Genomic DNA, 60,948 nt, shown 5'->3' with positions numbered 1-60,948 from the left:
GAGTTAGATATAGTCCTAACTACTCGGGGATCAAGGGGAAAGCAGGAATGGGGGGTACTGAGGTTGCATGTTCAGCCATGAACTCATTGAATGGTGGTGCAGGCTTGAAGGGCCGAATGGCCTACTCCTGCACCTATTTTCTATGTTTCTAGGAGTAGACCCTATGGCCCCTTGAGCCTGCTCCACCATTTAATACAATCATGGCTGATCCGATCATGGACTCGGGTCCACTTCCCTGCCCGCTCCCCATAACCCCTTATTCCCTTATCGGTTAAGAAACTCACAGTTAAGAGTATTGTGCATAGTTTGAGACTTTTTTTAAAAAGAGAGGATATCAATGCAATAGGAATGGTGCAGGGTAGAGTCACTGGGATGCTATCTTGGATGAGTGGGTTACAGTTTTTAAAATGATCTGGAGACTCTGAAGCTTTTCTCACTGCATTGATTAGGGTTAAGGGGTGTTCAACATTATTAAGGATTTTGATCAAGAGAATATTGTTTCCACTGGTTGATAGTAAGTGAATGAAAGGGGAGATAATTACATTGGCCTATTTCGGTGCTGAAATGTCTTTCAGCCCAACCAGTTTATTTTGCCCTCTTTGTGAGTAAGTGGTCTTAATCACATTTATCAGCCCTGTTCCAATCTGACTATACTCAACAACAACTTGTATTTATATAGCACTTTTAACGTAGTGAAACTTCTCAAGGCGCTTCCCAGGAGTATTGAGATTTTAAAAATTGACACCGAGCTGCATAAGTAGAAATTAGCGCAGGTGACTGGTCACAGAGGTAGGTTTTAAGAAGCGTCTTGAAGGAGGAAAGGGAGGTGAAGAGGTTTAGGCAGGGAGTTCCAGAGCTTCGAGCTGAAGGCACGGCCACCGATGGTTGAGCGATTATAATCAGGGATTATAATCAAGGGGGCAGAATTGGAGGGGGGTTAGGGGGCTGGAGGAGATTAGAGATAGAGAGGGGTGAGGCCACGGAGCGATCTTCACCCACCTCGCCAATCCGCCTCAACCACTCCCCCTGAGAGTGAATTCTCGGTGTGAAGGAGTTTCTCCTGCCCCCTGTACTAAGTGTCTTGCATTTAATCTTGTTTCTCTGGCCCCTCATTCTAGCCCTCTCAACTACTGGACACAGTCTGTATCTACCCTATCACATCTTTTCATTGTGTGGAACTCGCTCCCACAGGGAGGGGTTGAGGTGAATAGTATCGTTGCATTTAAGGGGAAGCTAGATAAACACATGAGGGAGAAAGGAATAGAAGGGTGTGGTAGAGGGGTGGGAGGGGGCTGGTGTGGAACATAAACACCGGCACGGAGCGCTGGGCCCAATGGCCTGTCTCTATACAGTACATTGTGTAGTTGTACTTTTCCCCTTTCTAGTTGGGAATTAAACCTAGTTTGTTTACACAACAGGTGGTTAGCATGTGACGTTTCTCTGCCATGAACTGTTATTGAAGCAGAATCCTGTACCTTTGAGCAACATTAAGCGATAGTGGGATTACAGCAGGCCAGCTGCCTGGTGCAGAGAGCGCTTTGTGTTTGTGTTGGACATTCCCTGCAGTTTAAACCCCCCCCGCAACCCCGGCACCGCCCCGCCCCCTGCACTTAGTGCTCGCACCGCGAGGAGGCGCCACCCAGCAGCTGGGCTGGAACAGGAAGAGAAAGTGAGAGAGAGAGAGAGAGTGTGAGAGGGAGGGAGGGAGGGAGAGGGAGAGAGAGTGGGAGGGAGAGGGAGTGGGAGAGAGGGAGAGAGACAGAGTGTGAGAGGGAGAGAGAGTGGGAGAGAGAGAGAGAGACTGGGAGAGAGAGAGAGTGTGAGAGGGAGGGAGAGAGAGAGAGGAGAGAGAGAGAGAGACTGGGAGAGAGAGAGAGAGAGTGTGTGAGAGGGAGAGAGAGAGAGAGAGTGTGTGAGAGGGAGGGAGAGAGAGAGAGTGTGAGAGGGAGGGAGTGAGACAGAGAGGGAGGGAGAGAGAGAGAGAGAGAGGGAGGGAGTGAGTGAGGGATAGGAGAGAGCCCGAGGAGGGTGTGAGTGTGAGGGGGTGGGGGAGGGAGGGAGCGCGGGGCCCGGGCGGGATGTCGGTGGTTTTTGTGCCGCAGAGACTCCGCGGGAAATGCGAAATAAACCAGGCGACCATCCAGCGGGTGAGCGGCCGGGGCCCGGGGGGGGAGAGGCCGGAGAGGGGCCGGAGGCGGGGGGGGGGCCCGGGGGGGAGACGGGGGAGAGGCCGGGGCCCGGGGAGAGGCCGGGGCCCGGGCTGCGGGAGGTCGAGGCCAGGGCCCGGGGAGAGCGGGGAGCCGGGCTGCGGGAGGCCGGGGCCGGGCCTGGATTCAATCCCCGGGCTCGCGGCTCCCGCGCTCTCCTTCACCGGGCGGGAGGCCGGGGATCGGGGCCTGGTCTCTCGGGCGGGACTTTTGCCGTTTTGGGTGATTCATTTATTTTATTTTTATTTTTATATATATTTCCGCGGTTGGTTTGACCTCCCCGCCCGCCCGGGCCCCGAGAGTTTCCAGTCCCGCCCGACCGCCGCGCTCTGCCCGCGCCGCCCGACCGCAAACACCGCATTTATTGATTTAAAGGGAACCGACCCCCCGCATTTAAAGGGGCAGTCCCTCCCTGTCATTCAAAACAACCGGCCGTGGATACAAATCCGGAGCTCCTCCCACTTTCCACAACATTGAGGGGGAGGTGGAAGAAGGAATGACCAGAGTTCCCACTTTTGATGGCCGGCCCCGTCTGTTCCCTCAGGTGGATGTAAAAGATCCCGCGGCACTATTTTGTGGAAGAGCAGGAGAGTTCCCCATGTGTCCTGGCCAATATTTCTTGGTAGTCTGTCTGTCGTATCCAACAAAGACGTTGTTGCGCTAATCATCAATGGTATATGTCCTCAAGTGGCTGTATAGGCCAATTCTGGATGCACATAGTCTCTTGCACGTGGGACAAGGGAAGTTCGATGTGCCTGATGCTGACAGTACTGCCACCTGATGTCGTCTAGCTCTAGTGTCCCGCAGGCATTGACATCGGCTTTCTTCGAAGATCTGGCAGGCAGTCCTCGTGAGGGTTCGCCACTGGATTTTATTAGCTGCTGTATTCTCGAGGTCCTTTGGTCGGATGCCACAGTACTGGAGGTTAGCCTTGATGCAATCTTTGTAGCGATTGCGGGGGCGCCCCTGGTGTCTTCGGCCTTCACAGAGCTCGCCGTGAAGAAGCTGACGAGGGATCCTTGACTCATCCATGCAGATGGCATGTCCAGCCCACCGGAACTGGGCTCGCCTGATCACCACCTCGATGCTAGTTGATTGTGCTCTCTCCAGAACCTCAAAGTTTGACACCCGGTCTTGCCAGCGTATGTGGAGTATAGATCTGAGACTGCGCATATGGAAAGCTTCCAACTTTTTGATGTGACGCCTGTAGGGTGTCCAGGTCTCACATCCATAAAGGAGAGATGAGAGAACGACTGCTCTATACACCAACAGTTTAGTTGACAGTCGGATGTGGTGGTGACTCAACACCTTAGTGCGCAAGCGACCAAGTGCCTGGCTGGCTTTACAGATCCTGGCATCAATCTCCTTGTCCAAGGACCCATCACTTGATATGGTGCAGCCAAGGTATTTGAAGCTGTTCACTGACTTTAGTTGTATACTGCCGGTGGAGACTGTGGGAGCAGGTGCTGTGGTGCCAGGGGCAGGCTGATAGAGAACCTCGGTTTTACTGAGGCTGATGGTTGGGCCAAACAATTCTGTTGCCTCAGCAAATCTGCTGAGTATGAATTGTAGGTCACTCTCCTTGTGTGCCATAAGGGCGCAGTCGTCAGCAAAGAGTGCCACTTGGATGAGTCGTTTCCGTACTTTGGTCTTTGCAGCAAGGCGGCGGAGGTCGAACAGTGGACCATCTAATCGATATTTCCATTGCTGGGAAGATCATCGCCCGTATAGTATTGAACAGACTAATAGCTAGTGTCTCAGAAGTAAATGTTCCAGAAACACAATGTGGCTTTCGACCTGGTCGGAGCACAACGGACATGATCTTTGCACTCAGACAAGTGCAGGAGAAGTGCATTGAGCAGAACATGGACCTGTACGCTGTATTTATTGACCTCACCAAGGCCTTTGATACTGTCAACAGAGCAGCGCTGTGGTAATCTTGACCAAACTTGGGTGCCCAAGGACGTTTGTCCACATCATCGAGCTGTTTCATGACAACATGACAGGTGAAGTGCTCTCAGAGGGTACAACCACGGCCCCATTTGCCATCTCAAATGGAGTGAAACAAGGTTGTGTACTCGCTCTAGTTCTGTTCAACCTATTCTTTACCTGCGTCTTGAACTATGCCATAAAAGACTTGGAGTTTGGGGTTTACCTGAAATATCGATTAGATGGTTCACTGTTTGACCTCTGCCGCCTTGCTGCAAAGGCCAATATTTATCCCTCAACCAACATCACTAAAACAGATTATCGCATCGCTGTGTGTGGCAGCTTGCTGTGCACAAATTGACTGCCGCGTTTCCTACATTACAACAGTGACTGCATTCCAAAAGTACTTCATTGGCTGTAAAGCGCTTTGGGGCATCCTGAGGTGGTGAAAGATGCTATAGAAATGCAAGTCTTTTCTTTCTTTCATCGAGGGATATAAAATAAAAAAGAAAGACTTGCATTTATATAACGTCTTTCACAAGCTCAGGTCGTCCCAAAGCGCTTTACAACCAATGAAGTACTTCGGAAGTGTAGTCACTGTTTTCATGTAGGAAATGTGGCAGCCAATTTATGCACAGCAAGCTCCCACAAACAGCAATGTGACAGTGACCAGATAATCTGTTTTGTGATGTTGAATGAGGGATAAATATTGGTCAGAACACCTGGGAAGGTTAAGGGGTGATCTGATCAAAGTTTTCAAGACATTAAGGGGAACAGAGAGGGTAAATAGAGAGAAACTATTCCCGCTGGTTGGGGAGTCTAGGACTAGGGGTTAAAGTCTAAAAATTAGAGCCAGACCTTTCAGGAGTGAAATTAGGAAACACTTCTACACATACAGGGTGGTAGGAGTTTGGAACTCTCTTCCGCAAAATGGAAATTGATACTCGATCAATTGTTAATTTTAAATTGGAGATTGATAGCTTTTTGTTAATAACTCCCCTGCTCTTCTTCAAAATAGTGCCAGGAATCTTTTATGTCGTCTTGAGAGAGCAGACGGGGCCTCGGTTTAACGTCTCATCCATAAGTCACCATAGGGCCCCTTGATCCTGCTCCGCCATTCAATAAGATCATGGCTGATCTTCTACCTCAGCTACACTTTCCCGCCCGATCCCCATATCCCTTAATTCCCTTAGTGCCCAAAAATTTATCGATCTCAGCCTTGAATATACCAACGACTCCGCATCCACAGCCCTCTGGGGCAGAGAATTGCAAAGATTCACAACCCTCTGAGTGAAGAAATTCCTCCCCATCTCAGTCCTCAATGGCCGACCACTTATCCTGAGATTATGTCCCCTCGTTCTGGACTCCCCAGTCAGGGGAGACAACCTCCCAGCATCTACCCTGTCAAGCCCTTTTAAGAATTTTACACGTTTCAGTGAGATTCTCGGGATATCTAGGGGATGGGCAATAATGCTGGGCTTGTCTGCAGCACCCACATCCCAAGAATGGATAAAAAAAACAGAGAAGAAGGGGCTGGAATATGACAACTTAAGAGTTAAGAATGGACACAGTGAGCAGCCTTCGGCCGCCTGAGGAAAAGAGTGTTCGAAGACCAGGCCCTCAAACCTGCCACCAAGCTCATGGTCTACAGGGCTGTACTGATACCCACCATCCTGTATGGCTCAGAGACATGGACCATGTACAGTAGACACCTCAAGTCGCTGGAGAAATACCACCAACGATGTCTCCATAAGATCCTACAAATCCCCTGGGAGGACAGATGCACCGACATTAGCGTCCTCGACCAGGCCGACATCCCCAGCATCGAAGCACTGACCACACTCGATCAGCTCCGCTGGGCAGGGCCACATTGTCCGCATGCCAGACACGAGACTCCCAAAGCAAGCGCTCTACTCGGAATTCCTTCACGGCAAACAAGCAAAAGGTGGACAGAGGAAACGTTTCAAGGACACCCTCAAAGCCTCCCTGATAAAGTGCAACATCCCCACTGACACCTGGGAGTCCCTGGCCAAAGACCGCCCTAAGTGGAGGAAGAGCATCCGGGAGGGCGCTGAGCACCTCGAGTCTCATCGCCGAGAGCATGCAGAAATCAAGCACAGGCAGCGAAGGAGAATGCGGCAAACCAGTCCCACCCACCCCTTCCCTCAGCCACTGTCTGTCCCACCTGTGACAGGGTCTGTGGTTCTCGTATTGGACTGTTCCGTCAGGTAAGGGCTCACTTTCAGAGTGGGAGCAAATCTTCCTCAATTCCAAGGGACTGCCTACGATGATGATGATCAAACTATACCCCAACTATACAGCACAGAAGGAGGCTAGTCAGCCCTTTGCACTTACGCTGGATCTCTGAAAGAGCTACCCCACTCTCCTGCCTGCCCTCTTTTCCAGAATTTTGACCCAGCGACAATGAAAGTTGAATGAAGAAAGACTGGATCGACTGGGCCTGTGTTCACTGGAGTTTAGAAGAATGAGAGGGGATCTCATAGAAATATATAAACACGGGACTGGACAGGTTAGATGCAGGAAGAGTGTTTCCGATGTTGGGGAAGTCCAGAACCAGGGGACACAGTCTAAGGATAAGGGGTAAGCCATTTGGGACCGAGATGAGGAGAAACTTCTTCACCCAGAGAGTGATGAACCTGTGGAATTCTCTACCACAGGAAGTTGTTGATGCCAGTTCGTTAGATATATTCAAGAGGGAGTTAGATGTGTCCCTTACGGCTAAAGGGATCAAGGGGTATGGAGAGAAAGCAGGAAAGGGGTACTGAGGGAATGATCAGCCATGATCTTATTGAATGGTGGTGCAGGCTCGAATGGCCTACTCCTGCACCTATTTTCTATGTTTCTATGAATGTAAATTCTGGGCTGCCACTCCCGGTGCCAGTGCTGAGGAGGCGCTGCACTGTCGGAGGTGCCGTCTTTCAGATGAGACGTTAAACCGAGGCCCCGTCTGCCCTCTCAGGTGGACGTTAAAGATCCTACGGCCACTATGGAGAAGAGCAGGGGAAATCCTGAGGTCCTGCTGCTCCACAGAAACAGACCATTCGGCCCAACCGAGGCTCATCTACCTCTTCCCATGGCCAACACTCCTTACGGCCTACATCGCCCTATAGGTGCAGCGAACGGTAGCACACTGGTTATGTTACCGGACTAATTATCCAGAGACATGAGTTCAAATCCCACCATGGCAGTTGTGGAATTTAAATTCAGTTAATTAAATAAATCTGGAATGAAAAGCTGATGACCAAGGAACCAACGGATTGTCGTAAAAGCCTTTCTGGTTCACTGATGTCCTGTAGGGAAGGAAATCTGCCGCCCTTACTGGGTCTGGCCTGGCCTATATGTGACTCCAGACCCACAGCAAGACTGCCCTCTGAAATAGCAGCTCACCAAGGATGGACAATAAATGCTGGCCGTGCCAACGACGCCCACATCCCATGAATGAATAAATAAATAAAAACTACCAAGAACACATTAACTGTTCAGTTGTCTCTCTGCTGTTTGTGGGATTTCCAAAGCAACAGTGACTACAATTCAAAAAGTAATTCATTGCAAATTCTTCTTCAAGAAATAAAGCAATAAAGATGAAAAGGAGCTGTATTCAGGGAATCAGCTGATCTGATTGACACACAGTCAGCTTAAAACTCACACCCGGCTTGCTGTATAGCAATTGGGGAAAGGGATCCCTAGCCAATTTGTTTTGCCTCTGCTAGTCCCGGGACGCTGAGGCCAAATATCATATTGCTGTTCATGGCTGACAGCGGCTCACCCGGACTGGGGAACCTCTGGTCTGGCTGCATTCAGATGTAGCCCTTAGAGGGGGCACGGGGAGCTGTGGTTGGGATACTCCTGGCTCCTTGGCTCGGTATCGTGTAATAATTCGAATGCTCTGAATGTGTTACTAAAGGTGGCAATGTTGTCTGGTTTCAGTTACTCGATGAAAACAACCAGTTAATTCAGTGCATTGTGGAGTATCAGAACAATGGAAAGGCTGCAGAGTGCACGCAGTAAGTGATTTATTTTCCGATTTCATGAGGGGAGTTGGGTTGGGGCACTAAAGATGGGGCTAAACTGGAGTTTCCAAATGTCAGTCACTGATCTGCAAAACTTTTATAAAACACTAGTTCATCCCCAGCTGGAGTATTGTGTCCAATTCTGGGCACCGCACTTTCATTGTAGGCAGTCCCTCGTATCGAGGATGATTTGCTTCCACACCAAAAAGGGTGTTTCAATGAAGGACCTAATATCCCAGATCCCGAACTACATCCTGAAGGGTGGAAGATACCTGTAGGTGGATTTTTTTAATGTGGGGTGGCCGTTGCACACCAGCCACCACACGGGCTTTACAGAGCGAGGTCTTGGTCCAGTGGCAAGGGTTAACCAAGACGACTGGAGACCAGCTCTGCTGCACGGGCCTAGTGCGCTCACATATCGCACAGTGTGGGCTGGGCCATGCTGCCTCTGGGCCCCTGGCCCTGAACTCACGCCTCTCCTGGGCCCCGATCACGTCCCTCTACAATCTCTCGCTGCTCCTGCTGTACCTGCCCACGCTCCAATCACCGACCTGGGCCTTGCTGACGTCGCTCTTCGCTGCTGTCGCCCTCCTGCACCAGCTCGCGCTGTACCTTGTCGCGGCACGCCTCCACGCTGCTCCAGGGCTGCCGTACCTCCGCTCCCTTTATGGCCCTGGCCTGCCGCTGGTGTTCTCACGCAGGTCGGGGCCTCCACGCTGCTCCACCGCACTTTAGAAAGGACATGAAGGCTTTTGAGAGGGTACAGGAGAGATTTGCTCGAAAGGTTCCAGGGTTGATGGATTACAGTTACGGGGATAGACTGGAGAAGCTGGAGTTGTTCTCCTTAGAGCAGAGAAGGTTGAGAGGAAATTTGATCGAGGTGTTCAAAATCATGAAAGGTTCAGAGAGTAAAGAAGGAGAAACAGTTTCCAGTGGCTGAAGGGTCGGTAACCAGAGGACACAGATTTAAGGCGATTGGCAAAAGAACCAGGTGCGAGATGAGGAAAAACCTTTTACGCAGCGAGTGGTTAGGATCTGGAATGCACTGCCTGAGAGGGTGGTGGAGGCAGACTCAATGTAGCCTTCAAAAGAGAATTGGATAAATACTTGAAGTAGAAACAATAGGGAAAGAGCGGGGAGTGGGACTGACTGGGTTGCTCTTTGAATACCCTCCTCCTCTGTGCTATACCGCTCTATGATCCGATGTATTTATTTGTAATTAATATGAAGCACAACAAATTAGCAAACAGTAAAATTGAATGTTTAAATATCGACTTGCAACAGTAAAGTCTGCAATGGGTTAATTGCCCTGGAGAGGAATTTCGGGAGGATGGAATATTTAAGTTTCTCCGAGGTATGGAAATTAAGCCCTGGTTTTCAGCACGGCGAATTCAGTTTGGTTTACATCACCGTGGGGAAACTTTTTGGTTCAGTGTGTGGCATCCCATGGTCAGGGAGACTTTGTCGAGTCAATTATCAGGATTCAAAATTGCTGCCCTGTTTCAGATTCCAGTATTTAACCTTTTAAAGTTGTCAACTTCAGCTAATTCCTTCGAACAGTAGTTCTCCAGGCACATCTCCCACAGGTAACAAAAAGTCACTGTGTATGAACTGGTGTCTCAAGGTGCAATGTTGCATATCGGTGAGCAATTCACGTACGAAACCTACGCAATAGAATTGTTCATTTCGCATCAAAGGAACTGTCGAAATCTCGACTCCCGATAAACGACTCAGACACCTTCAGCTCCGGCAGAAGTTTCTTTAATTTACTTGCTAGCAAGGGGCAGGTCACACTCAGTCAAGGGCTAAGTGAACACCTCCGCAATGGTACAGTTTCACGAGATATTTATACAGTAAAACCCAAGTTATGGCCTCTCCCTGTGTATTGGCTCTGTCTCGCAGTCAGTGAATACAGATAAAGAGTTAATTACTACATCCTTGTCCTGACATGGTTTCCAGATATTTCCTTTTGTCAGGGTTATTAGTTGGCCAGCCGGCCATCACTCGATGAGAGTGTGATAATGAGCTATTACCTGTCTTGCATTGTGTCAGGATTGTCCAGTTTCCTGGTCAGTTATCTTTTTGCATCAAATGGATGAGGTCTGTACAAGAGATAATGGCTGGTGGTTTGAGTACTTCGAAAAGGGTGGGGTGGCATGGAACTGGTGTCGTATAGACAATAGGAGAGCACCATGGGGGGGTACTTGTCTCAGCAGGACTTGCCTCCCAGCTGTCTGATGGCTATCAGCCATTTCAAGCCAGGTTTAGCTGTTTATGCAAACCGACTGCTTTATGCAGAAAGTTCTGGAAGGACCAGGACTCCATTTTGTTATATATTGCAAAGGGCACAAAAATACCGTGTGGTATCAGCTTAGATAAAAATACATTTCCACAGAACCAAGTAGTTAATTACGTCACAGAAACACACCCATTGATCTTCTAGAATCTCACAGCACAGGAGGGGGCCATTGGGCCCATCGAGCCTGTGCCGGCTCTGTGACAGAGCGATCCAATCAGTCCCATTCCCCCCGCTCTTTCCCCACAGCCCGGCACATTTATCCAATTCCCTGTTTGAAAGTCACTATTGAATCTGCTCCCACCGCCCTTTCAGGCAGCGCGTTCCCGATCACAACAACTCGCTGAGTAAAAACATTCTCATCTTGCCCCCCCATCCCTCTGGTTCTTTTGCCAATTCCCTTAATTCTGTGTCCCTCTGGTTACCCACCCTCCTGCCCCTGGGAAATGTTTCTCCTTATTTACTCTATCAAAACCCCTCATCATTTTGAACACCTCTATTAAATCTCCTCTCAACCTTCTCTGCTCCAAGGAGAACAACCCCAGCTTCTCCAGTCTATCCCCGTAACTGAAGTCCCTCATCCCTGGAACCATTCTGGTAAATCCCCTCTGCACCCTCTCCAAGGCCTCGACATCGAAGGATATACTTTTTGATCAGAGGATACTGTCTGATCTTTAAATAAGACAATTCAAACCCAAATCACAGTTACTTTAAAACGCAGAAAAATTTGAGTCTTTCTCAGCAAACACTGAAGCAGATCACACAGTCCTGCCACCTCTGGGACCCAGAGTTGAATGCACTTTAAACCGATGGGATCAAATTCTTTTACGTGAAATTTATTTGGGCTGTCTGAACACAACAACAACAACAACTTGTATTTATATAGCACCTTTAACGTCGTGAAATGTCCCAAGGCGCTCCACAGGAGTATTATGAGATAAAAAATTTGATACCAAGCTGTATAAATTGAAATTAGCGCAGGTGACCAAAAGTTCGGTCAAAGAGGTCGGTTTTAAGGAACGTTTAAGGAATGAAGCCCTGCTTTCTATCCTGATTTTGAAGGAGGAAAGAGAGGTGGAGAGGTTTAGGCAGACAGTTCCAGAACTTGGGGCCTCGGCCACAGAAGGCACGGCCGCCAATGATGGAGTGATTTAAATCGGGGATGCTCAAGAGCCCAGAATTGGAGGAGCGCAGACATCTCGGGGGTGGAAGGCGGGGGTGGGGGAGTGGGGGAGCTGTGGGACTGGAGGACATTGCAGAGATAGGGAGGGGCGAGGCCATGGAGAACACAGGAGAAAACGGTCACGATTCGCTAAACTGGCACTGGAATTGAGAAAGGCCACTCTGATGGATCAACAGGAGATGATGTTGTAGAGTTGGGTGGAAGCACATTATTGGGACAGCTGACTGGAATGTTACTGTGCATCTCACTGTTAAAGAACAGAACTGCCTCTAATTCACCACCCACACCTCCACAACCAAGTCTGAACAACGTTGGTTCTACTGAAAGAAAGACTTTCTCAAAGCCCTTTACAGGCAATGAAGTGCTTTTGAAGTGTAGTCAGTGTTGTAAAATAAGAATCGTAGCAGCCAATTTTCACACAGCACAATTCCCACAAACAGCAATGTGATAATGACCAGATAATCTGTTTTAGTGATGCTGCTTGAGGGATAAATATTGGCCCCAGGACTCCCCTACTCTTCTTCCGCAATAGTGGCCGAGGGATCTTTTACGTCCACCTGAGAGGGCAGACGGGGCCTCGGTTTAACGTCTCACCTGAAAGACGACCCCTCCGACAGTGCAGCACTCCCTCAGTACTGCTCCTCCGACAGTGCGGCGCTCCCTCAGTACTGCCCCTCCGACAGTGCAGCACTCCCTCAGTACTGCCCCTCCGACTGTACGGCACTCCCTCAGTACTGTTCCTCCGACAGTGCAGCACTCCCTCAGTACTGTCCCTCCGACAATGCAGCGCTCCCTCAGCACTGCTCCTCCGACAGTGAAGCACTCCCTCAGTACTGCCTCTCCGACAGTGCGGTACTCCCTCAGTACTGCCCCTCCGACAGTGCGGCACTCCCTCAGTACTGCCCCTCCGACAGTGTGGCACTCCCTCAGTACTGTTCCTCCGACAGTGCAGCACTCCCTCAGTACTGCCCCTCCGACAGTGCGGCACTCCCTCAGTACTGTTCCTCCGACAGTGCAGCACTCCCTCAGTACGGTCCCTCCGACAATGTGGCGCTCCCTCAGTACTGCTCCTCCGACAGTGAAGCACTCCTTCAGTACTGCCCCTCCGACAGTGCAGCACTCCCTCAGTACTGTTCCTCCGACAGTGAAGCACTCCCTCAGTACTGCCCCTCCAATAGTGCAGCACTCCCTCAGTACTGCCCCTCCGACAGTGCAGCACTCCCTCAGTACTGCCCCTCCGACAGTGCAGCACTCCCTCAGTACTGCCCCTCCGACAGTGCGGCACTCCCTCAAGAACACTGACGTTGCTGTGTCTGTCCTCCCAGTGGATTTTCAGCATCTTGCGGAGACATCGTCGGTGGTATTTCTCCAGCGATTTGAGGTGTCTGCTGAACATGGTCCACGTCTCTGAGCCATACAGGAAGGCGGGTATCACTACTGCCCTGCAGACCATAAGCTTGGTGCTCGATTTGAGGTCCTGGTCTTCGAACACTCTCTTCCTCAGGCGACCGAAGGCTGCACTGGAGGCGGTGTTGGACCTCGTCATCGATGTCTGCCCTTGCTGATAGTAGGCTCCCGAGGTATGGAAAATGGTCCACGATGTCCAAGGCCGCGCCGTGGATTTTGATAACTAGGGGGCGGTGCTCTGTGGCGGGATCAGGTTGATGGAGGACCTGTGTCTTACGGATGTTTAGTGTAAGGCCCATGCTTTTGTACGCCTCGTTGAAGATGTTGACGATGACTTGGAGTTCGGCCTCCCAGTGTGCACAGACGCAGGCATCGTCCGCGTACTGTAGGTCAATGACAGAGGATGGGACGGCCTTGGATCTGGCCTGGAAGCGACGAAGGTTGAACAGGTTCCCACTGGTTCTATAGTTTAGTTCCACTCCAGCGGGGAGCTTGTTGATAGTGAGATGGAGCATTGCAGCGAGGAAGATCGAGAAGAGCGTTGACGCGATGACGCAGCCCTGCTTGACCCTGGGCCGGACGTGGATTGAGTGGTCTGACACCAAGACCATCTCGGCAACATCGCCCCCTTCCCCGCTTGCCTCAGTCCCGAGCTGCCTTAACCCTCCTCCGTACTCTAACCCCCGTGCTGTACCTGCCCTGGATGTGTTTGATGGGACAGTGTAGAGGGAGCTTTACTCTGTATCTAACCCCGTGCTGTACCTGCCCTGCAAGTGTTTGATGGGACAGTGTAGAGGGAGCTTTACTCTGTATCTAACCCCCTGTACCTGCCCTGGGAGTGTTTGATGGGACAGTGTGGAGGGAGCTTTACTCTGTATCTAACCCCGTGCTGTACCTGCCCTGGGAGTGTTTGATGGGACAGTGTAGAGGGAGCTTCACTCTGTATCTAACCCCCTGTACCTGCCCTGGGAGTGTTTGATGGGACAGTGTAGAGGGAGCTTCACTCTGTATCTAACCCCGTGCTGTACCTGCCCTGGGAGTGTTTGATGGGACAGTGTAGAGGGAGCTTCACTCTGTATCTAACCCCCTGTACCTGCCCTGGGAGTGTTTGATGGGACAGTGTGGAGGGAGCTTTACTCTGTATCTAACCCCCTGTACCTGCCCTGGGAGTGTTTGATGGGACAGTGTGGAGGGAGCTTTACTCTGTATCTAACCCCGTGCTGGGACAGTGGATTGAATCCTGTGGCGACCACACTGTGTTGGCGAGTGGGGGCTGGGGTTTCACGCTGACAGTCGGAGCTTTGTTCCGGCGTTGACGTGTCTCGACTCGATGGTAACTCGATCCCAGCACACACGTGTGGTGTGATTGTTTGTGTTCCTTGCTTCACAGCCAGTTTCATTCCTCAATCTAGTCTGACAGGTTTATAATGTAAATTTCCCTCCGATATCCTTCCTGCTCACAGTGCTGAGGCTCGGGCTGGGCTGCACAGCCTCCTCCTGCCTTCCTACAATCATAGAATAATGCAGCACAGGAGCAGGCCATTCGGCCCATTGTCCAGTCAGTCCCAGTCCCCCCCGCTCTTTCCCCATCCATCGTAGGCAGCCCCTAGGGATCGAGGTGACATCTTTCCCCATAGCCCGGAAATTTCCTCACCTTCAAGTATTTTCAATTTTCCTTTGAAGGGGACAATTGCCTCTGTATCCACCTCCTTATCACACAATGCTCACCCGCCAATGGTGGCAAATGTCGTCTGGTCCGTGATCGGTGGGGAGGGGGGACAGAGCGAGGGGAGGAGGTGGGGAGAGAGAGCGAGGGGGGGGGTGGGGGAGAGAGGGAGAGATGGAGGGGGGAGAGATGGGGTGAGAGCGCGGGGGTGGGGGAGAAGGGGGAGAGAGTGAGCGGAGGAGGGGATAGAGATCGGGGTGGAAGGGGGGGAGAGAGCGGTGGGGGAGAGGGGAGAGTGTAAGGGGAAGAGGGCGAGGGGAGTAGGGGAGAGGAGGGAGAGAGCGAGGGGAGGAGGGAGAGAGCGAGGGGAGAGGAGGGAGAGAGCGAGGGGAGGAGGGGAGAGGGAGAGAGAGAGCGAGGGAGTAGTGGAGGGGAGGGAGAGAGCGAGGGGAGTAGGGGAGAGGAGGGAGAGAGCGAGGGGAGGAGGGGAGAGGGAGAGAGAGAGCGAGGGAGTAGTGGAGGGGAGGGAGAGAGCGAGGGGAGTAGGGGAGAGGAGGGAGAGAGCGAGGGGAGGAGGGAGAGGGGGAGGGGGAAGAGAGCGAGCGGAAAGGGGGAGAAAGCGAGGGGGGGAGAGAGAGAGACTCAAGCTGTTGTGTGAGGGGGAGTTGGGGCAGAGAGAGTGACCAGATCACATTGGGCTGCCCCAGCTGCTGCCGGACTGATCCGAGGGACCGTGTCTCCATGACCCGGTGTCTGGTCAGAGCGGTGACTGCGCGCAGTTGCAGCACAACTTTCCACGTTGGGATTTGAAGTCTCGGTGCCCGGGGCAGTAATCCAGTCCCAGCACCATGGGGGCAACACTCTCCAATGATGGAATCTTCAACACCTCCTGGACAGGCAGAGTGGGGTCTCGGATAATATCTCAGTGAGAAGACATCACCGCCTCACAACTTGCATTTATATAGCACCTTTAACGTAGCAAAACCTCCTACGGTGCTTCACAGCAGCGAAAATCGAGCAGAATATGACACCGAGCTACAGAAGGAGATATTAGAACAGGTTGGTCAAAGAGGGAGATTTTAAGGAGCGTCTTAAAGGAGGAGAGAGAGAGGCGGAGAGGTTTAGGGAGGGAGTTCCAGAGCTTGGGGCCCAGGCAGCTGAAGGCACGGCCACCGATGGTGGAGCGATTATAATCAGGGATGCTCAAAATGGAAGAATTAGAGGAGCGCAGAGATCTCGGGTAGGTGCGGGGGGAGCAGGGGGTTGTGGGGCTGGAGGAGATTACAGAGATGGGGAGGGGCAAGGCTGTGGAGGGATTTGAAAATAAGGATGAGAATTTTTAATTCGGTATGGTACTGAGGCACACTGACCAGTCGGTCACATGTTTGACGTCCTGTCTGTGTTGAGTTAGCTGGTCTCAGTTCGTGCCCCAGGGTTAGGAATGTGATGGTGGGGCGGGGGTCGCATCGACCTGGGCTCCCACTCACTATCCAGTGACCACCACCCCCTCCCCTGCCTATAGGTTGCCAACAACAACAACTTGTATTTATATAACGCCTTTAACGTGGTGAAACGTCCCAAGGCGACAATTTGACACCGAGCCGCATAAGGAAAAATTAAGGGAAATCACCAAAAGCTTAGTCAAAGAGGTAGGTTTGAAGGAGCGTCCTGAAAGGTGAGAGAGGCGGAGAGGTTTAGGGAGGGAGTTCCAGAGCTTGGGGCCCAGGCAACAGAAGGCACGGCCACCGATGGTTGAGCGATTATAATCAGGGATGCTCAAGAGGGCAGAATTAGAGGAGCGCAGACATCTCGTGGGGAGGGTCGGGGATTGTGGTTGGGCGTATTCCTGGAGGGTGTGTCACATCGCCAACGGCCCCACCCTCACTCTCCCGCCATTGGTCGCCCAAGCTGTCAATCCTCTCAGTGTCCCGCCTTCCTACGACCATTTGGAAAGCGAACAGACTCTTCGTTACCCGATTTAAAAAAAATTGTTCATGGGATGAGGGCGCCGCTGGCAAGGCCGGCATTTATTGCCCGTCCCTAATTGCCCCTTGAGAAGGTGGTGGTGAGCCGCCTTCTTGAACCGCTGCAGTCCGTGTGGTGAAGGTGCTCCCACAGTGCTGTTAGGGAGGGAGTTCCAGGATTGTGACCCAGCGACGATGAAGGAACGGCCGATATATTTCCAAGTCGGGATGGTGTGTGACTGGGAGGGGAACGTGGAGGTGGTGGTGTTCCCATGGGCCTGCTGCCCTTGTCCTTCTAGGTGGTAGAGGTCGTGGGTTTGGGAGGTGCTGCCGAAGAAGCCTTGGCGAGTTGCTGCAGTGCATCTTGTAGATGGTACACACTGCAGCCAGGGGGCGCCGGTGGTGGAGGGAGTGAGTGTTGAAGGTGGTGGATGGGGGGTCAATCGAGCGGCTGCTTTGTCCTGGATGGTGTCGAGCTTCTTGAGGGTTGTTGGAGCTGCACTCATCCAGGCAAGTGGAGAGTATTCCATCACACTCCTGACTTGTGCCTTGGTGGAAAGACTTTGGGGAGTCAGGAAATGAAATTGGATGATCCTGATTGTCGGTCAAACAGCATTTATTCCCCATTTAATAACTAATAAACAAAAAAGTATGCAAAGAATGAACATTGATTTATCATCCTATGATTTATCCCCTACAATTTTTCTCGTTTACGGCACAGAAGAAGGCCATTCGGCCCATCGTGTCTGTGCCAGATGACAAGGAGCTATCCAGCCTAATCCCACTTTCCAGCTCTTCAGGTATTTATCCAACGCACTTAAAGTGCACATCCAAATACTGTTGAAATGTGGTGAGGGTTTCTGCCTCTCCCACCCTTTCAGTGAGTTCCAGACCCCCACCACCCTCTGGGTGAATAAAGTTCTCCTCAGATTTAAGGCGATTGGCAAAAGAGCCAAAGGTGACATGAGGAAAAACTGTTTTACACAGCGAGTGGTTAGGATCTGGAATGCACGGCCTGAGAGGGTGGGGGAGGCATACTCAATCACTGCTTTCAAAAGGGAGTTGGATAAGTAGCTGAAGCAAAAAGGGGAAAGTGCGGGGAGTGGGACTGGCTGAGGTGCTCTTGCAGAGAGCCGGCACGGGCTCGACGGGCCGAATGGCCTTCTGTGCTGTAACCATTCTCTGATTCTACTTCCGTCTAATCCTTCTACCAATTACTTTAAATCTAGGCCCTCTGGTTATTAATCTCTCTGCTAAGGGAAACAGGTCCTTCCTATCCACTCTATCTAGGCCACTCATAATTTTATACACCTCAATAAACAACCCAAGCCTAGCCAATCTTTCCTCGTAACTAAAAGTCAGTGTCCAGGAGATTAATCTTGAATTCCTGGAGACTCCAGAACAATCCTGGAGGTTTGCTGACCCCTAACTCAGTGCTAGGGCGTGAGGTCGGGACTGGATCTAGCTCAGGGGCGATGCCCCCATCCCTGTTCAGCAGTCTGAAGGTGCTCACTATGGAAGGCTCACAGGAGGAATAGAGCCTTGGGCTTCCAACACCCATGGTACCGGTCCCCTGAGTGAGTTAGTGCCTTCAGGAGTGGGGAACGGGGTGGGGGAGGAGAGAGAGAAAAAGGTGGATGAAAAATCAATAATCTTTTCTCATTGATTGTTGCTCAGATATCAGCAGATCCTGCACAGAAACCTCATCTACCTGGCTACAATAGCAGACTCCAGCCAGAATGTGGCCAGCGCCCAGCCTGTGGTAAGTGACAGAGAATAGCTCGGTGATCGGGAGAAACAAAGTGTGTTTACTGCCACATGTTCACAGCTGGGAAATGGCTGCAGGCACCCTGCTCCGGGCTGTATGTTATTCCGTGTGTCCCCTGCTCCGGGCTGTATGTTATTCCGTGTGTTCCCTGCTCCGGGCTGTATGTTATTCCGTGTGTTCCCTGCTCCGGGCTGTAGGTTATTCCGTGTGTTCCCTGCTCCAGGCTGTATGTTATTCCATGTGTCGCCTGCTCCGGGCTGTATGTTGTTCCGTGTGTCGCCTGCTCCGGGCTGTATGTTGTTCCGTGTGTTCCCTGGCCAGGTCTGTAGGAACCTAGGAACAGGAGGAGGCCATTCAGCCCTTTGAACCTGTTCAATGAGATCATGGCTGATCTGTACCTCAACTCCATTTACCCGCTTCTGCTCCGAATCCCTCAATACCGTTGCCTAACAAAATGTTTTTGATCTCAGTCTTGAAATCTCCAATTGACCCCCGGCCTCCACAGCTTTTTGGTAGAGAGTTCCAGATTCCCACTGCCCTTTGTGTGAAGACGTGCTTCCTGATATCACCCCTGAAAAGGCCTGACTCTAATTTTAAGGTTACCCCTCCTTGTTCTGGACTCCCTCACCAGAGAAAACAGTTTCTCTCTATCTACCTATCAAATCCTTTTATCCTTTTAAACACCTCAAGGGAAGTTTATGCAACCTGTCCTCATAATTTAACACTCTATGTCCCGGTATTCCAATTTGTCTTGCTCAGATCCAAAGTGGATGACCACATACTTCCCCACATTGAACTCCATCTGCCATAGTTACGCACTTAATCTATTAATGTCCCTTTGTAACTTCGTGCTCCAATCTACACAACTAACTATGCCTCATAACTTAGTGTCATCTGCAAACAGCTCCCTATTCCTTGATAGATATGGTGACAAGCTGAGGCCCCAAGACAGATCCGTGGGGAACACCATTGTCACATTCCACCAATCAGAGAAGGAAGTCTTTATCCCCACTCTCTGCCTCCCACCGACCGACCCATGTCACATGGTTACTTCAGGTTCTGTGCATACTGATTTTTGCTAATGATCTCTTGTGGGGAACCTTATCAAATGCTTCTGGAAGTCTATACCGGCAGTTTCCATCAGAGGAAATGAAAAGAAACAGGTAAACTCTCCGTGGACTCTCTCCGATCCACCATGCGAATGACCTCTGCAAAACATCCCGCTAGATTAGTCAGACATGACCTACTCTTCACAATCCATGCTGACTCTTTGATCAGCTGCTACCTGTTCGAGTCCTCAGTCACTCTGTCTCTGATAGCTTCTGGTAACCGCCCCACACAAATCAGATGGACAGGTCTGTCGTTACCCGATTTCTCTCTCTCCCATCTCAAATAATGGAGTGACTTTTTCAATTTTCTAATCTAAAGGCACAATTCTTGAATCTAGAGAACTTTGGAAAATTATGATTAATGCACTGCAATTTCTTTACCTGTTTCTTTTAATTCCCTCTGATGGAAACCATCAGATCCTGGAGATTTGTCTATCTTTAAGTCCCATTATTTTCTCCATTACCATTTTGTAACTTGTATTAAAGTCTTCCCTTGACTTATTTATATGTTCCCTTGTATCACTGGTATTTTGTCCTCTTCTTCTACTGTGAAAACCGAAACAAAATACTCATTTAATAAGTCTGCCATTTCTATTATAGTCTTACCTGCATCTGTCTTTAACGGGCCCTCAGTCCTTTTCTCTTCATATATTTACAACATCTTTTGCTATTAGCTTTGATAGCTCTTACAAGTTTATTTTTTATATTTTTTTGAATTTCTTCTTACTTTCTTTGTATCTCTTTGTTGCTTTTTATAGCTCTCTCAGTCCACCAGATTTCCACTGTTCCTTGTCTCTGTGTAAGCCTTTTCTTTTAGATTAGTACTGTCTCCTGCTTCGTGATGTTTATCAGAGTGTGCCTTGCTCTGGCCTGTGCATTATGCTGGATGTAATGGACACGCCCATTGCAATGCTGACTGAGGCTGGGCTGGATGGGAATGGGGTCGTCCAATGTTGCATGGTGAGTGTAGCATGCCAGGGCTGAATAGTGGAGATGTGAGGATGGGTGAATATTCTCAAGTTTTGCTCAACTACCTTTGGGGATCGGGGAGTGTTGATACAGAACTTGACCTCAGGAGTGGAGTAGAGTCCATGATAGGATAGAGTGTACATGGTCTGTGGGAGGAGATTAAATGGATATTCAGTCGGGAGAGAAGCAAAGTTGGAATTAGAAAGCAAAAAAGTAGAAAGAGAATTTGGAAGAGAGAGGAATCAAGGGCTGGAAAATAAACAACAAGGCAGTTTGACAGTGCTAAATGGTATAGACTTCAATTCAAGGCAGATGAGCTGAGAGCACAGATAGACACTTGGGAGTACGATATTACTGGGACATGGCTGAAAGAGGGGCAGGTATGGCAGCTCAACATCCCTCGTTACAGGGTTTTCAGACGGGATAGAGAAGGGGGTAAAAAGGAGGGGGGGGATCGCAGTATTGATTAAATAAACAATTAAAGCTGTGAGAAGGGATGATATGTTAGAAGGACCATCAAATGAGGCCATATGGGTTGAATTGAAGAACAAAAAAGGGGCGATCACACTGCTGGGAGTGTACTAGCGACCCTCAAACAGTCAAAAGGAGATAGAAGAGCAAATATGTCGGCAAATTTCTGAGAACTGTAAAAACTATAGGGCTGTAATAGTAGGGGATTTCAACTACCCGATTATTAACTGGGATAAAATTAGTGTGAAGGGTATAGAGGGTGCAGAATTTCTAAAATGCATTTAGGAGAACTTCTTTTAGCCAGCATACAGCAAGCCCAACAAGGGAGGGGGTGGTTCTGGACTTGGTTTTGGGGAATGAAGAGGGGCAAGTGAAAGGGGTATCGGTGGGAGAGCATTTTGGTGCTAGTGATCATAATTCAGTTAGATTTAGGGTAGTTATGGAAAATGACAAAGGTGGACCAGGAATAAAAGTTCTCAATTGGGGAAAAGCCAATTTTGAGAAGCTGAAAGGTGATTTAGCCAAAGTGGACTGGAAACGGCTACTTGATGGTAAATCAGTGTCAGAGCAGTGGAAGGCATTCAAGGAGGAGATCCGGAGGGTTCAGAGCAAGTATGTTCCCTTAAAGAGAAAGGGTGGGACTAACAAACCTAGAGCCCCCTGGATGTCAAGGGACACACAGGGTAGGATAAAGAAAAAAAGGGAGGCTTATGACAGATACCGAGGGCTAAATACTGCAGAAACTCTCGAGGAGTACAGAAAATACAGGGGTGAAATTAAATAGGAAATTAGGAAAGCAAAGAGAGAGCATGAAAACATTTTGGCAAGTAAAATCAAGGAAAACCCAAAGATGTTTAAGGAACACATTAAGAGCAAGAGGATAACTAGAGAAAGAGTAGGGCCTATTAGAGACCATAAAGGTAATTGTGTGGAGGTGGAAGACTTGGGTATGATTCTTAATGAATACTTTGCGTCTGTTTTCACAAAAGAGAGGGGCAATGCAGACTTTTCAATGAGGGAGGAGGATTGTGAAATATTAGACGATAAACATAGTGAGAGAGGAAGTATTAAGGGGCTTAGCAGCTTTGAAAGTGGATAAATCCCCAGGCCCGGATGAAATGTATCCCAGGCTGTTAAGAGAAGCAAAAGAGGAAATAGCAGAGGCTCTGACCATCATTTTCCAGTCCTCTCTGGATGCAGGTATGGTGCCAGAGGACTGGAGCACTGCTAATGTTGTACCTTTGTTTAAAAAGGGAGGAAGGGATAGACCAAGTAATTACAGGCCAGTCAGCCTAACCTCGGTGGTGGGAAAATTATTGGAAAAAATCCTGAGGGACAGGATAAATCTTCATTTGGAAAGACACGGCTTAATCAAGGACAGTCAGCACGGATTTGTTAAGGGAAGGTCGTGTCTGACTAACCTGATTGAATTCTTTGAGGTAGTGTATATGGATTTTAGCAAGGCTTTTGATAAGGTCCCACATGCCAGACTGGTCAGGAAAGTAAAAGCCCATGGGATCCAGGGCAAAGTGGCAAGTTGGATCCAAAATTGTCTCGGAGGCAGGAAGCAGAGGGTAATGGTTGATGGATGTTTTTGTGACTGGAAGGATGTTTCCAGTGGGGTTCCGCAGGGCTCAGTGCTGGGTCCCTTGCTTTTTGTGGTTATACATCAATGACTTGGTCTTGAATGTAAGGGGTATGATTAGAAGTTTGCAGATGATACAAAAATTGGTTGTGTGGTTGATATTGAAGAAGAAAGCTGTAGACTGCAGGACGATATCAATGTACTGGTCAGGTGGGCAGAACAGTGGCAAATGGAATTCAATCCGGATAAGTGTGAGGTAATGCATTTGGGGAGGACTAACAAGGCAAGGGATACACATTAAATGGTAGGACACTGAGAAGTGTAGAGGAACAAAGGGACCTTGGAGTGTAGGTCCACAGACCCCTGAAGGTAGCAGGCCAGCTGGATAAGGTGGTTAAGAAGGCATACGGAATAATTGCCTTTATTAGCCGAGGCATAGAATACAAGAGCAGGGAGGTTATGCTTGAACTGTATAAAACACTGGTTAGGCCACAGCTGGAGTACTGCATGCAGTTCTGGTCACCACATTACAGGAAAGATGTGATTGCACGAGAGGGTACAGAGGAGATTTACGAGGATGTTGCCTGGACTGGAGAATTATGGCCATGAGGAAAGATTGGTTAGGCCGGGTTTGTTTTCTTTGGAACAGAGGAGGCTGAGGGAAGACCTTATTGAGGTGTATAAAATTATGAGGGGCCTGGATAGAGTGGATAGGAAGGACCTGTTCCCCTTAGCAGAGGGGTCAACAAACAGGGGGCATAGATTTATAGTAATTGGTATAGAGATTATTTGAGGGGAAATTTCTTCACCCAGAGGGTAGTGGGGGTCTGGAACTCACTGCCTGAAAGGGTGGTAGAGGCAGAAACCCTCACCACATTTAAAAAGTACTTGGATCTGCACTTGAAGTGCCGTAACCTACAGGGCTACGGACCGAGAGTTGGAAAGTGGGATTAGGCTGGATAGTTCTTGGTCGGCCGGAGCGGATACGATGGGCCGAATGGCCTCCTTCCGTGCTGTAAATTTCTATGATTCTGTGGGTGGGCAGAGTCTTGACAGAGTAAAGTGTACACGGGCTGTGGGCAGAGATTAAATGGGGAGGGGGATAGAATCCACGAAAAGGGAGCGTGTACACGGGCTGTGGGCAGAGATTAAATGGGGAGGGGGATAGAATCCACGAGAAGGGAGCGTGTACACGGGCTGTGGGCAGAGCAATCTTTCTGGGTTGAATGAAAAACTTTCTCCACATTCTCGGCTTTCTTGTGTCAGACCAGGAGCGTGTCCGGACTTGGAGTGGATTTGTTTACAGAGTACACGTTTGGAATGTGCCTGTGCCCAATCTCCGTGCACTGACCGTGGGCTTTGTTGAGAGGCAGGAGCCTGAGTTATGCTGAGAGAAGTGTGTGGTTACACAGCGGCGAGTCTGGGGACAGTGCACGAGGTCGCGTTGCGTAGGGTGGGGGGGGGGGGGGGGGGGGGGAATTGTCTGCCAGCAGCATCTAATAGATCATCATTACTGCAAGCATCAACAAAATATGTTGGAAACAGAATCATAAAGCACGAATCAAGGCCATTCGGCCCATCGTGCCTGTGCCAGCTCTTCGACAGAGCCATTCAGTCAGTCCCACTCCCCCTGCACTTTCCCCCTACAACTGCAATTTTTTTCTCCTTCATTTATCCAATTTCCTTTTGAAATGTTATTATTGAATCTGCCTCCACCTTTCAGGCAGCGCTTTCCAGATCACAACAACTCGCTGCGTAAAAATATTCTCCTCCCCCTCTGGTTCTTTGTCCAATCTACTGCAGATACACCTTCAAAGCCTCCCTGATAAAGTGCAACATCCCCACCGACACCTGGGAGTCCCTGGCCCAAAACCGCCCTAAGTGGAGGAAGTGCATCCGGGAGGGCGCTGAGCACCTCGAGTCTCGTCGCCGAGAGCATGCAGAAACCAAGCGCAGGCAGCGGAAGGAGCATGCGGCAAACCAGTCCCACCCTCCCCTTCCCTCAACCACTGTCTGTCCCACCTGTGACAGAGTCTGTGGCTCACGTATTGGACTGTTCAGTCACCTGAGAACTCACTTTTAGAGTGGAAGCAAGTCTTCCTCGATTTTGAGAGACTGCCTATGGTGATGATGATGAGATTAATGAGTAAAGATCTGGTTTAATGTTCTGGCCGGGATCACCCACCTCACAAAACGTTAGTCTGTCTCTCGCCTCTCAGAGGCTGGTGTGTTTCTCCTGTTTCCAGCGCTCACATTCTCTTTTTTTTAAATCTCTTCCACGTTGCTGGTGCTGATGTGGAGATGTGTCGTTGTCTGTTGGGATTTGCCCAGCAGCTGCTGGATAGGTCCCAGTCACCTGCTGTATAATCGGGGCATTGAGCGCAGAGTGAGAGATCTGGCAGAGGGACTTTGCTGCTAATTCCCACTTGCCCGCTGGTTGTTACTGAACCAGAGCCGTGTTGCTTTCAAATAAAAGTTTTATTTTAAATGCAATTTAAATGCCCCAGGGATCCCACGCAGCCAGCTTGCTGTCTCTGCCCTTGCCCCAGATCCTCCGCTGCTGAAGCCCTCATCCGTGCCTTTGTTACCTCTAGACTTGACAATTCCAACGCACTCCTGACTGGCCTCCCACATTCTACCCTACTTAAACTAGAGGTGATCCAAAACTCGGCAGCCCGTGTCCTAACTCGCACTAAGTCCCGCTCACCCATTACCCCTGTGCTCACTGACCTACATTGGCTCCCGGTTAAGCAACGCCATGATTTCAAAATTCTCATGCTTGTTTTCAAATCCCTCCATGGCCCTCGCCCCTCCCTATCTCTGTAATCTCCTCCAGCCCCAGAACCCCCCCGAGATGTCTGCGCTCCTCTAATTCTGCCCCCTTGAGCATCCCTGATTATAATCGCTCCACCATCGATGGCCGTGCCTTCTGTTGCCTGGGCCCCAAGCTCTGGAACTCCCTCCCTAAACCTCTCCGCCTCTCTACCTCTCTTTCCTACTTCAAGACGCTTCTTAAAACCCACCACTTTGACCGAGCTTCCTGCGATAATTTCTACTTATGCAGCTCGATGTTAAATTTTTTATCTCATATCACTCCTGTTTATCTCATCATATGCCTTGGGACGTTTCACTACGTTAAAGGCGCTATATAAATTAAAAGTTGTTTTAAATGGCCGTGTGGCCCCCCCCCTCACTGCCCAAAGAATTCCAGGGACCATTGCCATGCAACATCAAACATCTGACCTCTCTCTGCCAGCGAGGCGATGTCGGCTCCTGTCTGCCGTCTGGATGAGACTCTGATTCAACAGTCGCAGAGATAAATGCAGGTGAGGGAGGCCATTTGACCCATCTAATTCTAGCAATCTATGGGCCAGCATCAGAGCCTCAGTCTGCCCCCACACCACACCCCACCCCCGGAGACCATGCTGGCAGCCGACTGCCCTTAGGCTGAAGTCCCTGTCCCTGATTTCTTTACCTTGTTCTCTGTCCTTCAGGCTCTCAATCAGCCGATGGCGATGGGGCCGGGGGGGATGGAGCCGGTCGGGAGAGCTGCCGATACCATGGGGAATGGAACCCCTCCCCCAGGATCAGGGAATCATCAGATGGCAGGTAAGGGGCAAGTGGGTTAGACTATGATCTCTGATCGAGCCATTGCATTTGATTTGGGCACGTGGACGATACAATTAAAGACTTGCATTTCTATAGCGCCTTTCATGACCACCGGATGTTTCAAAGCGCTTCACAGCCAATTAAATACTTTTGGTGTAGTCACTGTTGTAATGTAGGAAACGCAGCAGCCAATTTTCCCACAGTAAGCTCCCACAAACAGCAATTTGATAATGACCAGATAATCTGTTTTTGTTATGTTGATTGAGTGATAAATATTGGCCAGGACACCGGGGATAACTCTCCTGCTCTTCTTCGAATAGTGCCATGGGATCTTTTACATCCATCAGAGAGAGCAGACGGGACCTCAGTTTAACATCTCAACCGAATGACGGCACCTCCGACAGTGCAGCACTCCCTCAGTACTGCCCTTCCGACAGTGCGGCGCTCCCTCAGTACTGCCCCTCCGACAGTGCGGCGCTCCCTCAGTACTGCCCCTCCGACAGTGCGGCGCTCCCTCAGTACTGCCCCTCCGACAGTGCGGCGCTCCCTCAGTACTGCCCCTCCGACAGTGCAGCACTCCCTCAGTACTGCCCCTCCGACAGTGCGGCGCTCCCTCAGTACTGCCCCTCCGACAGTGCAGCACTCCCTCAGTACTGCCCCTCCGACAGTGCGGCGCTCCCTCAGTACTGCCCCTCCGACAGTGCAGCACTCCCTTAGTACTGCCCCTCCGACAGTGCGGCGCTCCCTCAGTACTGCCCCTCCGACAGTGCGGCGCTCCCTCAGTACTGCCCCTCCGACAGTGCAGCACTCCCTCAGTAGTGACCCTCCGACAGTGCGGCGCTCACTCAGCACTGACCCTCCCACAGTGCGGCGCTCCCTTAGTACTGCCCCTCTGAATGTGCAGCGCTCCTTCAGTACTGCCCTTCCGAATGTGCAGCGCTCCTTCAGTACTGCCCTTCCGACAGTGCGGCGCTCCCTCAGTACTGCCCCTCCGACAGTGCAGCACTCCCTCAGTACTGACCCTCCGACAGTGCGGCGCTCCTTCAGTACTGCCCTTCCGACAGTGCGGCGCTCCCTCAGTATTGCCCTTCCGACAGTGCGGCGCTCCCTCAGTACTGCCCCTCCGACAGTGCGGCGCTCCCTCAGTACTGCCCCTCCGACAGTGCGGCGCTCCCTCAGTACTGCCCCTCCGACAGTGCGGCGCTCTCTCAGTACTGCCCCTCCGACAGTGCTGCACTCACTCAGTACTGCCCCTCCGACAGTGCGGCCCTCCCTCAGTACTGCCCCTCCGACAGTGCAGCACTCCCTTAGTACTGCCCCTCCGACAGTGCAGCACTCCCTCAGTACTGCCCCTCCGACAGTGCAGCACTCCCTCAGTACTGCCCCTCCGACAGTACGGCACTCCCTCAGTACTGCCCCTCTGACAGTGCGGCGCTCCCTTAGTACTGCCCCTCCGACAGTGCGGCGCTCCCTCAGTACTGCCCTTCCGACAGTGCGGCGCTCCCTCAGTACTGCCCCTCCGACAGTGCAGCGCTCCCTCAGTACTGACCCTCCGACAGTGCAGCACTCCCTCAGTACTGCCCCTCTGAATGTGCAGCGCTCCTTCAGTACTGCCCTTCCGACAGTACGGCGCTCTCTCAGTACTGCCCCTCCGACAGTGCAGCGCTCCTTCAGTACTGACCCTCCGACAGTGCAGCACTCCCTCAGTACTGCCCCTCTGAATGTGCAGCGCTCCCTCAGTAATGCCCTTCCGACAGTGCGGCGCCCCCTCAGTACTGCCCCTCCGACAGTGCAGCGCTCCCTCAGTACTGACCCTCCGACAGTGCAGCACTCCCTCAGTACTGCCCCTCCAACAGTGCAGAACTCCCTCAGTACTACCCCTCCGACAGTGCAGCACTCCCTCAGTACTGACCCTCCGACAGTGCGGCGCTCACTCAGCACTGACCCTCCCACAGTGCGGCGCTCCCTTAGTACTGCCCCTCTGAATGTGCAGCGCTCCCTCAGTACTGCTCCTCCGACAGTGCGGCACTCCCTCAGTACTGACCCTCCGACAGTGCAGCACTCCCTCAGTACTGACCCTCCGACAGTGCAGCACTCCCTCAGTACTGCACTGCAGTGTCAGCCTAGCTTAATGTGCTCAAGTTCCTGGAGTGGGACTTGAACAGGTCGGAGTTTTGAGTAAGGGAGAGGTCCTTGTAACTGCGCTGCTCACGTAGGTGCACTTGTCATTAGCAGTTTATTTTGTATTACTCAGTCTCGGGATGTGGGCGTTGCAGGCAAGGCCGGCATTTATTGTCCATCCCCGAGCTGTACGGCTCAATGTTCCCTGTCATTTTGTTTGCCACCGCGCAACCCCTTTAAGGAACTGCGCGGCCCCTTTAAGGAACTGCGCATGCGTGTTTTTTGCATGGAAAGGCCGGTTGCGCAGGATTCCTTTTAAGGGTTGCGCGTCTTAAAGGGAACGTTGGACGGCAGTTCTGAGTCAGCCATGTTGGTGTGAGACAGGAGTCACCTATAGGCCCAGACCGGGTAAGGACGGCAGGTTTCCTTCCCTAAAGGGACATCAGTGAACCAGTTGGGATTTTACGACAATCCGACAGTTTCACCGTCACTTTCACTGACACACCCCCCCCCCCCCCCACTTAATTCCAATTCTCAATCTAATGTTGGGAGTTGACTCGCGTTGTGTGGATTATTGGTCCAGGAACAGACCATGACACACCACTGTGACCGAGTGCAGTACCACCAGCTGTTTGTTGGGGTGGGTTTGATGGTGCAGTGTGAGCTGGGCTGTTTCCTCTCCCTGTGTTTTGCTTCCAGAACTTTCTTTCGCTTATACTTCCAGTCCCACATTCTACCCCACATAAACTAGAGGTGATCCAAAACTTGGCTGCCCCATGTCCTAACTCGCACCGAGTCCCGCTCACCCATCACCCCCTGTGCTCACTGCCCCGTGTCCTAACTCACACCGAGTCCCGCTCACCCATCACCCCCTGTGCTCACTGCCCCGAGTCCTAACTCGCACCGAGTCCCGCTCACCCATCACCCCCTGTGCTCACTGTCCGTGTCCTAACTCACACCGAGTCCCACTCACCCATCACCCCCTGTGCTCACTGCCCCGTGTCCTAACTCGCACCGAGTCCCGCTCACCCATCACCCCTGTGCTCACTGACCCCGTGTCCTAACTCGCACCGAGTCCCGCTCACCCATCACCCCCTGTGCTCACCGACCTACATTGGCTTCCGGTTAAGCAGCGCCACGATTTCAAAATTGTCATCCTTGTTTACAAATCCCTCCATGGCCCTGGCCCCTCCCTATCTCTGTAATCTCCTCCAGCCTCCCCACCCCACAGATGTCTGCGCTCCTCTAATTCTGCCCTCCTGAGTATCCCTGATTATAATCGTTCCACCATCGGTGGCCGTGCCTTCTGTTGCCTGGGCCCCAAGCTCTGGAACTCCCTCCCTAAACCTCTCCGCCTCTCTACCTCTCTTTCCTCCTTCAAGACGCTCCTTAAAACCTACCTCTTTGACCGAGCTTTTGGGCACCTGTCCTAATTTCTACTAATGCAGCTCGGTGTCACATTTGTCTCATAATACTCCTGTGAAGCACCTTGGAAAAGGTGCTATATAAATACAAGTTGTTGTTGTTGATAGAGGGAAGGTTTGAACCTGGACCCTCGGTTTGTTGTGTGAGGAGACAATGACATCGCCAGTCCCACTGTTTGTTTCTGTATAACCTTCTTGTTCTCTCCTCCCCCCCCCCCCCCCCCCACGGCAGCAGTTGGCGTGCTGTTCCCCCAGGGGCAACCTCACTGCCAACCCGGCACACCAAACGCCTCGATGGGCTTACCTGCTGGTAGTCACGGCAACATGGGAAGCTTCAACCAATCAGTGGCTCTTCCGCAGAGCATGCCCGCCCAGGAGCAGATGGGGGTGAGTCTGGGGCAGCCACTGGGGACTCACCTGCAGCCCGGCACTCAGCACAACCCAGGTAGAGTACAGGTAGAGTACAGCACTGCAGGTCAAACACCCGTCTGTCACAGCAAGACGCAGCTCGCTCGATGCTCTCTCCCTCCCTCCCGCCCCGATACACCCCGTCCCACACAGTCCATTATCACTCCCAACCCGACACACCACCTACTCTTCTACTAGAGATTCCACCCTGTCACACCTGTTATCGTTTGATCAGGAATGTGAATTCATGTTTTTTATAATATACAGGTATATATATATATATATATATATATATTCATTCTCAGGATGTAGGCGTCACTGGCAAGGCCGGCATTTAGTGTACATCCCTTAATTGCACTTGAGAAGGTGATAATACAATGGAGTGTCTTGTTAAGTAGTTAAGAGTTGGTGTGGGTCTGGAGTCACCTATAGGCCAGACCGGGTAAGGATGGCAGATTTCCTTCCCTAAAGGATATTAGTGAACCAGACGGGCTTTTATGAGAATTTTTTTTTACGTATAATTACGAGGAGAGATTGCACAAACTGGGTTGTATTCCCTGGAGTTTAGAAGGTTAAGGGGTGATCTGATGGAAGTTTTCAGGATATTACGGGGAACAGAGAGGGGAGACAGAGAGAGACTATTCCCGCTGGTTGGGGAGTCTGGGACTAGGGAGCATAGTCTAAACATTAGAGCCAGACCTTTCAGGACTGAAATTAGGAAACACGTCTACACACACAGGGTGGGAGAGGTTTTGAATTCTCTTCCACAAACGGCAATTGATGCTCGGGTCAATTGTTAATTTTAAATCGGAGATTGATTGATTTTTGTTAACCAAAGATATTGAGGGATATGGGGCAACGGCCGGTGTATGGAGTTAGGTCACAGATCAGCCACGATCTCATTGATTGGCGGAACAGGCTCGAGGGGCTGAATGGCCGACTCCTGTTCCTGTATTATTATAAATCGACAGCTACATGGTCATTATTTACTGTCACCAGCTTTTTATTTACAGATTTTTTTTAAAGTTAATACAAATCCTCAAACTGCCATGGTGGGATTTGAACTTGTTCTCTGGATTACTGTACCATTAACAAAACCACTACACGATACCTGTTCATTTGCTACTCCTGTGTGAGAGCATGGACAGTGATTTTTTTGACCAGGGTAGGGGCAGTCTAACTCCATTTACCCGCCTTGGCTCCCAATCCCTTGATGCTTTTGTCCAACAATAATCTATCGCCCTGTCGTAAAATCTTCAAATCACCGCCAGTATCCACAGCTTTTTGGGGGAGAGAGTTCCCGATTCCCACTGCCCTTTGTGTGAAGAAGTGCCTCTCTGAACGGCCTGGCTCTCATTTGAGTCTTTGTTCTGGATTTCCTCACCAGACTAAATAGTTTCTCTATCCACTCTATCAGTTACCTTTTTAACATGTTATACACCTCGATCAGATCAGCTCTCAATCTTCTATACTCAAGGGAATACAGACCAAGTTTATGCAACCAGTTCTCATAATTTAATCCTTTTAGCCCCCGGTAACATTCTGGTGAATCTGTGCTGCTCCCCCTCCGAGATCAATATACCCTCCCTGAGATGCAGGCCCAAAACTGAATGGGGATGGGGTCTGAGCCAAGGCTCTGTACAGCTGAAGCATCACAAAGGGACCTGGGAGTGCAGGTCCACAGATCTCTGAAAGTATCAGGCCAGGTAGATCAGGTGGTTAAGAAGGCATGCGGAATACTTGCCTTTATTAGCTGAGGCATCGAATACAAGAGCAAGGAGGTTATGCTTGAACTGTATAAAACACTGGTTAGGCCACAGCTGGAGTACTGTGTGCAGTTCTGGTCACCGCATTACAGGAAAGATGCGATTGCACTGGAGAGGGTGCAGAGGAGATTTACCAGGATGTCGCCTGGACTGGAGAATTTTAGCCATGAGGATTGGATAGGCTGGGGTAGTTTTCTTTGGAGCAGAGGAGGCTGAGGGGAGACTTTATTGAGATGTATAAAATTATGAGGAGCCTGGATAGAATGGATAGGATGGACCTATTTCCCTTAGCAGAGGGGTCAATAACCAGGGGGTATAGATTTAAAGTAATTGGGGGGAGGTTTAGAGGGAAATGTCTTCACCCAGAGGGTGGTGGGGGTCTGGAACTCACCTGAAAGGGTGGTAGAGGCAGAAACCCTCACCACATTTAAAAAGTACTTGGATATGCACCTGAAGTGCCGTAACCTACAGGGCTACGGACTGAGAGTTGGAAAGTGGGATTAGGCTGGATGATTCTTGGTCGGCCGGAGCGGACACGATGGGCCGAATGGCCTCCTTCCGTGCTGTAAATTTCTATGATACCTGGCCTTTTTACTCGAGCCCCCTTGAGACAAAAGTGACGAGGTTCTGGAGGCACCCAGTGCCCATGGAACTGTACCCCAGTAAGTTCAGGAGAGCAGGCTGTGGAATTGTTTTTATAAAAAGTCAGAGAACGTCATTGTAATGGGGGTGGGGAAAGAGGGTGTAAAAATCAGGTAAAAATCAGGTTTAAGGTGCTGTGCAGATTGTAACCAGCTCAGCCCCGCCACCTGCAGTAATACAGTGGTACTGCAGGCGTTTGTGTGTGTGTGTGTGTGTGTGTGAAACATAGAAAATAGGAGCAGGAGTCGGCCATTCGGCCCTTCGAGCCTGCTCCACCATTCAATAAGATCACGGCTGATCTTCGACCTCAACTTCACTTCCCCACCCGCTCCCCATAACCCTTCACTCCCTTATCGTTCAAAAATCTGTCTACCTCCACCTTAAATATATTCAATGACCCAGCCTCCACAGCTCTCTGGGGCAGAGAATTCCAAAGATTCACGACCCCCTGAGAGAAGAAATGTCCGTTTTCAATGGGTGACCCCTTATCCTGAAACTATGCCCCCTAGTTCTACATTCCCCCACGAGGGGAAACATCCTCACTGCATCTACCCTGTCAAGCCCCCTCAGAATCTTGTACGTTTCAATAAGATCACCTCTCATTCTTCTAAACTCCAGTGAGTACAGGCCCATCCACCCTATCCAACCACCTCATAATTTTAAAGATCTCTAACGGGTCTCTTTTTCAAAGAAAATATTCAACCATTGGGGGCCCACTGAAGTGACATACGATCCTGACCTCACCTGATATCCCCAAGGGCCTCTCAGCAGGAGTACGGGACAGTGAGCAGGAGCAATAGCCCTTGGTGTCCCTTGCCTAATGTCCAGACTGTCTGGAATAAGCTGAGGCAACACAGGCCAGTGAGCAAAGCTACTCACCCAATCGTACTACAGTATTTGGGAATGAATGAATATTTGGAACACAGGAAGAGGAGGAGGCCATTCAGCCCCTCGAGCCTGTTCCGCCATTCAATCAGATCGGACCTGATCCATATCTCAACTCCATTTACCCGGCTTTTATCCATTTCCCTTAATACCCTCGGCCAACAAAAATCCAGCGATCGCAGTCTTGACATTTTCATTTGTCCCCCAGCGTCCGCAGCTGGGTGCGGGGGGGTGGGGGGGTGGGGGATGGGGGGTGGGGGTGCAGTTCCAGATTTTCACTCCACTTGTGTAATAAGGTGCTTCCCGACATCACCCTGAACGGCCCAGCTCTCATTATTAAAGTTATGCTAGTGTTTCACTGCTGTGTGTTTATCTCAGGTCCTGGGCAGCAGCAAGTGACCCAGGGAGAATTGTTCAACAACCAGTTCAACCAGACACCGGCTCCAGCAGAGGGAATGAACCTGCAGCTTTACACAGAAGGTAAAGGACAGAGTCTCTTCACTGGGGAGCCGGGCCCAGGGCCCAGGATGCCGGGCTTCACTGGGGGGGGGCGGAATGGTGGGGGGGGGGGGAGGAGGAGGGGAGGGAGGGAGAGGGGGAGGAAGGGAGAGGGGGAGGAAGGGAGAGCGAGAGGGAGGGATGCAGGGAGAGAGGGAGCAGGGGAGAGAGAGAGGAAGAGAGAAACGGGGGGAGGGAGAAAGCGGGGAGGAGAGAGAGGGAGAGAGAGAGGAAGAGAGAAACGGGGGGAGGGAGAAAGCGGGGAGGAGAGAGAGGGAGAGAGAGAGGAGGGAGGGAGAGGGAGGGAGGGAGAGAGAGAGGGGATGGAGGGAGGGAGAGAGAGAGAGACTAAGAGAGAAGGGGAGAGGGGGCGAGAGAGAGAGAGTGGGGAGGGGAGGGAGGGAGTGAGGGAGGGAGAGAGAGTGAGGTAGTGGTTAGAAATGCCAAGTTAGGGTTGTAAAGGCTGTAGATTGTAGGAGGACTGAGGGAGGGAGGGAGGGGAGTTCCACACGTTTTAAGATTCTGGGAAAGAATGAGTTAGAACTGGAGACGACAAACGATTCTCTATTTGGTGGAGACCAGGTAGTTGTGGGCCAATGTACTTGTTGCTGAGATGGAACAGGAGGACTGTGGTATTAGCGAACGAGGGAGAGAGAGGTAAGGACGGGTGTACGGAGAGTGGAGGCTACAGAAAAACACAATGCTGATTTTATACAAAGGATTGATTGGGCCACGGTTAGAAGGCCATGTGTAAGATTGGATAAAAGTCACAGAGAGTGGACAGCGTAGATTCACCGGGGAGATCCAGGGATGGGAGACTAGAGTTATGAGGAAAGACTGGAGATCCTGGCACTGTCCACACTGGAGCAGAGACGGCTGAAAGGAGATTTAATAGAGGTTTTTAAAGCTATACAGGATGTTAATTAAGTGAATGGGGAAAGACTTTGTCCTCTGGTTGTGGAGCCAGTAACGAGGGGTTATTCATTTAAAACTCTCCCTGCGACAGTAAGAGAGGTTCAGAACAGGGATTGTTTTGCCACAAGGCGTGAGGCAGAAATGACTGCATCTTTCAACAATAACAACTTCAATTTATATAGCAACTTTACAGGAAAATCAGGTACAATTTGCAGCAGAGGGCGACTCTGGGCTTCCCCACCCATGTCTGGGGATTGTTTAACACCCCCACTATGCAGCTACAACACAAAGTGAAGGAGGTCCCTATTGGGGAATGGGACACGTTCCCATTTCAGGCACCCAATGTCAGTGTCAAGCACTCCCGGGTAGAGCACGGGGTTAGATACAGAGTAAAGCTCCCTCTACACTGTCCCATCAAACACTCCCAGGGCAGGTACAGCACGGGTTAGATACAGAGTAAAGCTCCCTCTACACTGTCCCATCAAACACTCCCAAGGCAGGTACAGGGGGTTAGATACAGAGTAAAGCTCTCTCTACACTGTCCCATCAAACACTCCCAGTGCAGGTACAGCACAGGGTTAGATACAGAGTAAAGCTCCCTCTACACTGTCCCATCAAACACTCCCAGAACAGGTACAGCACGGGGTTAGATACAGAGTAAAGCTCCCTCTACACTGCCCCATCAAACACTCCCAGAACAGGTACAGCACGGGGTTAGATACAGAGTAAAGCTCCCTCTACACTGCCCCATCAAACACTCCCAGAACAGGTACAGCACGGGGTTAGATACAGAGTAAAGCTCCCTCTACACTGCCCCATCAAACACTCCCAGGGCAGGTACAGGGGGTTAGATACAGAGTAAAGCTCCCTCTACACTGCCCCATCAAACACTCCCAGGGCAGGTACAGGGGGTTAGATACAGAGTAAAGCTCCCTCTACATTGCCCTGTCATTGTGTGAGAAGAGCACCTCCTACTGCACAGGTGTGATATTTGCAGCTTCTATTCCAGCCTTCCTGTGGCCTGTTGAGTGAGATTTGCGATTTTGTGACAATTGGGATGGTTTTGTGCTGTGGGCTGAATGCTCTCCCTTTTCGCTTGTCCTTTTTTAATTCGGTCTCAGGATGTGGGCGTCGCTTGCAAGACCGGCATTTATTGCCCATCTGAGGGGCGCGATCAGCCACTTCAAAGCCAACCACGTTGGTGCAGTCACCGATAGGCCCAGACCGGGTAAGGGCGGCAGGTGTCCTTCCCTGATTTTACGACAATCCGCTTCACCGTCACTGTTACTGAATTCCAATTCTCAAACTGCCCTGGTGGGATTTTGAACTGTCGTTGTACGGATTATTACAGTTACAGAAGCGCTGCACCATCTCAATCATCATCATCATAGGCGGTCCCTCGAAGCGAGGATGATTTGCTTCCACATCAAAAAAGGGATGAGTTCACAGGTGTTTCAATGAAGGACCTAATATTCCGGATCCCGAACTACATCCTGAAGGGTGGAAGATGCCTGTGGGTGGATTTTTTTAACGTGGGTTGGCCGTTGCACACCAGCCACCACACGGGCTTGACAGAGCGAGGTCTTGGTCCAGTGGCAAGGACGACTGGAGACCAGCTCTGCTGCACGGACCTAGTGCGCTCACATATCGCAGTGTGGGCTGGGCCCGTGCTGCCCCCCGGGCTCTCGCCTCTCCTGGGCCCCGATCACATCGCTCTACAGTCTCTCGCCGCTCCTTCGCCGCTCCGGCTGTACTTGCCCACGCTCCAATCAGCGACCTGGACCTTGATGACGTCACTCTTCGCTGCTGTCGCCCTCCTGCACCAGCTCGCGCTGCTCGCTGAAGTATTGTGCCTCCACGCAGCACTGTATATACAAAGTGGTCAAGTGGCTGAGGTCCAAGATGGTGGCCACGACCCTTTGACCTGTATCCCAGTGAGAATCAGTGTCCTGAGGGGGCGGGGAATTCAAAAACTGGCCCTGGCGAATAAAGGAGGTTAAATCTGAGATACCTTTGTGCCGCACAGTGCTAGCCCATTGCAGTTGGGGGTGTGCTGACTCCTGCGATGTCCCCAAATGTGGGAGACTCGACCTGGGTGTCATGGTACATCAGTCACTGAAAGTGGGCATGCAGGTACAGCAGGCGGTGAAGAAGGCAAATGGTATGTTGGCCTTCATAGCGAGAGGATTTGAGTATAGGAGCAGGGAGGTCTTACTGCAGTTGTACAGGGCCTTAGTGAGGCCTCACCTGGAATATTGTGTTCAGTTTTGGTCTCCTAATCTGAGGAAGGACGTTCTTGCTATTGAGGGAGTGCAGCAAAGGTTCACCAGACTGATTCCTGGGATGGCAGGACTGACATATAAGGAGAGACTGGATCAACTGGGCCTTTATTCACTGGAGTTTAGAAGAAAGAGAGGGGATCTCATAGAAAGTATAAGATTCTGACGGGATTGGACAGGTTAGATGCGGGAAGAATGCTCCCGATGTTGGGGAAGTCCAGAACCAGGGGACACAGTCTTAGGATAAGGGGCAGGCCATTTAGGATTGAGATGAGGAGAAACTTCTTCACTCAGAGAGTTGTTAACCTGTGGAATTCCTTGCCGCAGAGAGTTGTTGAGGCCAGTTCATTGGATATATTCAAGAGGGAGTTAGATATGGCCCTTACGGCTAAAGGGATCAAGGCGTATGGAGAGAAAGCAGGAATGGGGTACTGAGGTGAATGATCAGCCATGATCTTATTGAATGGTGGTGCAGGCTCGAAGGGCCGAATGGCCTACTCCTGCAACTATTTTCTATGTTTCTAAACAGAGAACTAACCTCCGGGATGTTTATTGTCTTGTTGCAGCAGGTACTTGGTACGGACCACAGCAGGGGCAGTTCCAGCAGAATCCCGCTGCCCACCAGCAGACCTTCTACCAGCAATACACGGCCCAGCAGCCTTTGACCAGCGCACCTCAGGAATTCAGTGAGTTCCACAAGCTTCTGTTGGACAAAGACTTCTTGTTTCTTAATGTACAACAACAACCTGTATTTATATAGCGCCTTTAATGTAGTGAACGTCCAAAGGTGCTTCACAGGAGTATGATGAGATTCTTAAAAATTGACACTGAGCCGCATAAGTAGAAATTAGCCAAAAGCTTGGTCAAAGAGGTAGGTTTTAAGGAGCATCTTATAGAAACATAGAAATTTACAGGGCAGGAGGAGGCCATTCCGGCCCATCGTGTCCGCCCCGGCCGACAAAGAGCCGCACGGCCCTCGGTCAGCAGCCCTGAAGGTTACATATAAACCTGTGAACAATGACGGAAAGGTAAAGAGCACCCAGCCCAACCAGTCCGCCTCACACAACTGCGACACCCCTTATACTGAAACATTCTACACTCCACCCCAACCGAAGCCATGTGATCTCCTGGGAGAGGCAAAAACCAGATAAAAACCCAGGCCAAATTAGGGAGAAAAAATCTGGGAAAATTCCTCTCCGACCCATCCAGACGATCGACACTAGTCCAGGAGATCACCCTGGCCATATTCTATTCCCTGCAGTACTTACCATTAATATTGCGTCGGCCAACAAAAGGTCATCCAGTCTAATCCCAATTACCAGCTCTAGGTCTGTAACCCTGCAGGTTACGGCACTTTAAGTGCACATCCAACCATCTCTTAAAAGTGGTGAGGGTTTCTGCAAAGAGTTCCAGAGCTTGGGGCCCAGGCAGCTGAAGGCACGGCCACCAATGGTGGAGCGATTATAATCAGGGATGCTCAAGAGGGCAGAATTAGAGGAGCGCAGACATCTCAGGGGGAGGGTTGGGGGGGGTTGTGAGGCTGGAGGAGATTACAGAGATCGGGAGGGGTGAGGCCACGGAGGAATTTGAAAATAAGGATGAGAATTTTAAAATCGAGGCGTTGTTTAACCGGGAGCCAATGTAGGTCAACGAGCACAGGGGTGATGGGTGAGCGGGACTTGGTGTGAGTTGGGACACTGGGGCAGTGAGCACAGGGGGTGATGGGTGAGCGGGACTTGGTGTGAGTTGGGACACTGGGGCAGTGAGCACAGGGGTGATGGGTGAGCGGGACTTGGTGTGAGTTGGGACACTGGGGCAGTGAGCACAGGGGTGATGGGTGAGCGGGACTTGGTGTGAGTTGGGACACTGGGGCAGTGAGCACAGGGGTGATGGGTGAGCGGGACTTGTTTCTGTAACTGGACTAATAATGCGGAGAATGTGAGTTCAAGTCCCACCAGGGCAGTTTGAGTTTGGGATCACCTCTAGTTTACGTTGGATAGAATGTGGGAGGCCAGCCAGGGTGCGTTGGAATAGTCAAGTCTAGAGTTGGCAAAGGCGTGGGTGAGGGCTTCAGCAGCGGATGAGCTGAGGCAAGGGTGGAGATGGGCGATGTTAGGGAGGTGGAAATGGGCGATTTTAGTTTTTTTTGGCGATTTTCGTTATGCTGTGGATGTGTGGTCGAAAGCACAGTCCGTGTCGGGGATATTTCAGTGAGATAGCGCAGTTACAGCACATTGAGTCCCGGGACAGTGAGACTGGCGTGATGCTGTGCTTGGCTGGCCATGCTGCACGGTGCATTGTGCTGCCTTATAGGGCGATGGATACACATTCAATTGTAACCTTCAAAAGGGAATTGGACAAATACTTGAAGGAGGAAAAAATTGCAGGGATATGGGGAAAGAGCGGGGGAGGCGGGGGGTGGGATTAACTGGTGGCTCTTCGAAAGAGCCGGTGCTGCCTCGATGGGCTAAATGGCCTCCTTCGGTGCTGTACTATTCTAGGATTCGAGTCCAATAAGGAAAGAAGAATTGCTTTATTTAATTCCGGGAAATGAAGTGGGGGGAGAGTTGGAGAACAGGAAAAACAGCAAGCACAGCATGATTCAGCCCAAGGCCCGGACGAGGCAGTGTCCAGCGAGATGAGATGTGATCTGGGTCACATTAAGAACAGAAAAAGACGTCAACAGATGGATAGAGTGCACAGTAAATGCATTGTACGGCAACAAGAGGCCGATTCTAGGAATAGAGTTCCACGGATAAACAGATTGCAACTGAGCTGAAACTTAAATGGGAGACATATTTTAAAATGAGGGCAAACAATATCAAAGATAATCATGAGGAATATAGAAAGTGGTGGCAGAGAGAGAAAAGGGAGAGTAGAAGGAAAGAAAGACTTGTATTTATATCGCGCCTTTCACAACCACCGGACATCCCAAAGCGGTTTACAGCCAATGAAGTACTTTTGGAATGTAGGAAACGCGGCAGCCAATTTGTGCACAGCAAGCTCCCACAAACAGCAATGTGTTAATGACCAGATAATCTGTTTTTGTTATGTTTATTGAGGGATAAATATTGGCCAGGACACTGGGGAAAACTCCCCTGCTCTTTTTTGAAATAGTGCCATGGGATCTTTTACATCCACCTGAGTGGGCAGACGGGGCCTCGTTTTAACGTTTCATCCAAAGACCTACCCTTTTGAAGTGTCCTCCTGGGAAGGCAATTGCTGATGTGAAACCACTCCCGTCAATTTAATGTGCGACTGGTTAAAATGTTCCTGTACAGTCTGCATTGATCAATGCTCCGTCAATCTGATTGGTGAAAGGACTGATATTTGCCATTGAGCAGTTCCACGACATCCCATAATCTTATTCCCCCCCCCCTCGCTCATCGCACTCCCCATCTCCTCTGCCCCTCCCCATCACCTTCCAGAGTATGGAGGAGGTCGCTAAACAAAACCGAATACTGTTCCCCGCTTGTTTCAAGGGTAAAGGGCCAGCCAGCTTTAGAAACCAGGCAAGTCCCAAGTGGCCCAGAGTGGGTTAGCGAGATGGGCGGGTGGGTTTGGAGGATTGGCGAACAATTTGACCTCAGTTGGCCCGCAATAGGGAGTCAGAATTACTCGACGCTCCTGCTCCTGATCGCTATCCACTCTCTCCTGCTGGAAAGTGCGGTTGTTCGGAAGTAAGATGTATCAGATTCTGTGATGCACCCTGCAGTCAAATAGCCTGGCGACATTTGCCATCGTGAGGAATGGGCACTTGAGACTTGGTGCCACTGGATGTCTGGTGTCCGCAGAGACCTTCCGAGCAAGGAGTAGGGGGAAAGGAGAGAAATCAGGCTCTGTCTTGGAGCGGAGTGCCCCATTTAGCTGCAGTGGTGAATACAGTGTCATGTTCTGGTTTAATTATCTCTGGGTTTTTTTTGTGCTTTCTGCAGATTCTGCACAGAATTCTCAAGGACAGTTCAGAAACTTACAGCAGGATCCAGGGCAACAATACATGGCGTATAGAACTCAGCAACCCGCCCCCAACCCAGCTCAACAACAGGCGTACCAGTACAGCCAGGTACGGCCAGAGGCCATAAGAACATAATAAGAACATAAGAAATAGGAGCAGGAGTCGGCCATACGGCCCCTCGAGCCTGCTCCGCCATTTAATACAATCATGGCTGATCCGATCATGGACTCAGCTCCACTTCCCTGCCCGCTCCCCGTAACCCCTTATTCCCTTATCGGTTAAGAAACTGTCTATCTCTGTCTTAAATTTATTCAATGTCCCAGCTTCCACAGCTCTCTGAGGCAGTGAATTCCACAGATTTACAACCCTCTGAGAGAAAAAATTTCTCCTCATCTCAGTTTTAAATGGGCGGCCCCTTATTCTAAGATTATACCCCCTAGTTCTAGTCTCCCCTATCAGTGGAAACATCCTCTCTGCATCCACCTTGTCAAGCCCCCTCATAATCTTATACATTTCGATAAGATCACCTCTCATTCTTCTGAATTCCAATGAGTAGAGGCCCAATCTACTCAACCTTTCCTCATAAGTCAACCTCCTTATCTCCGGAATCAACCTAGTGAACCTTCTCTGAACTGCCTCCTAAGCAAGTGTATCCTTTTGTAAATATGGAAACCAAAACTGCACGCAGTATTCCAGGTGTGGCCTCACCAATACCCTGTACAACTGTAGCAAGACTTCCCTGCTTTTATACTCCATCCCCTTTGCAATAAAGGCCAAGATTCCATTTGCCTTCCTGATCACTTGCTGTACCTGCATACTATCCTTTTGTGTTTTGTGTACAAGTACCCCCAGGTCCCGCTGTACTGCAGCACTTTGCAATCTTTCTCCATTTAAATAATAACTTGCTCTTTGATTTTTTTTGCTGCCAAAGTGCATGACCTCACACTTTCCAACATTATACTCCATCTGCCAAATTTCTGCCCACTCACTTAGCCTGTCTATGTCCTTTTGCAGATTTTTTGTGTTCTCCTCACACATTGCTTTTCCTCCCATCTTTGTATCATCAGCAAACTTGGCTACGTTACACTCAGTCCTTCTTCCAAGTCGTTAATATAGATTGTAAATAGTTGGGGTCCCAGCACTGATCCCTGCGGCACCCCACTGGTTACCACCACGGGGTTTACACCATGCTGAGACCCGGTACAAACCCACAGTCACAGTCGGCGGGTATTGTGCAACAAAAACAAAGCTCTGCTGCCTACCTCCTGACTCGCACCAAGTCCCGTTCACCCTCCAACGCCCCAAGTCCCGTTCACCCTCCAACGCCCCCTTCGGCCTGCACCACCACACAGCACTCTGCATCTCACGGGCAGCCGGCTCACCAGCTTTTAAGCCGGAAAACCGCGCCTGTGCAAAAAGGAACATTGCCCATTCACCCCCTGCGCTCACCCCCCTCGCCCATTGGCTCCCGGTCCGGCAACCTCTCGATTTTAAAATTTAGCATCCTTGTGTTGCGATCCCTCCGGGGCCTCGCCAGTCCCGTTCCCTGTCAATTTCTCCAGCTCTGCAACACTCCAAGCTCTCTGGAGGTTGTGTATAGCGACCTCTTCCACACTCTCTGTCTTCTTGTATACCCTTGATTTGATAGGATATTGTCATATATCCTTTATCTCTAATACAAGTTTCGAGGTTAATATTTTTTAATTGACTCATTATGAATGAGATAATAGAACCCAACCCCTGAAATAAACGAGATCAGTATTGATGGAGTCACGTGCAAAAGACCCATCGGGAGGTTGCAAGTGTCCCATCTTGACTGCTGACCCGAGCCTCAGCAAGACTGGATTGAAGTTCTTTAAGAGTTCCAGAGTTTTAGAACATTTATATGTTTCATATGATTCTATAAAGAGCTGTAACCTACAGGGCTACGGACCTAGTGCTGGAAGGTGGGATTGGGCTGGGTAACTCTTTTTCGACCGGCACAGACACGATGGGCCTCCTTCTGTGTCATAATTTTTTATGTAGGACAAATGTGGGTCCTCACATTGTGTGTGTGCTACACAGTGATCGTTTCGTGTTGCAGCTCACTGTTAGTTGCGTAGGCCTTTTGTGTCTTACCTCTTCCAATCTTTATTGCAAAAGGCCCCCTATATACACTGGGCACATTCAGAAATTCCAATTCCTTCCTCCCCTTGTTCTGCTGTGTTAAAACCCTGACTGGTATTACACAGTATTTACAGCCCAGACACTGTCCCCAGCGCTCCGTGCCGGGGTTTATGTTCCACACCAGCCTCCTCCCTCCCCTCTTCATCTCACTCCATCAACATATCCCTCTATTCCTTTCTCCCTCATGTGTTTATCTTCCCCTTAAATGCGTCGATACTATTCGTCTCAACCCCTCCCTGTGGTAGCAAGCTCCACATTCTCACCACTCTCTTGGCCTTTATTGCAAGGGGGATAGAGTATAAAAGCAGAGAAGTCCTGCTACAACTGTACAGGGTATTGGTAAGGCCACACCTGGAGTACTGCGTACAGTTTTGGTCTCCGTATTTAAGGAAGGATATACTTGCATTGGAGGCTGTTCAGAGAAAGTTCACTCCGTTGATTCCGGAGATGAGGAGTTTGACTTATGAAGATAGGTTGAGCAGGTTGGGCCTATACTCATTGGAGTTCAGAAGAATGAGAGGTGATCTTATTGAAACATATAAGATAATGAGGGGACTCGACAAGGTGGATGCAGAGAGGATGCTTCCACTGATAGGGGAAACTAAAACTCGGGACATAGTCTCAGAATAAGGGGCCGCCCATTTAAAACTGAGATGAGGAGAAATTTCTTCTCTCAGATGGTTGTAAATCTGTGGAATTCTCTGCCCCAGAGAGCTGTGGAGGCTGGGTCTTAGAATATATTTAAGGTGGAGATAGACAGATTTTTGAGCGATAAGGGAGTAAAGGATTATGGGGAGTGGGCAGGGAAGTGGAGCTGAGTCCATGATCAGATCAGCCATGATCGTATTAAATGGCGGAGCAGGCTCGAGGGGCCAAATGGCCGACTCCTGCTCCTATTTCTTATGAATTCACTATTGGATTTATTGGTGACTATCTTATATCGATGGCCCCTAGTTCTGGTCTCCCCCACAAGTGGAAACATCTTCTCTATATCTACCCTATAATTTTAAAGACCTCTATCGGGTTGCCCCTCAGACTTCTCTCTTCTAGAGAAAAGATCCCCAGCCTGTTTAATCTTTCCCGATAGTTTTAACCTCTCAGTTCGGGTATCATTCCAGTAATTATTTGTTGCACTCTCTCCAGTGTATCTGTATCCTTTTTATAATGTAGAGAGCAGAATTGTACACGGTGCTCCCAGTGTGGTCTAACCGAGGCTCGATACAGGTTGAGCATAACTTCCCTACTTTTCAATTCTATCCCTCTAGAAATGAACCCTGGTGCCTTGTTTATTTTTTTATGGCCTTATTAACCTACTGTTAGCGAGTGGTGTGTCTGTATCCCCAGACAATGGTCCCGCTAAGCTGTGCGGGCACGAGAGTCTGTACTGGCCGTTCACCGGCTTCTCAACGCCAGAAACCGCGCATGCGTGAAAATGTGAATGAACCGCGCGCCAACTGAGCAATTGCAGCGAACGTTGCCCCCAGATCGTCCAACAACTCCAGCTCAATAGTTACACAATTCAATATAATGCCAACTAGCTTATTCTATTTATTTGCATGAGGGAGTGCTGCACTGTCGGAGGTGGCGTCTTTCGGATGAGACGTTAAACCGAGGCCCCGTCTGCCCTCTCAGGTGGACGTAAAAGATCCCATGGCACTATTTGGAAGAAGAGCAGGGGGAGTTCTCCCCGGTGTCATGGGGCCAATGTTTATCCTTCAATCAGCATAACAAAAACAGATGATCTGGGTCATTATCACATTGCTGTTTGTGGGGGCTTGCTGTGCACAAATTGGCTGCTGCGTTTCCCACATTACAACAGTGACTACACTCCCAAAAGTACTTAATCGGCTGTAAAGCGCTTTGGGACATCCGCTCGTCGTGAAAGGTGCTATATAAATCCAAGTCTTTCTATCTTCTTCACTCCCTCCCTAAATTCCACCATTAAACTTTACCCGTGCTTGGTCATTCCTTCTTCACGTGTAAGGGTCATAATCCGGAACCAGCAACCCAGAGGTCATGAATTCAGATCCCAACTTGGCAGAAATGTGAAATCTGTGGCTGACACCAGATAAAGTGACCACGGAAGTTGCTGGGCTGTTGTTTAAAAACCCAACTGGTTCCCTGTGTCCTTCGGGGATGCGGTGCTGCAACCCTTGCCCGGCGTGGCCTCCATGTGACTCCAGCCCCATACCATGTGGTTAACTAACTCCGACTGCCCCTGTCTGGCTCTTGGAGAGAGTTTTCTGTTTCTAAGGCGATTCATAGCCGCGAGCTCGTTGTCCAGTTTCAGCCCTGCTCCATGTCCCCCGACCCGGCTCTCCCATGAAGCCCGGCCACCCGGGTGACAGGCTGGCAGCGAGGAACCCAACTCCCCACATTTCTCACAAAGGAGCTTGGCGCCCAGCCTGGGCCTAGTTACGTGGCCTCAGCCAAAGGCAGTTACAAGGGAGGTGTGAGTGTTTTCGGCACCCCCAGGCTATGGGGAAGGTCAGTCTGGACTCGATCCCGTGTCCCCTGTGCACGGATGTAGTTATGGGAAGGTTGGGCTTGATGTGATGCCGCACATGGTTGAATGACCCATCGACGCTCGCTGTCCCGACATTCACGTCAAAAATGGCCACTTGGTAACAGGATGCACAGCACCTGTAGAATGATAACCAACCGTTGACCCAACTAGTGGGAAGGAAATGGAGCGGAAATGTATTTGTTCATCTCCCTCCCCCTCTTTCCCTCTCTCTCTCTCTCTTTCCCCCTCTCTCTCTTTCCCCCTCTCTCTTTCCCCCTCTCTCTTTCCCCCTCTCTCTTTCCCCCTCTCTCTTTCCCCCTCTCTCTTTCCCCCTCTCTCTTTCCCCCTCTCTCTTTCCCCCTCTCTCTTTCCCCCTCTCTCTCTTCCCCCTCTCTCTCTTCCCCCTCTCTCTCTTTCCCCCTCTCTCTTTCCCCCTCTCTCTTTCCCCCTCTCTCTTTCCCCCTCTCTCTCTTTCCCCCTCTCTCTCTTTCCCCCTCTCTCTTTCCCCCTCTCTCTTTCCCCCTCTCTCCTTCCCCCTCTCTGGCCAGAAAAAGCAGCAAACCTGAGGACTGGGAGAAATTTAGAATTCAGCAGAGGAGGACAAAGGGTTTAATTAGGAGGGGGAAAATAGAGTACGAGAGGAAACTTGCTGGGAACATAAAAACTGACTGCAAAAGCTTCTATAGATATGTGAAGAGAAAAAGATTAGTGAAGACAAATGTAGGTCCCTTGCAGTCAGAATCAGGTGAATTTATAATGGGGAACAATGAAATGGCAGACCAATTGAACAAATACTTTGATTCTGTCTCACTCAGGAAGACACAAATAACCTTCCGGAAGTACTAGGAGACCGAGGGGCTAGCGAGAAGGAGGAACTGAAGGATATCCTCATTAGTCAGGAAATTGTGTTGGGGAAATTGATGGGATTGAAGGCCGATAAATCCCCGGGGCCTGATAGTCTGCATCCCAGAGTACTTAAGGAAGTGGCCCTAGAAATACTGGATGCATTGGTGGCCATTTTCCAACATTCTATCGACTCTGGATCAGTTCCTATGGATTGGAGGGTAGCTAATGTAACCCCACTTTTTAAAAAAGGAGGGAGAGAGAAAACAGGGAATTATAGACCGGTTAGCCTGACATTGGTATTGGGGAAAATGTTGGAATCAATTATTAAGGATGAAATAGCAGCGCATTTGGAAAGCAGTGACAGGATCAGTCCAAGTCAGCATGGATTTATGAAAGGGAAATCATGCTTGTGAAATCTTCTAGAATTTTTTGAGGATGTAACTAGTCGAGTGGACAAGGGAGAACCAGTGGATGTGGTGTATTTGGACTTTCAAAAGGCTTTTGACAAGGTTCCACACAAGAGATTGGTGTGCAAAATAAAAGCACATGGTATTGGGGGTAATGTACTGACGTGAATAGAGAACTGGTTGGCAGACAGGAAGCAAAGAGTAGGAATAAATGGGTCCTTTTCAGAATGGCAGGCAGTGACTAGTGGGGTACCGCAAGGTTCAGTGCTGGGACCCCAGCTATTTACAATATACATTAATGATTTAGACGAAGGAATTGAATGTAATATCACCAAGTTTGCAGATGACACTAAGCTGGGTGGCAGTGTGAGCTGTGAGGGGGATGCTAAGAGGCTGCAGGGTGACTTGGACTGGTTAGGTGAGTGGGCAAATGCATGGCAGATGCAGTATAATGTAGATAAATGTGAGGTTATCCACTTTGGTGGCAGAAACAGGAAGGAAAAATATTATCTGAATGGTGACAGATTAGGAAAAGGGGAGGTGCAACGAGACCTGGGTGTCATGGTACATCAGTCATTGAAAGTTGGCATGCAGGTGCCTTCATAGTGAGAGGAATTGAGTATAGGGGCAGGGAGGTGTTGCTACAGTTGTACAGGGCCTTGGTGAGGCCACACCTGGAATATTGTGTACAGTTTTGGTCTCCTAATCTGAGGAAGGACATTCTTGCTATTGAGGGAGTGCAGCGAAGGTTCACCAGACTGATTCCCGGGATGGCAGGACTGACATATGAAGAAAGACTGGATCGACTAGGCTTATATCTACTGGAATTTAGAAGAATGAGAGGGGATCTCATAGAAACATAAAATTCTGACGGGATTGGACAGGTTAGATGCAGGAAGAATGTTCCCAATGTTGGGGAAGTCCAGAACCAGGGGTCACATTCTAAGAATAAGGGGTAAGCCATTTAGGACTGAGATGAGGAGAAACTTCTTCACTCAGAGAGTTGTTAACCTGTGGAATTCTCTACCGCAGAGAGTTGTTGATGCCAGTTTGTTAGATATATTCAAAAGGAAGTTAGATGTGGCCTTTATGGCTAAAGGGATCAAGGGGTATGGAGAGAAAGCAGGAATGGGGTACTGAAGTTGCATGATCAGCCATGATCATATTGAATGGTGCTGCAGGCTTGAAGGGCTGAATGGCCTACTCCTGCACCTATTTTCTATGTATGTTTCTCTCCTTCCCTCTCTCCCCTTCCCTTTCTCTCTGTCCCGCACTCTCTTCCTTACTCCCCCTCTCTCCCTCCCTCCCTCTCTGTAATGTATGCACCTTTGAATATGCTCACAGGTTTGTGGAGCTTTTGCATTGAGTGGCTTAGCCCGTCACATGATCTTCACAAGTCTCAATGAAACCCCAGCCAGTTGGGTCTAGTTCATCCACGATGAGGTATGCAGTTGTGAGCTTAGTGGATGAACTGGTAATGTGTCGTGTGATTGTCAAACCTTTGTTAATAAACCCACTAGTTCTTAATAGCAATGTGTTGCTATGAATTCTTAAACAAGAACCCATGAAACAAATATATTACACTCTTTCCCTCCCTCTCTTCCCCCCCTCTCCCTCTCTCACTCCATCTCCTCCCTCTTTCTCCTCTCTCTCTCCCTCTCTCACGCCCTCCCTCCCTCTTCTCCCCCCTCTCTCTGCTCCCCCCCTCTCTCTCCTCCCTCGCTCTCCCCCTCCCCCTCCCTCTCCCTCCCTCGCCTCCCTCTCCCCTCATTCCCCCCTCCCTCCCCCTCTGCCCCCCTCCATCTCCCTCTCCCCCTCCCCTCCGCCTCTCCTCCCTCTCGCCCTTCCTTCTTCATCCCCTCCCTCTCCCCCGCTCCCTCCCTCTCCCTCCCCCCCTCCCTCTCCACCCCCTCACTCTCCCACCCCCTCCTACACCGTCCTTCTCCCCCTCTTTCCCCCCCTCTCTTCCACCCTCCCTCTCGCTCTCCCTTCCCCATCCCCTTCCCCTCCATCTCCCCCCATTCCCTCCCCCTCGATCTCCCTCCCCCTCGATCCGCCTCCCTCTCTCTCCCCCCTCCCCCTCCCCCTCCCTCTCCACCCCCCTCCCTCTCCACCCCCCTCCCTTCCCCATCCCCTCCCTCCCTCCCTCCCCCCTCCCTCTCCATCCCCCCTCTCCCTCTCTCCCCCCCCTCCTACACCGTCCTTCTCCCCATCTTTCCCCCTCCCTCTCCATCGCCCTCTCCCCCTCCCTCTCCTTCCCCCCCCTCCCTCTCCCCTCCCTCTCGCTCTCCCCTCCCTCTCGCTCTCCCTCTTCCCTCCCTCTCGCTCTCCCTTCCCCCATCCCATTCCTCTCCCTTTCCCCCGCTCCCTCCCCCTCCCTTGCCACTCCCCTCTCTCCCTCCCTCTCCCCCTCCCTCCTCTCCTCCCGTCCCTCTCCCCCTCCCGTCCCTCTCCCTCTCCCCCTCCCCTCCCGCCCCTCTCCTCCCGTCCCTCTCCCCTCCCCTCCCCTCCCCCCCCTCGCTCAATGCTGAGATTTTGTGTAATGTTGGTCTGTTCTGTTTCAGGGAGCTCAGTACGGGGGTTTCCAGTGACACTCCGAGACCACGTGACATGAATGTTTACGCTGGTGATGGACTGCTTCATACTCTCGGCACTGCTGTATTTTGATAATGAAAGTTTAAATTGCATTTCTATTCTTTTGAAAACAAAATTCAAGTTGTGATGTGCTGGAATTTTTTTGAAAAATGTTTTTCCCTGAAACACGAGGAAGGAGACAGTGAACTGTGCTGAGCGCTGAGGCCAATATTTCCCCTTTCACTGTCTCCCCCGCATCTGATAAAGGTCCCTTCTCGAAGGAGGGGGGTTATTATTCCTTCCCAAACCTTTACCCCCCTCTCCGCTGAAAGTCCTGCCCTTACTGGGACTTAGTTCCATGTGTGCCTCCCTCCCCTCTCCTCCTCCCTCCTCCCTCCCCCTCTCCTCCCTCTCCCTCTCCTTCCTCCTGTGTTCCCTTTAAGCTGCGGGTCTGCACAGCTTTACAACAGTAAAACTCATGCCTGCTGCAATTTGAATGTAACGTGCAGCCTGTTAAAGGGGCCACGCACCCAAATAAAGTTGCTAAACCCTCCCTCTCCCTCCCTCGCGCCTCTCTCTCCCTCTCCCTCCCTCCCGCCTCTCTCCCTCTCCCTCCCTCCCGCCTCTCTCCCTCTCCCTCCCTCCCGCCTCTCTCCCTCTCCCTCCCTCCCGCCTCTCTCCCTCTCCCTTCCTCCCGCCTCTTTCTTCCTCTCTTTTCTCGTCCTCTTACCCCTCCCCTAAATGCGTGTCGGGCTCCAAACCCAAATCGGAATGGACTCCCCATTGGATTGTTGGTGTGTGGTGCGTTGTGGGCTGGGAGTGCTGCCGCTGGGAGCCTTTACCCCTGGGGAGCGGGCATTGTCTGCGGTCTCCCACTTTTGATTTTGTTCGGATTACCCTCCTCCCTCGAGGGTGCTGGCCCCTCCGCACGAGCGGCCCCTGACAGAGCTTGCCCCCAGCGGCCGCGCCTCGCGGCTGAGCCCAGTCGGTGAGAGTTGGCGGAGTAGTGGTGACTGGGAGCTTCCACCTCCCGCACCGAGAGATTCCTCATCTCACCGGTCCCACACCGAGAGATTCCTCATCTCACCGGTCCCACACCGAGAGATTCCTCATCTCACCGGTCCCACACCGAGAGATTCCTCATCTCACCCGTCCCACACCGAGAGATTCCTCATCTCACCGGTCCCACACCGAGAGATTCCTCATCTCACCGGTCCCACACCGAGGGATTCCTCATCTCACCGGTCCCACACCGAGAGATTCCTCATCTCACCGGTCCCACACCGAGAGATTCCTCATCTCACCGGTCCCACACCGAGAGATTCCTCATCTCACCGGTCCCACACCGAGAGATTCCTCATCTCACCGGTCCCACACCGAGGGATTCCTCATCTCACCGGTCCCACACCGAGAGATTCCTCATCTCACCGGTCCCACACCGAGAGATTCCTCATCTCACCGGTCCCACACCGAGAGATTCCTCATCTCACCGGTCCCACACCGAGAGATTCCTCATCTCACCGGTCCCACACCGAGAGATTCCTCATCTCACCGGTCCCACACCGAGAGATTCCTCATCTCACCGGTCCCACACCGAGAGATTCCTCATCTCACCGGTCCCACACCGAGAGATTCCTCATCTCACCGGTCCCACACCGAGAGATTCCTCATCTCACCGGTCCCACACCGAGAGATTCCTCATCTCACCGGTCCCGCACCGAGGAATTCCTCATCTCGCCGGACCCACACCGAGGACTGGGGATCAGACAGCACAGGAGGAGGCCATTGAGCCCATCGAGCCTGTACCAGCTCTGTGACAGAGCGATCCAATCAGTCCCACTCCCCTGCTCTTTCCCCACAGCCCTTTTTAAGTATTTATCCAATTCCCTGTTTGAAAGTTACTATTGAATCTGCTCCCACCACCCTTTCAGGCAGCGCGTTCCCGATCACAACAACTCACTGCGTAAAAACATTCTCCCCATCTCCCCCTCTGGTTCTTTTGCCAATTATCGTCAATCTGTGTCCCTCTGGTTACCGACCCTCCTGCCACTGGAAACAATTTCTCCGTATTTACTCCATCAAAACCGTCCATGATTTTGAACACCTTTATCAAATCTCCTCTTACCCTCCTTCTCTGTTCGAAAGGAGAATGGCCCCAGCTTCTTCACTCTCCACGTAACTGAATGGGGGAGGTGGGGGAGGGAAGTCCCGGGGCGGGGGCAGTGCCTGCACAAGTAGCACGGTCTGAACATTGCCCCTGGAGACGTTGACAAACCTCTGCAAAGTACATCGTTCCACTGTCCCCTCGCTGGCTGGGATGTTAAGACATGGTGTGGGGAGAATGCAGATTGTGTGCTGGGTGGTAAATACACGGCAAACAGCGAGTAAATAATCGGGTTCATGCTCCGAGAGCCTGCCACACTGGGCAGTGACAGTCCCTCTGATTGGAGAGGCTGCGGTCAGACAAATGGGGTTCGCCCTGACACAGCTCACTGCCGCACTTACCACAACTGTGGGGAACAGGACCAATATCGCAAGAGTTTAACAGCAAGACACTTTTTCTTTACAAACCGGTTTTAATTTTGGAAAGGAATTCCTTTGGGTGTTGGTGGGGCTTTTAGCGTGACATGATTGGTGTAAAGTTATTGTGTATATTGAAGGTGGTGAATTGAAAGTTGTTTGGAAAACTGAAGTTTGTGGGAACCTGTTGGACCCAAAACGAGTGATTTGCGAGCTGTCTGTGCAGCTCTCGGGTAATTAAAATGTTTTCTATGTTAATGTGAATGAAAATTCTACTTACAACAACTCGTATTTATATAGCGCCTTTAATGTAGTAAAACGTCCCGCGGCGCTTCACAGGAGCATTAAACAACATGTGACACGGAGCCACACCAGGTATTGGGACAGGTGAGCCAAAGCTTGGCGTGGGGCTTGGAGCTCACGACCTGACTCCCCAGGCGAAGGTGCGACCCACTGGGCCCCTGGCTATTTCACAGAGGCACAGAAACGAGCAGTCGCTGGCCGGGATATTCCGCAACGGTGACTGAGGCTTATTTAAAGAGAAGGGGGCAGAAATTTGGTCCCCTGCCGCCCCTCTAAGCGCCCTGGAGGGTCAGTTTCCATCGCCACGCCGAGACATTCAGTGCCGGTATCGACGGGGAGGGGGGAGGGGGGAGGGGGGGGTGTGGGGGGAACGGAGCATCACCACCCGGGAGAGGCGAGCCAGCGTGCAACGCCCCGGTTACGACACCGGCTCGATTTTTGGCTCCCGCCCGATCCGTAGCGCCCCCTGTTGGGAACGGCTGTGACAGCGGGCGGGCGGGGCTGTAGCGGCCACAGTGAGGGAAGTAATGTGGCCTCAGGTAACTGGGTTTTTTGCGATTTATTTTGTGGTGGTGTGAGCTATATATTGGGGATGTTTTGGGGGGATTTTTTTACCCCCCCCACTCCCCCAGGCCTCTGCTATGGCGCTCCGAGGCCGGCTCTTTAGCTCGGGATTTTCCCTTGTTCAGCCAGCCTAGTGCCCTAAAACCGGTGTGGAACGCCTCCCCTAGCGCCCCGCTCCACACTCCGGGCCCAGCTGATGAATTTACCGCTCCGCCCGGGACACCGGCCCGACTGAGGCATGGCCGAACTTCCACCCAAGGGCTTTCAAAGGGGGAGAGGGAAATGGGGACGCTGGAGTGGATTTAAGTGGGGAGGAGAGGGGGGGATTGTCAGAGGCTGGGACTGGAATGGCTGAAGGCTCTCACTGAAGGGGGAGCAGAGGGAGGATAACACACAGGAGGCCACAGTTAGAGGACATGGGAGGTCAGAGAGGCAGAGTGCGGCCATTGGAGTTTATAGGGAATTGAAGCAGGTGGCTCCAGTCCTGGGTGACGGAAATGTGAATGGAACAGGTGGGGCAGAGGTCGATGCCAACTCCTTTCATCACTGTTATATCCGAGGAAAGCAACGAGGCAAATTCTGGGACTTCAAGTTCTGACAAGAGGTTCGCTGAGCTGAATTTGTAACGACTGGAGAAAGGACGTGGACCAGACCTTTCACACCGAGCGGGGCAGACAGACAGCGAGCACAGAACGCGAGGACAAAGAATTCAAGTTCAGACGCCTCAAATGCAGTTGGTGATTAAAATACATTTTTCCAAAACACAGCAGCGGACATGTGGAAGAAGTTTCTTATCCTCGGAACGTCCCAAAGCATTTTCCAGCCAATGGATTGAAATTTAGTTCGTTATATAGGGAAATGTGCAAAATGTTTACATCCACCTGAGAGAGCAGACTGGGCCTCGGTTTAACGTTTCATCTGAAAGACAGCACATATGGTAGTGCGGCGCTCCCTCAGTACTGCCCCTCCAACAGTGCGGCACTCCCTCAGTACTGCCCCTCCGACAGTGCGGCACTCCCTCAGTACTGCCCCTCCGACAGTGCGGCACTCCCTCAGTACTGCCCCTCCGACAGTGCGGCACTCCCTCAGTACTGCCCCTCCGACAGTGCAGCACTCCCTCAGTACTGCCCCTCCGACAGTGCGGCGCTCCCTCAGTAGTGCCCCTCCGACAGTGCAGCACTCCCTCAGTACTGCCCCTCCGACAGTGCGGCACTCCCTCAGTACTGCCCCTCCGACAGTGCAGCACTCCCTCAGTACTGCCCCTCCGACAATGCAGCACTCCCTCAGTACTGCCCCTCCAACAGTGCAGCACTCCCTCAGTACAGCCCCTCTGACAGTGCAGCGCTCCCTCAGTTGTCATCATCATCATAGGCGGTCCCTTGAACGAGGATGACTTGTTTCCAAACCAAAAGGGATGAGTTCACACATGTTTCAATGAAGGACCCATTATTCCAGACCTGAACTCCAGGGGTGGAAGATGCCTGTGCGTGGATTTTTTTAACGTGTGGTGACCGTTGCATACCAGCCACCACACAGGCTTGACAGAGCGAGGTCTTGGTCCAATGGCAAGGATTGTCCAAGACGACTGGAGACCTGCTCTGCTGCACGGACCCAGTGTGCACATATATCACAGTGTGGGCTGGGCCCGTGCTGCCCCTGGGCCCTCGCCTCTTCTGGGCCCAGTATCCCCATTTGTCGCACCTCCGCCATGATCTCTCACCACTCCTCCGCCACGGTCAGTAATGCCCCTCCGACAGTGCAGCCTGGAATAGGGGAGTGTCAGCCTGGAATAGGGGCTCAAGTCCTGGGGTTTGGGATTTTGAAGCCACAACCTTCTGACTCAGAAGCAGAAGTGCTATCACTTGATTTCTACTCAGAATAAAATGGGAAAATTCTCGAAATTGGGAGGTTATCAGCAGAAATTAGTAAATAAGAAATATTTTCATCTTTTTGCCTGCCCCTAACCTAGTGCTAATTGTCATCCCCAATTGCTGCGATTGTCCAACTCTGTGTAAGGGGGAGTACTGCTGATCACTGTAGTTGACCTATATTTTCTAGAATTTAGAAGAATGGGAGGTGATCTCATTGAAATGTATAATATTCTCAGAGAGCTTGACAGGGAAGATTCTGAGAGGATGTTTCCCCTGGTTGGGGTATCTAGAACCAGGGGCATAGACTCAGGATAAGCGGTCGGCCATTTAGGACTGAGATGAGGAGAAACGTCTTCACTCAGAGGGTGGTGAATCTTTGGAATTCTCTGTCCCAGAGGGCTGTGGAGGCTCAGTCTTTGAGTATTTTCAAGGCTGATCTTTAGGAAGGTTATCAAGGCCTTACAGAGGGTGCAGAAATGATTTACGAGAATGATTCCAGGGATGAGGGACTTCAATTAAGTAGAGAGACTGGGGAAGCTGGGGTTGTTCTCCTTAGAGCAGAGAAGGTTGAGAGGAGATTTCATAGAAACATAGAAAATAGGTGCAGGAGTAGGCCATTCAGCCCTTCGAGCCTGCACCGCCATTCAATAAGATCATGGCTGATCATTCCCTCAGTACCCCTTTCCTGCTTTCTCTTATTCCCCTTGATCCCTTTAGCCGTAAGGGCCATATCTAACTCCCTCTTGAATATATCCAATGAACTGGCATCAACAACTCTCTGGCAGGGAATTCCACAGGTTAACAACTCTCTGAGTGAAGAAGTTTCTCCTCATCTCAGTCCTAAATGGCCGACCACTTATCCTAAGACTATGTCCCCTGGTTCTGGACTTCCCCAACATCGGGACCATTCTTCCCATATCTAACCGGTCCAGTCCCATCAGAATCTTATATGTTTCTATGAGATCCCCTCTCATTCTTCTAAACTCCAGTGAATAAAGGCAAAGTCTCTCCTCCATATGACAGTCCAGCCATCCCTGGAATCAGTCTGGTGAACCTTCGCTGCACTCCCTCAATAGCAAGAATGTCCTTCCTCAGATTAGGAGACCAAAACTGAACACAATATTCCAGGTGAGGCCTCACTAAGGCCCTGTACAACTGCAGTAAGACCACCCTGCTCCTGTATTCAAATCCCCTAGCTATGAAGGCCAACATACCATTTGCTTTCTTTACCGCCTGCTGTACCTGCATGCCCACTTTCAGTGACTGATGAACCATGACACCCAGATCTCGTTGCACCTCCCCTTTTCCTAATCTGCCGCCATTCAGATAATATTCTGCCTTCTTGTTTCTGGCCCCCAAAGTGGATAACCTCACATTTATCCACATTATACTGCATCTGCCATGTATTTGCCCACTCACCTAACCTGTCCAAGTCACCCTGCAGCCTCTTAGCGTCCTCCTCACAGCTCACACCGCCAGTTTAGTGTCAGTTTAGTGTCATCAGCAAACTTGGAGATATTACACTCAATTCCATCATCCAAATGATTAATAAATATTGTAAAGAGCTGGGGTCCCAGCACTGAGCCCTGCGGCACCCCACTAGTCACTGCCTGCCATTCTGAAAAGGGCCCTTTTATCCCAACTCTCTGCTTCATAGAAACATAGAAAATAGATGCAGGAGTAGGCCATTCGGCCCTTCTAGCCTGCACCGCCATTCAATGAGTTCATGGCTGAACATTCAACTTCAGTACCCCATTCCTGCTTTCTCGCCATACCCCTTGATCCCCCTAGCAGTAAGGACCTCATCTAACTCCTTTTTGAATATATTTAGTGAATTGGCCTCAACAACTTTCTGTGGTAGAGAATTCCACAGGTTCACCACTCTCTGGGTGAAGAAGTTCCTCCGCATCTCGGTCCTAAATGGCTTACCCCTTATCCTTAGACTGTGACCTCTGGTTCTGGACTTCCCCAACATTGGGAACATTCTTCCTGCATCTAACCTGTCTAACCCCGTCAGAATTTTAAATGTTTCTATGAGGTCCCCTCTCATTCTTCTGAACTCCAGTGAATACAAGCCCAGTTGATCCAGTCTTTCTTGATAGGTCAGTCCCGCCATCCCGGGAATCAGTCTGGTGAACCTTCGCTGCACTCTCTCAATAGCAAGAATGTCCTTCCTCAGGTTAGGAGACCAAAACTGTACACAATACTCCAGGTGTGGCCTCACCAATGCCCTGTACAACTGTAGCAACACCTCCCTGCCCCTGTACTCAAATCCCCTTGCTATGAAGGCCAACATGCCATTTGCTTTCTTAACCGCCTGCTGCACCTGCATGCCAACCTTCAATGACTGATGTACCATGACACCCAGGTCTCTTTGCACCTCCCCTTTTCCTAATCTGTCACCATTCAGATAATAGTCTGTCTCTCTGTTTTTACCACCAAAGTGGATAACCTCACATTTATCCACATTATACTTCATCTGCCATGCATTTGCCCACTCACCTAACCTATCCAAGTCGCTCTGCAGCCTCACAGCATCCTCCTCGCAGCTCACACTGCCACCCAACTTAGTGTCATCCGCAAATTTGGAGATACTACATTTAATCCCCTCATCTAAATCATTAATGTACAGTGTAAACAGCTGGGGCCCCAGCACAGAACCTTGCGGTACCCCACTAGTCACTGCCTGCCATTCTGAAAAGTCCCCATTTACTCCTACTCTTTGCTTCCTGTCTGACAACCAGTTCTCAATCCATGTCAGCACACTACCCCCAATCCCATGTGCTCTAACTTTGCACATCAATCTCTTGTGTGGGACCTTGTCGAACGCCTTCTGAAAGTCCGAATATACCACATCAACTGGTTCTCCCTTATCCACTCTACTGGAAACATCCTCAAAAAATTCCAGAAGATTTGTCAAGCATGATTTCCCTTTCACAAATCCATGCTGACTTGGACCTATCATGTCACCTCTTTCCAAATGCACTGCTATGACATCCTTAATAATTGATTCCATCATTTTACCCACTACCGATGTCATATAATTCCCTGTTTTCTCTCTCCCTCCTTTTTTAAAAAGTGGGGTTACATTGGCTACCCTCCACTCCATAGGTCATTTTCCAACACTCCAATGGAATGTTGGAAAATGACTGTCAACACATCCACTATTTCCAAGGCCACCTCCTTAAGTACTCTGGGATGCAGTCCATCAGGCCCTGGGGATTTATCGGCCTTCAATTCCATCAATTTCCCCAACACAATTTCCCGGCTAATAAGGATTTCCCTCAGTTCCTCCTCCTTACTAGACCCCCCGACCCCTTTTATAACCTGAAGGTTGTTCGTGTCCTCCTTCGTGAATACCGAACCAAAGTACTTGTTCAATTGGTCCGCCATTTCTTTGTTCCCCGTTATGACTGCAGGGGACCTACGTTTGTCTTTACTAACCTTTTTCTCTTTACATATCTATAGAAACTTTTGCAATCCATCTTAATGTTCCCTGCAAGCTTCTTCTCGTACTCCATTTTCCCTGCCCTAATCAAACCCTTTGTCCTCCTCTGCTGAGTTCTAAATTTCTCCCAGTCCTCAGGTTCGCTGCTATTTCTGGCCAATTTGTATGCCACTTCCTTGGCTTTAATACTATCCCTGATTTCCCTTGATAGCCACGGTTGAGCCACCTTCCCTTTTTTATTTTTATGCCAGACAGGAATGTACAATTGTTGTAGTTCATCCATGCGGTCTCTAAATGTCTGCCATTGCCCATCCATAGTCAACCCCTTAAGTATCATTCGCCAATCCATCCCAGCCAATTCACGCCTCATACCTTCAAAGTTACCCTTCTTTAAGTTCTGGACCATGGTCTCTGAATTAACTGTTTCATTCTCCATCCCAATGCAGAATTCCACCATATTATGGTCACTCTTCCCCAAGGGGCCTCGCACAATGAGATTGCTAATTAATCCTCTCTCATTACATAACACCCAGTCTAAGATGGCCTCCCCCCTAGTTGGTTCCTCGACATATTGGTCTAAAAAACCATCCCTTATGCACTCCAGGAAATCCTCCTCCACCGTATTGCTTCCAGTTTGGTTAGCCCAATCTATGTGCATATTAAAGTCACCAATTATAACTGCTGCACCTTTATTGCACGCACCCCTAATTTCATGTTTGATGCCCTCCCCAACATCACTACTACTGTTTGGAGGTCTGTACACAACTCCCACTAACGTTTTTTGCCCTTTGGTGTTCTGCAGCTCTACCCATATAGATTCCACATCATCCAAGCTAATGTCCTTCCTAACTATTGCCTTAATCTCCTCCTTAACCAGCAATGCTACCCCACCTCCTTTTCCTTTTATTCTATCCTTCCTGAATGTTGAATACCCCTGGATGTTGAGTTCCCAGCCCTGATCATCCTGGAGCCACGTCTCCGTAATCCCAATCACATCATATTTGTTAACATCTATTTGCACAGTTAATTCATCCACCTTATTGCGGATACTCCTTGCATTAAGACACAAAGCCTTTAGGCTTGTTTTTTTAACACCCTCTGTCCTTTTAGAATTTTGCTGTACAATGGCCCTTTTTGTTCTTTGCCTTGGGTTTCTCTGCCCTCCACTTTTCCTCATCTCCTTTCTGTCTTTTGTTTTTGCCTCCTTTTTGTTTCCCTCTGTCTCCCTGCATTGGTTCCCATCCCCCTGCCATATTAGTTTAACTCCTCCCCAACAGCACTAGCAAACACTCCCCCGAGGATATTGGTTCCGATTCTGCCCAGGTGCAGACCGTCCGGATTGTACTGGTCCCACCTCCCCCAGAACCGGTTCCAATGCCCCAGGAATTTGAATCCCTCCCTGCTGCACCATTGCTCAAGCCACGTATTCATCTGAGCTATCCTGCGATTCCTACTCTGACTAGCACGTGGCACTGGTAGCAATCCCGAGATTACTACTTTTGAGGTCCTACTTTTTAATTTAGCTCCTAGCTCCTTAAATTCATTTCGTAGGAACTCATCCCTTTTTTTACCTATGTCATTGGTACCAACGTGCACCACGACAACTGGCTGTTCTCCCTCCCTTTTTAGAATGTCCTGCACCCGCTCCGAGACATCCTTGACCCTTGCACCAGGGAGGCAACATACCATCCTGGAGTCTCGGTTGCGGCCGCAGAAACGCCTATCTATTCCCCTTACAATTGAATCCCCTATCACTATCGCTCGCCCACTCTTTTTCCTGCCCTCCTGTGCAACAGAGCCAGCCACGGTGCCATGAACTTGGCTGCTGCTGCCCTCTCCTGATGAGTCATCCCCCTCAACAGCACTCAAAGCGGTGTATCTGTTTTGCAGTGGGATGACCACAGGGGACCCCTGCACTACCTTCATTGCACTACTCTTCCTGCTGGTCTTCCATTCCCTCGCTGGCTGTGGACCCTTCTCCTGCGGTAAGACCAACTCGCTACACGTGATACTCACGTCATTCTCAGCATCGTGGATGATCCAGAGTGAATCCACCCACAGCTCCAACTCCGCAACGCGGACCGTCAGGAGCCGGAGGTGGACACACTTCCCGCACATGTAGTCGTCAGGGACACTGGTGTTGTCCCCGTGTTCCCACATGGTACAGGAGGAGCATATCACGTGACCGAGCTGTCCTGCCATGACTTAACCCTTAGATACACTTAAATTGCCGACAACAATGTTAAAAGTTACTGACTAATAAAGAAAAAGAAAAACTATTCACCAATCAGCAGCCAATCACTTACCACGTTGGCTGTGACGTCACCTTTTGATTTCTTTCTACTTCTTTTTTGACTTCTCTCAGCTGGAGCTGCACAAGTCACGCCTCTCTCGACTCCCGCCTCTCTCGACTCCCCGGACTGCTGAGCCTTTTATAGGCCGCTGCCTCTCTCGACTCCCGCCTCTCTCGACGCTCCCCGGACTGCTGAGCCTTTTATAGGCCGCTGCCTCTCTGGACTCCCGCCTCTCTCGACGCTCCCCGGACTGCTGAGCCTTTTATAGGCCGCTGCCTCTCTCGACTCCCGCCTCTCTCGACGCTCCCCGGACTGCTGAGCCTTTTATAGGCCGCTGCCTCTCTCGACTCCTGCCTCTCTCG

General features: G+C 50.7%; 1 protein-coding gene across 3 annotated transcripts; it reads left to right on the top strand.

Annotated features, from left to right (window-relative positions):
* Positions 1-2,038: 2,038 nt before the first annotated feature.
* Positions 2,039-49,722, top strand: ss18l2 (ss18, like 2). Of its 3 annotated transcripts, none has more exons than XM_070898324.1 (9): positions 2,039-2,147; positions 8,085-8,161; positions 18,361-18,445; positions 26,080-26,194; positions 29,972-30,184; positions 33,819-33,920; positions 37,702-37,818; positions 41,068-41,195; positions 49,577-49,722. In XM_070898324.1, exons 1-9 carry the CDS (start codon positions 2,079-2,081, stop codon positions 49,601-49,603), a joined length of 933 nt encoding a protein of 310 aa, XP_070754425.1. In that variant the 5' UTR covers positions 2,039-2,078; the 3' UTR covers positions 49,604-49,722. The 3 variants fall into 3 exon arrangements, with proteins under 3 accessions (XP_070754425.1, XP_070754424.1, XP_070754426.1); XM_070898323.1 differs by having other exon boundaries at positions 37,699-37,818; XM_070898325.1 differs by lacking the exon at positions 29,972-30,184 and having other exon boundaries at positions 37,699-37,818.
* The last annotated feature ends 11,226 nt before the right edge of the window (positions 49,723-60,948 follow it).

The sequence above is a fragment of the Pristiophorus japonicus genome, chromosome 13, assembly GCF_044704955.1.
Source record: "Pristiophorus japonicus isolate sPriJap1 chromosome 13, sPriJap1.hap1, whole genome shotgun sequence".
NCBI lineage: Eukaryota > Metazoa > Chordata > Chondrichthyes > Pristiophoridae > Pristiophorus > Pristiophorus japonicus.
The sequence above is the reverse complement of the archived record's forward strand: the minus strand, read 5'-3'. Positions and strand labels throughout refer to the sequence as shown.

Excerpts from the sequence above, each read along its gene's own strand:
- ss18l2 (XM_070898323.1), top strand. The coding sequence starts at position 2,079 with ATGTCGGTGGTTTTTGTGCCGCAGAGACTCCGCGGGAAATGCGAAATA. Across the intron at positions 2,148-8,084 it reads ACCAGGCGACCATCCAGCGG|TTACTCGATGAAAACAACCA; the intron begins GTGAGCGGCCGG and ends GTCTGGTTTCAG. Across the intron at positions 8,162-18,360 it reads AAGGCTGCAGAGTGCACGCA|ATATCAGCAGATCCTGCACA; the intron begins GTAAGTGATTTA and ends ATTGTTGCTCAG.